Source organism: Ursus americanus, chromosome 33 (genome assembly GCF_024610735.1).
Source record: "Ursus americanus isolate L20-20 chromosome 33, mUrsAme1.1.p, whole genome shotgun sequence".
NCBI classification, from domain to species: domain Eukaryota; kingdom Metazoa; phylum Chordata; class Mammalia; order Carnivora; family Ursidae; genus Ursus; species Ursus americanus.
The window spans coordinates 8033455-8102159 of NC_142159.1; the positions used below are offsets into that span (position 1 = coordinate 8033455).

General features: G+C 56.7%; 2 protein-coding genes across 4 annotated transcripts; both read left to right on the forward strand.

The window, feature by feature from the left end:
• Window positions 1–14855: 14855 nt before the first annotated feature.
• LAPTM5 (lysosomal protein transmembrane 5) lies at window positions 14856–40346 on the forward strand. Its single transcript, XM_045782511.2, has 8 exons — window positions 14856–15027; window positions 30483–30576; window positions 31512–31588; window positions 33136–33267; window positions 33928–34050; window positions 35512–35607; window positions 37551–37643; window positions 38931–40346. Exons 1-8 carry the CDS (start codon window positions 14941–14943, stop codon window positions 39018–39020), a joined length of 792 nt encoding a protein of 263 aa, XP_045638467.1. The 5' UTR covers window positions 14856–14940; the 3' UTR covers window positions 39021–40346.
• Window positions 40347–50910: 10564 nt separating this feature from the next.
• Window positions 50911–59658, forward strand: MATN1 (matrilin 1). Of its 3 annotated transcripts, none has more exons than XM_087858327.1 (8): window positions 50911–51037; window positions 52654–53000; window positions 55264–55486; window positions 56065–56190; window positions 56662–57078; window positions 57659–57811; window positions 58651–58731; window positions 59387–59658. In XM_087858327.1, exons 1-8 carry the CDS (start codon window positions 50911–50913, stop codon window positions 59434–59436), a joined length of 1524 nt encoding a protein of 507 aa, XP_087714453.1. In that variant the 3' UTR covers window positions 59437–59658. The 3 variants fall into 3 exon arrangements, with proteins under 3 accessions (XP_087714453.1, XP_045638499.2, XP_087714454.1); XM_045782543.2 differs by having other exon boundaries at window positions 50911–51004; XM_087858328.1 differs by having other exon boundaries at window positions 50911–51004; window positions 58651–58729; window positions 59382–59658.
• Window positions 59659–68705: the final 9047 nt, after the last annotated feature.

Genomic DNA, 68705 nt, shown 5'->3' on the forward strand with positions numbered 1-68705 from the left:
GTGTGCAGGTGTCCGGGGGTGCCTCTCCCTCCTGGCTTGGCCTGCCCCGGTCAGGCCCTCGTTACCCTGCTGCTAGCTCTGAGTCCTGCCCAGAGACGGACATGTTCCCAGCTCGCCTGGGAGGGCCCGAGAAGGTCCGGCCGGCCTCCTTTGAGGCCTCGCCAGTCTTCTAGGGCGGCATCCTCAAGAAAAGGCTGTGTCAAGGGGTCCCTCACACAGGATGGCTTTGATGATCCCCCCAAACCCGACCCCAGCAGTGAGACAGGGAAGGGACAAGGCTCGGAGCTGGGGCCAGACCCGCTTGTCTCTGTGTTAGGAAAACAGCCTGGCAACAGCCACCCCTTCCCGAACACCTGCTCCGTGCCGGGCCCGTTGCGCAGCGCTCGGCAGAGCCCTAGTTGGTATCCTGAGCACCCTGCGGGGCAGATTCCTTCCCAGAATTTGCTGATAAACAGGATCTCTGACACACAAAGCCAACAGCAACAGTTGTCACTGGCTGCTGGGACTTGCCAGTCGCCGTGGCGTGAACACCTCCACTGTGGCCGAGAAGGGTGCCGAGCGCAGTGAGGGCCCCGGAGAGGGGTGCTGAGCGCGGTGAGGGCTGCTGGGGCCTGGCCGGCCTCTGCAGCCGGTGGGGGGCCTGCTCCAAGCACGCCACCGCCTGGCTGTTCGCTGGGCTGCCCGCTTTCCCACCGAATGTGTGCTGGGGAGCAGTTGTGATTTGCAGACGCAGATGGGTGAGGAAGTCAGCTTTCTTTCTATTTTCTGAACTGACCCTAATTCCCGTTTGATGTCTTCACCCCCTGAAGTCATGAGAACATCATCAGCTCGTCAGTCTTAGTCCCCTGGCCCCTGCCGCCTCTGCCTAAAGTCTGGGGGTTTAGGTAGCGCTGGGACACTGGGCCCATGACACCCCCATATTGTCATCTCCCAGCTTCCCCTGTGTGTTGTCCCTGTTCTTGTCTCCTCCTTGCAGGGTCCTGCTGGGTCCGCCTCCTTCCCGATCACAGTGCCCCTCTGAGAGCCGTGTCAGTGCTGTGCCTGTCCCGTCAAGGGCACAGGGGAGGCATGGCCCTGCACCTGCCCCTCTGAGGGGAGGGCTCTCTGGGCACCTGTCATGGGGGGGCCGGGCTCTGGCTGCTGCCTCTGCTCCCACGCTGGGCCGTGTCCCTGGCCCTGGTGCCAGGCGGCATCTCTGCTCTCACCCTATCCTGGGTCCCTTCCTCTGCCTTGGGTCTCCAGAGCCATGTGGAGAACTCTGACTGCAGCGGGGCTTCAGGGACCCCCACCTCCCAGCTCCCTCCACTGCTCCTGGCCTGCCTCTGCCGTGGCTTAGACGTCTACCTGGTCTCAAGCCTGGGGGACTTCTCTGGCTCGTCGCTCCGGCTTCTGCCTTTTCTGTACTATGGCAGGGTCTGGACTTTGGAAACTCAGAAGCCAGGGAACCGGACTCCTGTGTTGTCTGTGGTCTTCTGTGTTATTCCTTCGGTCAGCAGCACGCCCAGCTGCCCCATTGTGGGGACCGGGTCGGGGTGGCAGGGCACGGTGGGGGGTGGGGTGGGGACCCAAGAAATTCTGGGGAGAGAGACACTGGTGGGTATGTGAACACGTTATCCTACCACGTGCTGACAAGGAAGTAAACACAGAGAGGTTAAGTGACCGGGCCCAGGTCGTCCGGCAGGTCAGAGGACAGAGTGGCCCAACCCAAGTCCCCGACGCCCAGCTGCATGGAAAGCCTCTAGCAAGAGCATCAGAGAGACTGAGCTTTGCACCAGATGGGGGATGGAGGCCTAGAGAGGGGAACAAACTTACTAACAGGGTGTGCAAGTCAAGGCCAAGCGAGGGCGGGCTCCGTCTCCGTCGGCTGTCGGCCCCACGGGACCAGCTGCTGCCCGCAATCCCCGGGGACCCCTCGGAAGGCCTGAGTGGGGAGAGAGGAGCACACAAAGAAGGCGGCTGCTGGTGCCTGGCTGCCCCGCCGACTGTGTGGCCTCAGGCAGGGCTGTGCCCTCTCTGGACATTTGCTGGAGGTGCTTGGAACGCAGAAGGAGATGAGGCGGCAGGAGGAGGCGGCCTCTTTCGAGGCAGCTTGTTTCTCTTCCTGGCCTCTTCTGGGTGGCTTGGCTGGAAACAGAGTCATGACCCCTCTTCTTTTCTAACTATCTGAAACATACATAGGAAACTTGCAAGAACAGCACGAAAAGCTATTCCCCTTAACCATGGGAGGGTGAGTTGCTCCCATGTGACCTGTCCCCTTAAATAGTGCAATGTCTCTTTCCTGCCCCCAGGGACATTGTCCCCACCAACAATGCTGATGAAATCCCCCTGATCTGCTGACCGGGTCAGCCTGCACCCCTCTGCACGGTCGCGTTCCTCTGTCCCCTTTGTAAGGAGAAAGCTTTTCGCGGGGCGGGACTTTGAGATGATGCAAATTGCTCATTCCTCATCAAACCTTTCATTTATTTGTTCATTTATTCAAGTCAGTGCGGACTTACGGTTTCCTGTTGGGTTCAGGGCACGATAGCGTGTTACTAACATTTCGAATTTTGCTGCTCCAAAGGGGCTGGAGAGGCCCTTCCTGCTGCCCCCTGCGTCCCTGTCGTTCTTGAATACTTCCTAACTTCCTGGTACCAAAAGACGCCCTGTGATCTCGTTCTGTCCCCGGCCCAACCCTGCAATTAGCCATTTCTTCAAGGAAGGGTCTCAGGTTTACATTCGCGGTGTGATTCCCACATGGGGTGAACATACGGTGTGTGTATTCGCCATATTAGATGTGTGCTCGGAGAGTTTAGTTATGAAACACAACATTAAAAACCCCCAGATGTTTCATAACTGTGTTTGGGCAGTTCCTATAAAAACACACTAGAAGCTTTCAAAGCTGGGTGGGTGGGGGTCATGGGATTGTACCCTGGGCCTCTCGTGGTCTCCGCTTCGCCTCCCAGCCGACGGGGCCTGCGTCCTCCCCCTGGGCCCACCCGCCCTGGCCAGTGCAGCTGGAGCCCAGAGGGGCGCGGGCAAGGCGGGGGTCCCGCCAGAGCAAACACAGCCCCTGCACGCAGCCAAAGGAAACAGTGCTGGGTCAATATTAGCTCGTGCGGAACAGGCCCGGGGAACGTGCTGTTTGTCCCCTGTGGTCTCCGGGAGGGGGGAGGAGAGGTGGAGTCAGGTGCTCCCAGGAGCCCTGGATGTCATCGGGCCAACCTCCTTCTGTGTGGCTGGGGAAGCTGAGGCCGGGAGGTGGCCGGGGTTTGTGTTGGGTCACAGAGTGAGCCGCAGGACCGGCCATCAGAAGAACATTCACTTCTCCACGCTTTTCCTTTGGGGATTTCTGCTTCTCCTCCTGGGGCTTCCGGGAGGTGGCAGAACGTAGGAGTGGGAATTAGGCATCTTGAGTTCTAGTCTGTTCCACTGTAGGGCTCCCGGATGTCATGGCCCCACTCCGGGCCTCCTTCCCTGTTCCCGCACACATCGCCTCTCCCAGCACACTGCCCACTCGAGCTCCCGTGCCTCCCCCCCACTAAGTCAGGTCCTCGAACTCAGGTAGTCTGGGGCCAGGTGTGCAGAAGGTGAGAGTAAGATGCGAGCAGCGGTAAGGCGCGGGCCGGGGGGGGGGGCGGAGGCGAGGGCTGGGGGATGAGAAGGTGTGTGCCCCGCACCCAGGCACCCACAGCGCAGCAGCAGCAGCAAGAAGCGTGGGGTTTGCCGGCCCCCCAATTGTTTTCCTGAGTAGCTGGCTTGAGGCAGAAGGACGGACCCCTGTTTTCTCTCCCTGTCCCATGACCCCAGCAGAGATGGAGGCCTGGCCGGGGCTGCGGCATCCAGGCCCAGGGAAACCCTGCCGTGGACTCTGCAACCCTCGGCTGACACGTGGGCTGACACGGGCTGGGCCTGGGAGTGACGTGGTCCCTGTTCCAGCCTTTGTGTGGGGCCAGCTGTGGGGCCGTGCACCTGGCCCGCCCACCTCCTGCCTCATCTGTGGGCCCTTGGCCTCCAATCTCCCAGCTCTGGCCGCTTCCCCCACCCACTCTCCTGCCCTGAAGGAGAGTAACGGACCACCAACCACTGTCTACACCCTGGCCCAGTTTCCCTGATCTCCCCAGGCCTCAAAGAAGCCCAGAACAAGCTTCTGCTCACCCTAAGCCAGCATTTGAGCCCCAGCTCTACCACATGCTGGCTGTAGGATCCTGGACAAACTCTTCAGCCTCCCAAAGCCTCCGTTTTCTCGTCTGTAAAATGGGAGTCCAGTCTTGCTGGATCACTGGGTGGTTGTGAGGATTGGCCAAGTAAGGTAAGCCTGTGCTACAAAGTAGGGGCTCAGTACACATCCTCCCTCTCAAGCCTGGCTCCCAGGCTGCATCCAAGACTCAGGTCTCAGCACATCAGAGCCTGGCTGGAGGCCTGCCTCCTCCTGGAGGTCTTCCCTGATTGCCACAGCCCAGGCTGAATGCCAGCCTCCAGAACAAAGAATAAACAGCCCGGCAGTGGGACAGAGATGAGGAGCAGGAAGGGAGCTTGGTGAGCACCTAGGACCGGCTTCTCATTCTGACGCTCGGAGAAGAGGAGGTACTTGGGTCAGGTCGTACAATAACCTAGGAGCAGAGCCCGTTCTGGAGATCCCTGCTGTTCCTCCTTGTGCAATCTCTCTGCTTTTTCTGTTTAATGTCCTTCCACATGTAGCCACTGAATATCCATGAGGGAAAAACGTCTGATCTCATAGAAGGTATAAACTGAGGCACGGAAGAGTAAGTCAGGACACGAGGTGAGGAAAACCGAAGTGGCTTCTGGTACAGTGCTCTTCCCCGCACAACACGTGGCCTCCCGTGATCTGTACTCCTTCCCTTCCAGGAACCCAGGCAGCCTGTGGACCAACATTATGGAGACCCGCTCCGTGCCTAGCCTCTCCCTTTCCTGGCTTAGCCTCCACTCCAGACCGACACACAAGCAGGAAGAAGAGACAGCATAAACAGGGCCTGAAAAATGGTACAAACCAGGACACACAAATAATTCAGAAGAGGAAATGACACAGAAACAACAGCATAAAAGTACTAGGGAAAAAACCAGGTAGGAATAGTTTTATAATCTGACATTTTAACAGATACTATAACTTAAAATATCAGTACATTCAAGGATCCTTTAAAAATGGTGAAAAAACTCATCGGTAAGCCGAAAGATAAGGTGTGTAAAAAGACTTGGAACTTACAATACTGACAAGAGATTAACTTCCTTAATATGTAAAGAGTATCTTCAAATCAATAAGAAACAGATCACCAACCCAAAGAAAAAAGTGGGCAAAGGATCCAGACGGTTTATAGAAAAAGAGACACAAATATCTCCTAAACACATGACGATATTCTTAACTTATAAAATGAATTGACTGCAATGTAAGCCATTTTTTCATCTGTCATACTGGTAAAGATGAAGAGTTTGATAACTCACCATGCTGGTGAGGATGTGGGAAACGGGCACTCTTACATTGTTGGCGGGAGTGTATGTCAGTACAGTCTCTGTGAAGAGCAGTTTGTCCATAACGATAAAAACTGGCACGTTCGTACCCTTTCACTTGAGTAGTTCAACTTTTAGGGGTTTGTCCTACACGTGTCCTCGAACAGCGTGAAATCGATGCCTGTACAATGCTACCTGCTGTAGTAGGTGGGGTACTATTTCTGGTAATGGTGTGTATATAGATGTGCTTGTGTATGCATAGTAATCTCTGGAAGGAAACACCAGAAACCAGGTAATAGTGTTGCCCCAGGGGAAGGCGATGGGCGAGCTGTTGGATGGGGGAGGGATGAATACTCATTTTTCACTTTATATTCTTCTGTGTTCTTTAAATTTTATATCACGGGCATTTGTCATCTATTCAAAATCAATGAAAAAAGTGAACAGCGAGGCGCCTGGGTGGCTCAGTTGGTTGGGCATCTGACTCCTGATTTTGGCTCAGGTCAGGATCTCAGGGTGGTGACATTGAGCCCCACGTCAGGCTCCATGATCAGTGTGGGAAGTCTGCTTGGGGATTCTCTCCCTCTGTCCTTCCCCCCACTCGTACACACACACTCTCTCTAAAATAAATTAAATCTTTAAAATAAAAAAAGTGGGGGCGCCTGGGTGGCTCAGTCAGTGAAGCATCTGCCTTTGGCTCAGGTCATGATCCCAGGGTCCTGGGATCGAGTCCCGCATTGGGCTCCTTGCTCAGAGGGGAGCCTGCTTCTCCCTCTGCCTGCCTCTCCCCCTGTGTGCTCTCTCTCTCTGTCCAACAGATAAGTAGATTTAGATAAATCTAAAGTAAAAATAAAAATAAAGAAAAAGTGGGGTGTTTGGGTAGCTCAGTCAGTTAAGTGTCTGACTTCGGCTCGGGTTGTGATCTCAGGGTCATGGGATCGAGCCCCGCGTAAGGCTCTGCACTCAGCTGGGAGTCTGCGTGTCCCTATCCCTGTCCCTCTGCTCCTCCTCCTGCTCGTGCTCTCTCTCTCTCTCAAAATAAATAAAATCTTTAAAAAAAAAAAGCGAATGGCAAGGGTGTTCCTTTACCCATGGGGAGAAGGGCTAACAGGACAATCTTGGGCATTGTTCAGCGGGAAATGAAAGAAGAGGAGAAGATGGAGAAGATCTGTACCCCGCCTGTATCTCAACATTTCTTTTTGGTCCTGAGCTGCATCAGGAGGTCTCGTGGTGTGGTGGAAAGTATAAAGCATTTCAAGCCCGAATCTCAACTCTGAATGTACCCCCAGCAAACCAGTTCAGCACTGGAATCCTCAGTTTGTTAGTCTGTAAAATGGGGACAAGAACAGCATGTTCACAGGGTTAGATGGGATGAGGCACGCAGAGGGCCAGCCCTCCGGAGGTGCTCTGCCAAGCTGCCCCTTTCGCACTGCCTGCCGCCATCCCTGGGAACCCCCTTGGGGGAGCTCGCCCCCCCCCCTTTGCCCTCCGAAGCAGGAGCGCACAGCCGAGCTGCTTAGCAAAGCAGCTGAGGCGGGGGGGTGGAAAATGTCAACATCAGATTAGCCCCATGGGAAATAGCACACTTGTCCAACCACAAACACCCCCACGTTTCCCTCCAGTGTAGTGGGGTTTTAGGGGAATGGGGTGGAGCCAAGGTCGGTGAAACCAGTGACATCTTCAGGCTTGTATCCCCAAGCCCTCATGGCCGAGGTGTCTCTGGGAGGATGGGGACTGCGTGTGCGGGGGCTCTGGGCCTCAGAGCTGCCCCGCTCTGTAGGAGCCGGAAGACCTCAGAAGAGGTCTTGGCTTTCCTGCCGGGGCGCAGACAGAGTAACAGCCCCTCATTAGTGGCTGCCAAGAATGGATCCTGCAGGCCACGGGAGCCACTGAAAGTTCTCGAGCCAGACAGGGCTTATTCAGAAATAGCCTTTAGGAAGTGTGTCTGGCAGGGGGAAAGGTGATGGGTTGGGGGAGGGACAGATGCCTCATAGAGGGGGGTTGGGGGGTTGGGGGGGTGGAGGAGCAGAGGGGGAGGGAGAAGGACAAGCAGACTCCACGCTGAGTGCCGAGCCCGATGAAGGGCTTGATCCCACGACTTGAGATCATGACCCATTGAAACTCAGAGTCGGATGCTCATCTGATCGAACCACCCAGGCGCCCCCATTATCTTAATCTTTATAATAATTTTGCAAGAAAGGCCAAACTATCATTGTACCCATTTTACAGATGAGAAAACCGAGAGAGGTGGTGCACCTGGCCCTAGGCCACACAGCTTACCGGGGGCAAAGGTGAGGAGTGGACTGGGTTTGCCCCCTAACAGGGTCTGTGGACTTCCCCTACACTTGACACCCCTCTAACTGAGGGGACAGCTATTTTAAGACCACAGGTGCCATTTCGATTATGCCTTTTACTAAGAAGTGGTATTGTTACCCGTCCCTGTGCTGCTCTTACTAATCTTGTGACTATTCCTGGCCTTTGCCTCCCCCAGTTGGGTTTTGGCCGGAGTCATGGGGGCCGCCACCTGGGGGCCGCCACCTGTGGCCCCGCCTGGCCCAGGCTTGAGGCAGCCCCGAGGGGCAGGAGGCCCCCACTCCGACTTTTATGAGTGGGGGCCGAGATCGGGCCGGCACCCCGTTCCAGCGGCGGCCCCTTGCCGGCAGCGCCTCCGTCTCGTTCACGGCTCTGTCCCCAAGGCCTCGCTCGGTGCTCGCAGACGGTGGAGACTGAACGCACGCTTGTTAAAGCGAATGATGCGGTCACCTGTCGGATTCCCCTGGAGGGGACGCTGAGCAGGTCCCCTTGGCCTTCGGGCCCGGGTGGCTGCAGCGGCAGGGTCTGAACAGGGGTATCCTATTAGGGACAGCCTCACAAGCCCAGGGGGGCACTCCGGGCACCCACGCAGAGACTGTGGGAGCGGGCCTGGCCTTCGGGGCAAGCACGCGTCCTAACAGGTCTCCTCGTTTGTCCAGCGTCCTTAACTGCTGAAGAACACGTGTGTATTTGTCTGAGAGGTGGCATTGTTCTTGAGAATGGGCGGATGAAGGAACGGTACTGAGGTATTGCCACCTGCCCGTGAGGCTCTTACTGCACGTGTGTGCGCTGACCGCTGCGTCTGAGCCTACGACTGTATACGGATTCATTGTCCACCTGCTCCTCAGACAGTCACAGGTGGACAGAGGGCCCCGAGGCCCAGGCCCGACAGCAGGCCCAGCCCTTCAAGTCCCTGGGCCAAGGAAACGCTTTCCCTGCTCCCAGGGCCTGTTCAGCCCGGGGACTCTTTCTCTGGCCTCCGGCCTCTCTCCGCAGCCCGGGCCAGGAGAGGAAGGGTGGGTTGGGCCCTGGGCTGTGGGAACAGGGAAAGGCAGAAGGATCTGGGAGGTGGGACGGACACTGGATCCACAGGGCTTGGTGACTGGCAGGAAGGGGAGGCAGGGGCGAGGAGACAGGCATGGGGGGCAGTGGGGAGGCTGGAGGGGGCCCACACCCAGAGCGCTGGGTGCGAGGTATTGTGGCGTGTAAGGTGGGCGCAGGGGTGTGTTGGGGGTGGTAGTGGTGAGGTTCAGTGGCTGACCTGGGCCAGTGACTACCCGTGGCTGGGGTCACCAGAGCAGGCTTGGTGGCCCGGGGTGGTGGCGGTGGTAGTTGCAGGTCCAGCGGGGCTGCTGTATCATGGCCTGGCTTCCCAACCTGCCCAGGCCCAGCCCGGTGCCGACAGCCTGAGGCCTCGGCCACAATCGGCCTCTTGAGCCCGCAGCTGGCCGGGGACCAAGCTTTCAGCAGTTGGTGGCGATTTATTGGTGGCCCTTAAATGGTGGCAGTCAGGAGGCCTGGGCCGGCTGGCCGGGTCCCCCCCCAGGTCTCTACTCAGCACCAAGGAATCTGAGGCCAGCCACAGCCCTGTCAGGCTGGAGGGCGCCAGGTGCTGGGTGCAGCTGCTCAGAGGATGTGACCTGCCTGGCCCCGGGGCCTGGCCAAGGGGCGCCAGTGCTCAGAGAGTATGGCTGTGGACCCCTCCTTGATGTTACAGACAGGGAGACAGGTTTGAGTGAGTGGGGACCATCGCAGGTCCCACAGCAAGTCTGTTCTCCAGGTGAGACCGGAAGCCGGGCTGGTGCAGGACGCAAAGCAAAGTGAGGATTATCCCTCGCTGACGTGGCCTTGTTTCTGTGGGTCCTTGTTATTGTTCCCAAACCAGAGACTTCACCCCCTGGGAGAAGGGACCCTGTCTGTCTTGTTCACTGCTGTGTCCCAAGCACCTAACACAAGCCTCTCGATGAACAGATATTCGTGGATGTTGAATGAAGAAGACCTGGGTAGATAGGGTTTCCTTTCCTCATATGACAAGGCATCCAGACGAAGAGGGTTCGGGGCTGGTGCAGAGGCTTTGTGATGCTATCAGGGCTCAAGGCTCTGTCTTTCTCCCCCCGTATCCTTCGAGTATGGCTTTTGCCCTCATGCTTCCAGAATAGCTGCTGCCCCTCCAGGCATTGTACCTGCATCCCTGGCAGGAATCAAGGAGTTAGGACAGAGGGATAGCCATAGATTTCCCAGAAGTCCCTTTGTAGATCATTGGCCAAAGCCATAAATAGTAATTCTCTCTCTGCCTTTCTTTTTCTTTAAACCTCTTCCAGGGCCTCGCCCTTAGCGGGACCTGTCACTTTTGTTGTTTGGTTGTTGTTGTTTTTATTTGATTAAGTAAAAATCCCCTGTCTGGGGGAAATGCCCCAGTGAGGTCATTCGTTACTGTGGTATTAATGGCAGGTGTGTGACTTGAGCACCAACTTTTTAGGGACCTGGATCTATGAGGGGCTTTCCAAGGGCATGGTTAACAGCCTGGAGGAGGAAGGTGCTGGGATTTGGCGGGTGGGTGCTGGCAGGGCCCTTCGTCTTGCTCACAGCCAGTGGCGTCTCTGACTGGGGTGCCGCACCGTGGAGCCTCCTGCCCCGGGGCCTCCTGCCTGCACAGCCCGGGGCAGCTCCACAGAGCAGTATAGGCTGTGACCAGGCCCCTGGGTGCAGCCTGTGACCTCCCATTTGCTTGGCTGAGAGCAGCCTCCTTGATGGGGTGGTGGGCAGACCCCGTCAGCCCCCCCCCCCCGCCCATGGCATGACTATGACTATGTGGGCTGTCCTTGCCAGGATGACCCTCTGAGGTCAAGGCCTGGTTCCCTTCCGCAGGACAGGGGTGCAGGGGAGGTACCCTGAGGCTGCATGTGCAGGCCCCGTGGCCCTTGGGGAGCAGGCGGTGTTGCAGGGGATGAAGAGGGGAGAGAGTACTGGATGGTTTCTCATGTTTTCCAGGCCACTGACCTTGGCCCTACAGGTCCCAGCTCCAAATCTCAAAAGTGGGAGTGAGGTGGTGAGGGCAGCCAGGAGGGAATTGGAGGCCCGTGGTCGGGCAGGAAGCTCGAGCCTCGGCCAGGGTGAGCTGCTGCAGAGGGTATCCAGGAGCCCCTCCAAGGAAGAAAGTCCTGGAGCTACACCCCGTGACTGCATCAGCCATATGCCTCCCCAGCAGCCGGCCCAGGGAGGCAGGACCTGGTTCTGCTGCTGGCCAGCTGTGTGTCCCCGCACAGGCCCCCAACCTCTAGGGCCTGCCAGGGGCCGACCGACACCTCTTTGCTGCCTTCCTCTCCAGGCTGGGGTTGGGGGAGGCTCAGCTGAGTTACGAGCTGGGAAAGGGGTTTAGCTAATGACAGGAATAATCCGAGAATCAATCCCATCAACATAGCTCCCACCGTTGAGTCATCACTAGAAGCCGGGCCCTCCTAGCCCTTTAGGCTAATTGAAAGGACGAGACTCCCCAACTCTTTGTCTGAATATGAAACTTGGCAGAGTCCTGGAGGGTTTTATTTTTACCTCCTGGCATGTGGGGGAAGAGGGAAGTCCCAGTGATGTTCTTCTGGCCTCACAAAGAAAGCGCACAAGGAACTCTACCTTTGAGGGAAGTGAGAAGTCTGTGGAAACATTAATGGACCGTCACAGCAGATTACAAAGCCCGACAAGCAGCCAGAAGTTACAGATGTTTTCTGGATGGCAGGTGGCTTTGGAGGAGATGGGAATCCTGGCAGGTGCCCTTGTCAGAAGTGACACTCAGGAGGACAGCTCTGCTGGCAGGTGCGTGCCCACCCTGCGGCCATGGCAGGAACGCGGAGCACTCCCTCCACCTTATATGGACTCTGGAAGGTCTCAAGTTTGCAAACTTTCCACCAGTTAACAAAGAGGTTAGAAAGAAGTCTGGAGAAGCCCAAAACTTGTCTTTGTCATGGAAAAGGGCAGAAGAGGAGTAAGGGGCACGGGGAGGGTTGCCCACCCCCAGGGGCACGTCCTTAGGTCATCCTCACGGACAATGAGATGGGTGTTATCATGGGCTGATAAGTGGCAGGAGGGAAACTGAGGCTCAGAGAAGTCTACGACGCGCCCAGGGTCCGCAGTGAGGGGGTCAGGGGCTACTTAGGTGTGAGGTTGGGCTTCCTCGGGCTGTCCAGGAGACCCAGGGTCCAGGGTGGACCAGCATGCCTTTCCTGTCACTGCTGTAACAAAGGACCCTAAGCTTGGTGGCTTGAACAACACAACTTTATTACCTGACCGTTCTGGAGGACAGAAGTCCGAAATGGCTCTCATGGACTAAACCCAGTGAGGGGCAGGCATCCTGGGTCAGCGGGATGCATCCCTTTCGACAGGGGAAATCTGCTGCCTTTTCCAGCTTCTAGAAGCTGGCTGCATTCCTTGGCTGTCTCCATCTTCAGAACCAGCAAGTTGGCATCTTCCAATCTCTATCTGACTCTAACATTCCTGCCTCCCTCTTTCACATATGATTACATTTTGATGATGATGATTACATTTTGATGATTCCCTTTAGATTGTATTGGGCCCTGGCTATTCCTGGATATTCCAAGATAATCTTCCCGTCTCAAGATTCTTAACTTAATCACACCTGCAAAGTCCCTTTACCATGTCAGGTCACACAGATTCTCAAGTTCCAGGGATGGCGATGTGGGTCTCTCTATACTGTTGACCTCCGCGGACTTGGCCAAGAGGTCTGACATTTGGAATAACCAGCATCCCTTCCTCAGGAGGGTTGGAGAGGATACAAATAAAGAAGAATGGGCTTCCATCCTACAGGTAGTGACTGAGCCTCCCCCTCCCACCCAGGGACCCCCCGCACGCGCTGGAGGTGGGCTACTCTGCGTGGAACTAAGGATCAATCAGAACTCCGGTGCTTCTGGGAGGGAGATGGTGGCCAGGACCCAGGATCAGATGGGTCAGGATTCAAGTCCAGATTGTGCCTCTTCCCAACGGCCTGAGGGTGGGGGTGGGGGTGGGGGTGGGGAGCAGGCTGGTCCCGGAAGGGAGGAAACAAACAGACCTCATTTCATCCTCACCAAGGGGAGCCTAGGCCTCTGTTTTGCAGATGTGGAAACAACAGCTCAGAGAGATCTAGCACCTTGTCTGAGATCACACAGCTCCTGTGAGCTTTCCCAAGGATGCGAATTCCCAACCCAGTGACGCCCACCCTGCTTCCTGGCTGTTTGCCCCATCCGCCTGCCTCCTGGCCTGCAGCTGGCTTGGTATTTTTCTTTAAACCAACTTGCTTTTTTATTTAAACGCATCTGTTTTAAAAAGAGACTTTCTATTACTCTCATAAATGGAAAATCACAAAATTCATGGGCTAGTTATATATATTTTTATAATGCACATTAAAATGAATTTATCACCATAAAAATGAAAAGTGTTCATCCATATACCATGTCAAATGGCCTCACATACCAGCAGTGGGTTCTGGCACTCTCTCTGGGAATTGGCTCTACACTTGCTCCAGTTTCACCAGACCATAATGTGATTCATGGCTCTCAGTTATTATGGTATTTAATTTTCAAGTGGTTTCCCAGCACCATTACATCCAGACTCCCCAGCATGGCCTCAGGGCCCTTCTGGCTCCTGCGTTCCTCATTTCCTGCCACTCTTGGGCAAAGCAGAACTTTTCTTGCTGTGTTGGGCTCCCCCGCCAGCAGGAGGCAGGATCTGAACCCAGGCAGGGAGCCTTAAAGCCCACACGAGACACCGGGACGCTGTACCACCTTTCTGTGATGTCTGGTCTCAGCAAGGCCTGTGATGCAAAAAAAAAAACAGGCTTAAAAGTGAGCCGGGGAAGGGATCGGTGGCAGGTCACCCAGGAGCCCAAGCTTGCAGAGTACCCCCTTGGTCTCATAGGCAAAGAGAGAAAGGTTTGATCAAGTCTACCAGCTCAGAGTTGTGGGTCCAATAGCACAATTTCTGCCCAGCGGGAGGAGCATAGAGACCTTTTATAACCTCTCCTGGGGCAGAAATGACGAGCAGCGTCATAGCCAATCCTAAGTCCCTGACTGCACGCGGGGGTGGGACTTGAGGTCCCGCGGTGTTGTTCTCGTACAGAAGCTGTCGGTTGCCAGTGAGCTCCACGTCTGGACAAAGCTGACTTCTTGTAGAGATTTCCCCAGTGCCTTCTATTCCCTTCCTTACTGCAATATGGATGATACCTGCAAAGAGAGTAGAGGTCCCAGTGTAGCTTGGTAATAGTCGTGCTTTATTAATTCCACCTTTTCCCAAGAGTGAGGGGGGAAAATCCCTGATTGCATGTGAGCCTCTGGGGGCCCGGAGGCCCATAAAGAGACGCTTGACTGAGGGTTTCCCAGATTGCTGTGAGGGATTAAGGAGACAGCTGCGGGGAGAGCCTCGCCCCGGGCCTGACACACAAATGATGGATTTGCTCAGTGATTATTCTTCTCTCCTGCTTCGGACAGAGCTCAGGGCAAACATGCTTCTCTCTGAGGCTGGGGGTGGAGTGAAGAGAACACGTGCTCCGAGGGGCCACCTCTCAAATCAGTCAGCCTCCATTCAAGTCCCAGTTCCTTCACGCGCTAGCTGGGTGACCTTGGACAAATCACTTCCCCTCTCTGGGCCCTGGTCTCTTCATTTGGAGAATAGGGCTAATCCTAGTACCTCCCTCAAAGGACTGAGGTGAGGATTACAACAATTAATCCAGGATCATGCTAAAAACGTGTAGGAAATCCTACCCGAGAGCTATGTGTAGTTTGAATCCTGCCACCAGCACTAACTACAGTGTGACTTGGGGTGATGGCCTTGACCTCTCTGGACCTCCATTTCTCTATCTGGAAATGGGCTTGGTAACGCTGCTTTCAGGAGCGATGGGGAGCATCCCATAAGCAGGGCGTGTGTCTGTTCATCTACCAAATTGCTGGGTCCTGAGGTGCAAGGACCTGCCCTCCCCAGGGAAGCTCCCCCCCCGCCCGGGGGTGGCAGAGGGCCCGCTGTGGCGTGTTCGAGGCGGGCTGTGGTCCTTCCCCACTGCCCCGCCCCAGTGGTGACGAGCTGGCCCCTGCCTGTCTGAGGGGCAGGAAGGAAGTGAGGAGGGCAGCCGGCAGCTTCCCCTTTTCTGCCCTGCTCCGGGCGCTGCGCTCTCCCTGTCAGTGCCTAGGAGCAGGGGACGGCGGCACCATGTCCCCCCGCACCGCTGCTGTCCGCCAGACCTGCTGCTGCTTCAACGTCCGCATCGCCACCACCGCCCTCGCCATCTACCATGTGGTGAGTGTGCGAGCAGACGCGGGAGGCTGTGCGTGTGTGCATGTGTGTGTGCGTGCGCGCGTGTGTAAGAGGGCCCCGAGCTACAGACCACCCGCCACAGTGGGAGGACCGCCACCCACCACCTCCCCGTGCGACCCTGGACAGATCTCTTCCCTGCTCTGGGCCTCAGTCTCCCCCTCTGCCAAACTGGGAAGGGGCCCTGCAGCCGCCGCCGGGGTAGAGCAGGGCTGGGAGAAGGAGCCTTGTTCCAAGCGAATGGAGCTCAACGACTCCCGAGACTCAGTTTCCGCCTCTGTAAAATGGCACAAAAATAGCAGCCACAAGGTTCAAATGGAACAGCAGCCTGGAGAGGGCTGTGGAAGGCAGGAATGCCTGCAGCACTGTGGGCTGGGACTGTTGCCAGGCTATGGAGTCGGACCTGCTTCTTCCTGCGGGGGGCCTGGGCCGCTGGCGGGGAGGAAGGTGAGGCTCTCCCCTGCGCTCCTAGTGGGAAGGGAGGGGGCTGGATCCTCTTGGTTGACAGCTTGGCACGCCACTGCCCTCTCTCCACCAAAAAAGACTTGAGATCTTGTGCTAATGGGTAGGATGGCTTGCCGGGCCCACGCTCCGGAGGGGGGCGGCCCAGCGGTTCCCCTCTGGAAGCTGGCATGCACAGCCCCGGGGTGGAGCCTCTGTCTTCTTTGAATGCACAGTGACTCTGGGTGAACCACAGCCCCTTGGGGCCAGAGGCGCCCCGCTCTGTCTCGGTGGGTGAAAGTCGGGGTCTCTGCTCAGTCCTGCCCAGACCCATTCCCACCCCCCCACCCCCCACCCTGCGGCCCACCACACAACTCCGAGCCACACCCAGCTCCCCCAGACCCAGGTGCTTTCCTCCTGGGGTGACTCAGGGCCTGTGGTTAACAGTTCTCTCATGAGCCTAGAAGGCCTTCCTCAAAATTAGCCTGAATCTGGCATTCTGGGGGAGCTGCTGTAAACTGCTTAAGCCTGGTTGCATCTGCTTCCTGTCTGGGGCTGGGCAGGCAGGGCTGCGGCCGAGGCCCCGGCCTTCCGAGGGGCGGTGCACCTCAGCGTTCAGAGCACAGGCTCTGGGTCCACGCCTGTGTGCAAATCCTGGCCTCACCGCTTCCTAGCTGTGCAGCCTTGGGCTGCTTCCCTAACCTCTCTGAAGCCCGGTTTCCTCACCGAGAATAGTACTACCTCTCTGATAGGTCTGCTGTGCGGAGCAAGGGAGTTCCTATCCACACGGCGCGTGAGCAGCGCCTGACCAGAGGAAGCGGTTGTTATCAGAGTGCGTCACATGCAACGGCCGGGGTCCGGCTGTCAGACCCCAGAATGCTGGCTGGTTTTGGGAGCTGCTCAGAGGTCGCCTTGCCTGGACCCTGCCAGCGTGAGAGTGATCCTGAGAGATGGGAATGGCACCTTGGCTGTCCCCGCACCAGATCCTTAGGGCCTCTTCAAGCTCTGAGATTGTGGAATGTTCTCCGAAGGACAGTGATGGACGCGGAGGTGTCCCTGTGGGAGGCGGGACCCTGGGCCCTGACCCCAGCTCTGCCACTAATTGGCTGTGTGACCTGGGACGACTTTCTCTTTTGGGCCTCAGTGTTCCCTTTGTAAAGATGACGGGTGGGGAGGGGGACTGGCTCAGAGGGTTCCAGCTCCACCCTGTTTGCGGGCCAGACAGGTCGCAGAAGTGAGTGTGGTGGGGCAGACGGACGGCGCTGACCTGGGGGCCCCAGCCTGCGTCTCTCTGGCAGCTGATCTCTGCTTCCACTGGCTGTCGCCACCAAGGAATGCAGGCCCGGGAGCTGCTCTCCTGACATTTAGAGAAGCAGGAAACACAGGCTTTTATTCACATTTTCTGATATATTTCTGTATCGGTGACTGATTCAAGGTGAAAAAGATATCCCTGCGCTGGCCAGACCGAGTCCATACGCAGGCTGCCTGGGCCCGGCTGTCCTGCACAGCATAGACTTTGTGACTCTTGAAGTTTCTTCTTGATCCCACTGTCTGAGGTCCTCATCTGTCCCTGGTGAAGTGACATCAGTGCCTGCCCACAGAGCTGGAGAAAGTGTGGGCAAGTGATCAGGGAAGCCTTCTTGGAGGTGGTGCCATTGGTGGACGTGTGGAGTTTGCTTGTGGGGAGTATGGACGGGGAGGAACAGGTGCGCTAAGTGTAGAGGCTGATGGACGGTGGCTTGCGTAGGGGACACTACCCAGACCAACCTGGAGGCTTCAGCTTGGGGTGCAGGCGGTGATAGGGGCTCAGAGAGACAAGCTGAAGAGTCTGGACCTTCGCTGCAGGGCACTATGGATGTTTGGGGCTGGAGGATTCCTTGTCGCAGGGACCCAAGTGCACATTGTAGGGGGTTGAGCAACATCATTGGCCTCTATCCACAAGGTGCTGGTAGCACAACCCCTGAGTTGTGATAGCCAAAAATATCTCCAGACATTGCCGAATGTCCGCCGGGGACAGAATCACTCCCAGTTGAGAACCACTGTCTGTAATGTGAACCATGGGGAGCCATGGGATGTTCTAGAGCGGAAGGCAGGAGAACAGAGGAGAAGCCCGGAGGCTGTATGCCCGGCCAAGGCGGTCCTCTCTGGGGTCCTTGGTTGGTTGCAATGAGGGATCATCGTCTGGAGAAGCCTCTGTTCCTTCCCAGAAAGGGCAGGGGCTGGGTGGCAGGTGTGCTGGCAGGGTTTCTAACATCTGGATGGAAAAAGAGAAGCTGCTGTCCAGATGTGTCGATGGCCCAGATGATTGTCGTCATCTGGAGCCAGTCATGGATGACGACTGCACAGTGAGAGCTATTCCTGGACTTGGCCTCTCTGGGGAGGGTTAAATTGGGTCTTTGGTGTCCTAAGACAGCGCTACACTTTTTCGGTCATCGGGGACGTTCTGATGGGGGGACCCTCCTGTGTCCAAGGGCTGGAGGGCCTCCCTCAAGGTCCTGCTGGGTTTGTGTAGAGGGTTTCCTCGGTCCCAGGTGATTTCTGACTCAAACTTGCATGTGTAGGGGCGTCAGAGAACTATCTTTCTTTCTTTCTTTCAAATGATTTTATTCATTTATTTGAGGGAGACAGAGAGAGAGACAGAGCATAAGCCAGGGAAGAGGCAGAGGGAGGGAGAAGCAGACTCCCTGCTGAGCAGGGCGCCTGACGTGGGGCTCAATCTCAGGACTCTGGGATCATGACCTGAGCCAAAGGCAGACGCTTAATCGACTGAGCCACCCAGGCGCCCGCAGAGAACTTTCTTAGATTGACCTCTTTGGCCCTGGCTTGTCTGACAACCCAAAGTACGTCCTAAGTCAATGGCAGGGGGGGGGGGGTTCCCCAGAAGACCCTTTAGCCCAGAAATATCTCCTTCCCTCACTTCTCCCCTCCAAGATGCCTAGAATTCCATTAGAAATGTGTTGCCCAGATGAAAAGCTTACACCTGCCAAGGAGGGAAGGAGGCTGATGCTGGCTGTCTCTGGGTTATAGGGTCGTGAAAGCTCTAATTTTTTCTATACTCTTGTATTCTCTGTATTTGGTATAATGAGCATGTATTACTTTTTTTTAAAGATGATTTTATTTATGTATTTATGTATGTATGTATTTATTTATAGTATGAGCAGGGGGGAGGGGCAGAAGGAGAGGGAGAGAGAATCTTAAGCCGGCTCTGCACTGAGCAGGGAGCCCAGTGTGGCGCTTGGTACCAACGACCCTGAGATCATGACCTGAGCCGAAATCAAGAGCTGGACACTCAACAGACAACCACTTAGCGCCCTGAGTGTATACTAAAGTAAACTTAATTTTAGAAAGGTTTTGGGTTTACAGAACTATTGCGAGCACAGTACGGAGTTCCTGCACGTTCCTCACCTGGTTTGCCCGGGGGCGAGCATCTTACGTCACATTTCTCACAATCGGAATCCCCCTCAACAGCCTAACTCAAGCCCACGCTTTACTCCGATTTTCGCAGCTTTTCCCTAACAGCTTTTCTCCGTCTCAGGATCCCATCGAGGATACCATGTCACATTTAATCCTCATGCTTCCTCAGGTTCCTCTTGGCTGGGACAGTTCCTCAGATTTTCCCTGTTTTGGGTGACCTTGACAGTTTGGAGGAGTACTGGTCGTACATTTGCTCAAACATTCATCAAAGGGGACTCGTCTGATGGTCTTCTCTTGGTTGGCCTTGGGTGAAGTGTTACCGGGAGGGAGATGGCGGAGGTGATGGGCCGTTCTCAGCACATCCTGTCAAAAGCGTGGACTCCCGACGTGGCTTATCACCGTTGATGGTGACCTTGATCACCTGGCGAAGGTCGTGTTTGTCAGGTTCCTCCCCACTGCCCCTCTCCCCACCCTCCATACTGTCGTTTCTGGAAGAGGTCACTGAAGGAGTGGAGAATTATTTCTTGAGGGCAGACAAGCTGCGTAATATTTGAGATATTTGGAATTTCTCATGGAAGGTTGACCTGTTCTCCTTATTTGTTGTATTATTTACATCAGTAGAAACTCATGGATATTTACTTTATACTTTGGGTTATAATCCAATGTTTATTTATTTGGTTACTCCAGGACTACTTTTTAAATTGGCAAAACAAAAAAAGGAGAGCAACCTCTCTTATGTAAAGGAGTCTGTCTGTCCTTAATGCAGAGAAATTCTGCAACACGCTTTCATTTTCTGGGCCGAGCCCTGGGCCCGGGTCCGGGCCTGGCACCTCCATGGCCTGTGCCTCCAGGGTCTCCAGGCCTGAGGAGAGCCGTGAGAGTGGCTTCGCTGGACCCCACGGGCGCACAGATGAGGGGAGGCCCCGGAGTGGAGGCGGGGGATTCAGGACCGGCTTCTTGGAGGAGGCCGGTGTGGGCGTGCTGAGGATGAGTGGGCCTGTGCTTGGGGCTGCTGGGGAGGGAGCAGCTGGAGCAAAGCCTCGGGGGAGGGAAAGACCCCGTGCTGTCTGGAACACTGAGACCTTCGTTCCGTAGAGCTGGGGGTTAGGGAAGGATGGCGGTGAGATGTGGTGGGGGAGGCTGGACCGAGTTCCTCATTTCTTTCAGGCTTCGGAGCCCAAAGGATGGATGTCTGCTTGGTCCAATCCTCTCCTTTCAGAGATGAGAAAGCAGGGGCCCAGGAAGGTTCCTGGCTTGGTCCAGGTCACAGGGAGGTGGGGCGGCGGCTTGTCCTAGGTCACCGCCCCAGTACACAGGTGTGGGGAATGAGCCAGTGAGCGAACAAATGAATTCCTTACCTGGCCCATGGGCTGGGGTGGCCCGCCTGTTTGGGAGGCCCTTCCCTCAGCCAGTCTTTGTTTCTTCTTTATGGTCCAGCTCACAGGAAGCTTCCTCCTCCAGGAAGCCCTCCTGATGTGTCCTTCCCAGACTCCCAGGGGTTCTTCTTTCTGCTCCATTTTGGGATTGGAAATCAGAGCACCGTCTCCATCGCTAACTTGTGATGCCGTCTGGGCCTCAGTTTCCTCATCTGCTACCTGGGGTCAGGAGTCCCTGCCTCAAGGGTGACTGCTTTGAGGTATTGAGCTGACGTGGCGTCATCGGAGTGAGGGGCTGCAGGCCAGGGCCCAGAGTGGGCTGGGGGAGCAGACCACACCTGTGAAAGCTCATCTGTTTAGGGCCTAAAAATAGGCCCCAACTGCCAGGTGGGGAAAGTCCCGGATGAAAGTCTGTTAGAGCCTCTGTCTTCACGCCCGATGCCCCCATGTAGGGCAGAAAGGCCTCAGTCTGTGCCCTTCTCGAAGGTGTGAAGAGGCCGGGGGGGGGGGTAGGCAGGAGTGGGGGCCCCTCCCCAGTGCCACGGCCCGGGGGCCCTGGTTGGAACTGAGTTACGCTCCTCATCTCTGGGTTGTGCACCCCACCTTCTAACTTATAAACTGCTGGAGACCCACACAGCTACTTGTGGACACCGTTGGACCCACTGGACCAAGTGGGGCCTGCACGCAAGGTCCCCTGGGGGCAAAGGGAAACATTTCCTGGGGCACCAGGCCTGGAGGGCTGAGGGATGGATGTGTTCGCCCTGTGAGGTGGGTGAGGCTAGGCCAGAACCCGGGCTGGGCCTCGTCCTCTCCCCACTTCCTGGTTCTCAGGCCCGAGGGAAGGGAAGGAAGGGGCTTCTGGGAATGGGACGTGGGTGCTGGTCCCAGCCTTCAGGAATCACCTGGGTTGCAAGGACCCACTGCTGTTAGAGGGCCACAGCTAGGGGAGACACCATTCCTCCCATTCAGACTGGCCCCCACAACTGGCGAGTGGAGTCTGGGGGGCCACTGACGCTTCTCGGTCACCCCCCTGACCCCGAGCACCCCAGGAAATGAGGCTTTTCTTTCGAGCCCAGGGCAGCGGGCCTGGAACCCAGACTTCACTCTGTGCTCACTGCAAGGCCTGCGCTGGTCTCTCATGGGGAAGGGGGCCGCAGAAGCCAGAAGCCCTAACGAGGCAGGAAGCCGAGCATGAGGCTATGCTGGGGAGGGTGCTGGCTCCCTGCCCTTCCAGCCACAGCCCTGCTGTGAGCCCAGGGCCTCCCTCCCCCACCCCCAGCCTCAACATCCTCCCCTGGCACACGGGGGCCAGTGACGCTGAATTGCAGGGTCATTCCGAGGCTCACACCCAGCACCCCATGAGCACCCCACAAATGGCAGCAAACCCGGGAGCCCCCATTCGGCAGAGGAGAAAAGATGTTTGGAGAGGCCCGTCGACCAGACCGTGGTGGGGAGGGCACACTTCTTGGCAGTGACAGGGGTCGGGGTCACCTGTGAGATCCAGGGGCCTGGCTCATAGAAACATGGAGCCCTCACGTAGGGACGCAGTCTCAGCTTCACCTGCAAAGTGGGGAGAACATGGGACTAGCAGAACTTGCCTCACAAGGCTGAGGTGAGGGTGAAGAGTTGCGGGTGTCTGAGGAGGCCCTGGCCTCTGCTGCGTGCCCCGTGGTCATAGCAGTAGCCATCATGGCGGGCCTTCGCTCCGAAGGTGAAGACGGAATTGACGGTTTTGGGGAATAGTTTGGATGCAAGGTGTTTCCCCAGATACTCAGGAAGTGGAGGATGATGGGGGTTTGGGCCAAGCCTGGAGAATGACTCTGAGTCTCCCCCATGAGGGGCTCCCCATAAGGGGAGATTTGATGACCCCCCACCAATCACTGAATGGCAGAGGCCCGGGGAGATTTGATGACCCCCCACCAATCACTGAATGGCAGAGGCCCCTGGGATTCACTGGGCCAGGAATTTCACAGAAACGCTTGCCATCCTGTCTTCTTTCAGAGGGGCTCGGTCTGGAAGGCCAGAGGGCAGAGGGCGGGCCTTGCTGGGCTGTCACATGTGCGGGGTCGGGGGTCTCTGCCCAGACAGCCAGAGCTGTCTACGGACCAGAGCGAGCTACTCCCCAAGCAGTTCTCCTGTCATGGCACTTCTCCTTCTTCTTTTTAAAAAATTTTATTTATTTATTTGAGAATGAGAAAGTGAGAAAGAGAGTGCACAAGCGGGGGTGGGGGGGCAGAAGGAGAGGGGGGGCAGAAGGAGAGGGAGAAGCAGGCTCCCAGGACTCCGGATCATGACCTGAGCCGAAGGCAGAGGTTTAACTGACTGCATCACCCAGGCGCCACCCCCCCACCCCTTTTAAAGATTTTATTTATGTCATGGCACTTCGTACGCTACAAGGCAATAAACCGAGGCACACGCCATCTGAATCGTGTTCTCTGGGAGCTCCCCGCCTTTGGACAAGCTGTCCTTTCTGCCTGGAGTGCTCTTTCTCCTGGCTCTGCTGGTCCCAAAGCCACCGCCCCTGTGAAACCACCAGTTCCCCCACGTCTCCTGTATCCCTCCACCAGCCCAGCCAGACGGCAGCTAACATTTCCTGGGGGCCAACTGGGTGCCTGGCACGTGGACGACCCCCAAGTCGCAGTCCCCAAGAGAAACTTCTGGCAGTTTCCTGAATGGGGCTTGCCCACTTTTGCTTTTGCTCCTGCCCTTCCCTCTGCCTGACACACCCTTCCCACTGCCCCTTTGGGAGAAAACTTCAAGACTGACTGCTTGGAGCCCCTAGTCCTGGATCCCCAACTCCCAATATTCACCCCCATCCCAGGGCGGCTCCCCACTCCCAGCTCCTGGGGCCCCATGGACCATGTCTTCTGGCCTGGAGGCCTGGAAACCTGATTTATCTTTGTGATCTCCAGGGCCCAACACGGAGTAGGGGCTGGCTAATCTCTCTTATTTTACTTTCGCAAACTTTTTCTTGATGCGTCATTTACATACCACAAGCACACATCTTGAGGAACTTTTTACAAAGTGAACACACCCGTGTAACCTCCATCCAGACTGCGATATAGGACAGGACCAGACCCAGAGGTCCCTAGTGCCCCCTCCGCATCACCACCCTTGCCCCACTGGCCTCTTCCATCGTAGGTTCTAGAACTAGGCAGGAGTGAGATTACAGAGCAGGGGCTCCTTTGTGTCTGGTTTCCTTCTCTCAACACTGTGTGCGGCCAGCTCACCCCCCCACCGTCCACCGTGGTATTTCATTGCACAAACATATTACCGTGTATTTGCCTATCTGTGGGAGGGTTGCCTCTAGTTTGGGGCTGTTACAACTAGAGTGGCCATGGCCGTGGGGGGCGTATGATTTGGGGTCCACACACAAGCACTTCTCCTGGTCAGCGGGTCTTTCTGAGTGGGTCTGTCTTCGGTAGCAGACACATGTCACCTCATTGGCTCCTCAACGGGCAGCCTCGCCAGGGGGTGGATCCTTCTCTCTGTTCTACAGATGAGGGAACTGAGGCACAGAGAGGTAAAGTGGCCAGGTGGAGCCAAACAGTGGGGGGAACGGGGGTGGGAGGGAGGACAGCAGGGCAGCATCCTTGGTGGGGGGAGCTTGGCCGGGGCCTCAGCTGAGCCCGAGCTCCTCTGGGAGGGCCCGGCCGATGATATCTGGGGTTGGCTGGCGAGGTGGCTGGGGAGAGAATGCTGTGGGGGAATGGCCCCCACCCACTTGCCTTGATAAGCCTCCACAGGAAGTATGGGGTGGCAGAGGAGAGGGTGGGGGAGGAGAGCTTCCTCTTGACCTTGACGCCTCTGGTTGTCTTCTCCCATCCTCCACCCAGACAAGCCAGGGGCCCCTAGGGAAAGCGGAGTGGGCGGGTGAGCTTCAGGGAGGGTGTGATGATGATGACGAAGACGAGGACGACGACGACGATGATAATGGTTTAAGTGTGCAGCAGCCCTTGGGTCGCAAGGCCACTAGAGCCGGAGGACACAGGGTCAGGTGGAGTGGTCCTGAAAAGGGAGAGGGGCGGGAAGGGGTGCGCACTTGGGACCCACTTCCCATTTTGCAAACTGCGTTATCTGTCGGGGAGGGGTGGAGGACGTGCCCGGGCCTGGCTCCTTGCACAACCCCTGCCAAGTCACACCCACGCCCCTGCTCTCCTCCGATGTCAGTGGGGGGACAATCTGACCTCAGAGATTCACCAGGAGCAAATAAAGTAGAAGGCTAGGAAAGGGCCCCCCACCGGCAGGCACCTAGTAGGTGCTCACCGAGGGCTGGGTCTCTGTAATTGGTGCCCCCTGGCATCTCAGAGGGTGGGGCTCTGTCCACCTGCTTTGAAGGGGGGAGTCCCGAGCCCCAGGAGGTCCAAGAGGGCGGGCCCACCTTCTTGGACTAGAGAATGGTGTTTGAGCCCCAGATTCGGGGATTTCCTGTCACCACCACCATGATTGTCATCACCGCCATCATATCAAGATGTCACCACGGTCGTCAACATCAGCAGCAATGTCATGGCCCAATTCTCACGGCAGTCAATTACCACTTCCCAGCATGCCCGCCGGGGTTCCGTCTATCACCATCGATCACCCTGCCACAGCCTTGGTCACCTCTATTCCCGCTGCCCATGTCATCATCACCGTCACCGCCATGCCAAACCCAGCCACATGGCAGCCAGTCCCCACCTCCCAGCACCATCGCCCCCGTCAGCCCCACCCGGCCAGCATTTTGTCTGCGACATTCAGCTGGGGCATCGCCAGCATGATGGCCCGGCCACGTTCAGCAGTGCCCCCATTCCTGCCACTGTCCCTGATTTGGCCGCTTCTAGTTCGGCTCAGGCTGTTGGTTGCCCCTCAGAACCGCCAGACAAACATATAGAAATTCTTCCGACTTCCCCCACTGCGGGGCTGCGGGAGGTTGTGTTCGTTATTGAGAAAGAAGGGACGGGCTGGGCATGGGAATGGGAACTGAAACCGGGAAGAAGCAGAGGGAAGAGGTACAAAAGGGGAATGGAGAGTAGGGGTGACGGCGGGGTAGGCAGAGCATGGTCAGCACCGATGTGGTCTTGTTGTCTGACCACTGTCGTCAGGACCGAGGCCGATTCTAGCTCTGCAGCCAACTTCCCACATGAACTTGAGCTGGTGCCTGCGTCGCCCTGGGTCTCGCTTGCGCGCTGGTAACATCCGCTCTCTCGGGGAGGTACATTCCTGCCCACGGACTTCCCTGGATCTGCTCTGGCAGCCTCTGGGCCTCTGCATATGGTGTTCCTTCTCCCGGAAATGCCTTTTCTCATCTCTGTTGGTAAACTCCTACTTATCCTTCAAAACCCTGCTCAAACTTTTCCTATTGTGCAACATTCCCTGAGTTTTCCGGATGGGGGAAATCACTCCCTCATCAGGGCCTCATAGCCTTCTGCACGCCCCTTGTTGTGACTCTGAACACACTGGTCACCCGTGGTTTCCCCCGGGGACCATGACATCTGCAGGCCAGAGCAGGGTCAGTTCTCTGGACAGGGCCTGGAGCCCACATGTGCTCCGGAGTATTTCCTGGATGAACGAACAGAAGGAGTGAAAGGATACCTACACAGATTAATGAATGCTGCCCGAAAGTGTTCATTTACGGAGCACTTGCTGTATGCCTGGCTCTATGCTAACGTGTCTTTTGAACTGACAGCAATCCTGCGAGGCGGGTCTGGTTATTGTGCCCATTTCCCAGATGAGGAGACAGGCTCAGAGAGGTTAGTGGCTTGCTCAGGGACACAGAGCTTGGGTTGGGCCCAGGACCACTCAACCCACACACCCCAGCTCTACTCTGCACGACCTTGCTGCTGAAGAGGGAAGGCAGTGAGTGACACTGTACTGGGGGGGAGGGCAGTGAGTGGCTGCTGTCTCCTGGGCTTGTGGGAGGAGAGGAGCCCTGGCCTGTCCCGGGAGATCGTGGGTCACTGGAAAATGTAGCTGTTTGTCCTGGTGGGTACTGGAGGGGAGGAGGGTGGGGTGACGGGCAGGTGAGGTCCTGGGGCCTGGGACATCTGGACGCCGGGGGGCTCAGGGCCTCTCCCAGCATACACCGCAGGTAAGCCAGGTACTTTCCTGGAAGTACAAAGGCTCTTGGTTAGGGACGTGGGTGGAGAAGTGAGAGCCTCCTGATGGGCAGGGCGCAGCTCCGGGTGGGCCACCCTGGGTGGCCTCAGTGTGAGATGCTATAGTTTGCAAGAGTTCAATCATCCCAGTGGCCCTGGGTGCAGATGGGGGTGCCTCTCCTCATTGACCAGAGTAGGTAAACTGAGGGCAAGGCGGAGCCAGGAACTGGCCAGGGTTACACAGCCATGAGGCAGGGGGGTGGCCTCGTGCCCCAGCTGCCAGTGCCTGAGTGGGGGCGGGGCGGGGTGTCTAGAGCTGCCTGGGGAGGGTGGGCAGGTGATTGGCAAGACCAGGGGCTAGGCCCATTCAGCCCTGGGTGGAGCCACGGAACCTCGGGCCATAGGCACCAGGGTTCAGATCCCTGCTGGGCCACGTGAGTTCTCCTCTCTGAGCCTCTGTTTTCTCATCTGTAAAGTGGGGAAATGTTGCTTCTCTTGCACAGTTTTGGGAGACTGTGATGTAAGCCTGTGTGTGCGGGTCTGAGCGCACAGTAGGTACTCAATAAATGTCAGTTCCTCTCCATCCCATCTCCTAGGGAGCTGAGACTCCTTTCTCCCAGATTGAGGCTGGTATCTTCTGCCAAAGGTTAGGGGCCAGCAGAGGGTCTGAGACTGATTCTGAGGTTGCCTGGCTCTGAGACTCGGGGCTCGTGCCTGCCTTCTATGGGCCTCAGTGTTCTTTTTTTTTTTTTTTTTTAAAGATTTTATTTATTTATTTGACAGAGACAGAGACAGCCAGCGAGAGAGGGAACACAAGCAGGGGGAGTGGGAGAGGAAGAAGCAGGCTCATAGCGGAGGAGCCTGACGTGGGGCTCGATCCCATAACGCCGGGATCACGCCCTGAGCCGAAGGCAGACGCTTAACTGCTGTGCCACCCAGGCGCCCCTGGGCCTCAGTGTTCTTATCTGGCAAACGGGGACAGAATTCTCTCCCTCCCCTTCCAGGACTGTTGAGAAGGTAGAAATGCAGGAAAGGCTGAGCCTCGTTGTGAACCCAGGTGGTTTTTACAAGAAGAGGGCTACTTCTGGCACCTGGTGCCCTGGGAAGAAGCTGTGGGGAGAGAAGGGGTGGTGCCCCTCTGACTCTGCCGGGGCACTGGCATGGGAGCGGGAAGGGGGGCAGGCTTCAGGCAGAGGCAGAAGCTTGGGAGGTGCTGGAAGGACAGTGGGGGCATCAAATCTAGGGCCCACTGGCCTGGGCTTGAATCCCGGCCCTACCCGTTACCAGCTGGAGGCCACAGGCAAGTTAATGGACCTCTCTGAGCCTCGCTCCCCTCGTCTGTGCAGTGGGGGTGGGAGTTCAGAACAGTCCCTTCGCTGGGTTTGGGAGGATCATTGGGATGGTGAGCCTAGCTCACCTTAGTCAGGGTGTACAAAGGTCCCTCCTCTTCTCTCCCCTTCTCTCCCCTTCTCTGGGTCATAGGATATGGGGGCGGGGAGGTAGGAGGCGGGTACTGGGAGTCTAATGGCAGGATCACAGGCGCAGTGGTGGGGCTGTGAGAGATGTTTAGGGCCAGAATTGAGGGGTTGGGGACAGCTGTGGGTTGGCACTGGTCTCCGAAGTGGGGTGATGCCTGAGATGACAGTATTAGAATTCCCCAATTTTTCAACTCTATTCTTTATTAACTTCTGGATCTGTGTGTGTGTGTGTGTGTGTGTGTGTGTGTGCGCGCGCGCGTGTGTGTGTGTGTGTGTTATGATGTTCGTAATAACCAGAACAGTAGCACGTGCATATAATTTCGAAAGAAATGTAGAGGAGTGTGTTCACAAGGTTTCACTGACAAAGGTGTATGATCAAAACATCCGCACCGTCTGGGGTACAGGCTAGTGGGGGCTCCGAAGTGTTTTGGGGAGTGGGGTGTGTGCGAAGGCTCCAGGAGACCGCTGGGGGACTTGGACTCCAGTCTCCACTCTGTCCCCAACTTGCCGTATGTTCTTGGGCAAACCACCTAACCTCTCTGAGCTTATCAAACAAGCAGAGGGCGCTTAGAAAATAAGTGGACAGAGGCTCTTTCAAGCAACTGGAGCTTGGGATTGTCTGATTCTGAGCTTCGTTCCAGATCTCAGACAATTCTGGATTCTTGGGACTTTCCAAAATCTTCTCTTGCCACACCTGGTAGATACTCATGTGCCCTTCTAAGTGCAGCTGCGTCTTATCTGTGCTCTGCTTGCATCCCCCCAGGGGTGGGGAGCTCACCCCCTCGCAGGATGCCCTGTCCTGTCCGGGATGGACGTGCCATCTGCCTCCCTTCATCTTTCCCTTATTAAAGGTGAAATTGGGGAGGAGAAAGGCTGGAGCCCCAGGCTTCAGGGGCTGAGGAAGCAGCTTTTCTCTCTTGGGGCTGTTTCCTGTGGGTGTCAGCCACAGCCCCCACAGCATCTGCCTTCCGCTCGGAGCTGCTCTCAAGCTTTTTGATGAAACAAAGCCTGTTTTGGTTCACCCTGCACCAGGTAGAGGGGGCAGCTAGAGCGAGCTTGCTTTCTACCCCCCTCCCCCCAGCACCCTGCTCCTGGTACCATTCTGCCACCCCTTGTAAGCTCACAACAGCCAAAAGCGGATTGTGTTTGCTGAGCACCCACTGCAGGCCCCGGGCTCAGCGCCCTGCAAATACAGTGCAATTTAATCCTTGCTAACTCCAGCAATCGCCAGTTTCCAGATGAGAAAACTCAGAGAGGTGAAATGACTTGCCCAAGGTCGCATACTGACCTGGATTCAGGTCCATCTCTGTGTGACTCTGGAGCTCAGCTCTTCATCACTCTTCTGTGCTATCCCTTCGTGCCCCTTGAACAGAACGTAACATGGCAGGAAGACAAACTGAGACCTGTGTCTGAGCTAAAAAAACCCCACGCAGCCAGCAAGAGGAAAACAGATGGTGGGTGTTTGGTTGCCTGTCAGCTAAGCATGAATTACTAGTGCAGGGCCTCCCAGAAAGCCAATGTGAACTTCGGCCATATTAAAAGAGGTAGGGCATGCACTACAAGGAAGGAGATAGTCTTGTGATTCTCAGTGCAGGCAGACGGTGCCTGGAGAATTGTGTGCGGTGGTGGGGAAGGGCATGGACACACAGAAGACTGTGAGTTCCCCTGGCTGGAAGTATTTAAATAGAAGCTGCATGGCGCAGGAGTCCTGCGTTGGACGGCGGAGGGCATGGATGTAGTGACCTCTGAGGTCCTTTCAAACTGCAGTTTTGTGGCTGGACTCCCGATGTCACGAGGGCCACAACGCTCAGGTGCATCGGATTTGGATGGGGTATATTCGTTTGTCCATCCATCCATCCGTCCGCCCATCCATCCAATACAGTAGCTAGAGCAGTGAACAAGAGAGACGTAAGCCTTCCCTGCCTGGAACCTACAGTCCAGTGGGGATAATAGCGATCACAATAGTGAGCATAGGTCTTTTAAGTGAATTAATCTATCTGGCCCCACTACAACCCGAGAAGGCAGGTATTATTATCTGCATTTTGCAGATGGAGAATTTGAGGGGCCATGGGGGATGGGCTTGACAGGGCTCCCCGGGGAGTCACGGATCAGGCAGGTGCTGCCAGGCCTGTGTTGGTAATTCCAAGAACCTGAGGCTCTAGGATGCTCGGATGCTGTGACTAAGATCCTATAATGTCCAAAGCCTGTTGTCGTAAAAGGGGGTGCAGAAGAGCGGCCCAGTTACCGGTGGGAGCTCTCAGCCCCCCCAACTTTGACCTTCAGTGGGCACAGTTATTGTTTTACTGAGCACCGGTGTGGTTCCAAGTGCTCTCCTGGGACGTCCTCACTTACTCCTCATAATAACCCTCTTGGGTAGCTACAGACACTCTCCTCATTTTACAGATGGGAAAACTGAGGTACAGAGAGGCTGAGTAACTTGCCCAAGCTCACACAGCTGGGAAAAGGAAGAAGGAGCTTGAGCTGTCTATCTGTACAGGCCACACTTTATCCAGGATGCTGCGTGGACCCAGCCTTCCGGCTGTCTCCTCCAGGATCAACCTCACAGGCCCACCCCCCGGACTGCCCGTCAGCAGGGTGGGAGGGGGCAGGGGAGAAACTGTGCGGGCCCAACTGACGGATGCTCCGTCTGCCCCCAGATCATGAGTGTATTGCTGTTCATCGAGCACGCGGTGGAGGTGGTCCATGGCAAGGGGTCCTGTAAGGTGTGGCAGACGGGCTACCTTAGGCTCGGTAAGTCTGGGGGACTCGGGAGCGGGAGGGGCAGGTATGGGGAGAGCCCGTGCGGGGAGGGGCCCTGGCTCTGGGCAGACTGGCTGGGGTTTGACGCCCTGCCTCTTCCCTTCTGAGCCACAGGTCTTTCCTCTGCAAATGGAGACCTGGCCCCACCCAAGCCTGTAGGTATGAGAGCAGAGAGGAAGGTGCTTTGCAAACCTAACTGGCTTAGGAAGGTGACAGCAGGACTGACCTACTTACATCTGTCAGTGGGTGCCCACCACCCTGGAGTAAGACAGAAACTCCCCACGGGGGGATCCCGCCCCTGCCGGCCTCGCTGGCTCTGGCCCCTCGCTGGCTCTGGCCCCTTGCTCTGGCCCCTCGCTCCCGGCTCCAGCCGGGCCCACCACACGGAGCTCAGTTCCGTCTCAGCTGCCCGGACTCCTGGTCACTCAGCTCACAGGTTACCTCCTCAGAAGCCTTGCCTGGCCTTGCCCTGGCTAAAGCAGACCCAGGCCGCCCTCCCAGCCTGCACCCCGTGTTCCCCGAGATGTTCTATGGGCTCTCTTTGTTTTTTGTTTTTTTTTTTTTAAAGATTTTATTTATTTATTTGACAGAGATAGAGACAGACAGTGAGAGAGGGAACACAAGCAGGGGGAGTGGGAGAGGAAGAAGCAGGCTTCCAGTGGAGGAGCCTGACGTGGGGCTCGATCCCAGAACACCGGGATCACGCCCTGAGCCGAAGGCAGACGCTTAACGACTGAGCCACCTAGGCGCCCCTATGGGCTCTCTTTGTAGTCCCCCGAGACTGAGGACAGCAGGAGGGCGGAGCCTGGGCTTGCGCCTCACTGTCACAACCCCCACACCAGTGGTTCCCAAACTGTGGTCCTTGGAACCTGTGTGGGGGTGCCGGGGCACCCCTGGGCCCCTCACCGTTCTCCCTTGCCTTTCAGCCAACCTGGTCTCCAGCTTCCTGCTCATCGCCATGCTCTTTGTCATCAGCTTGGGCCTGCTGATCGGAGTGGTCAAGGTGAGGGCTCGGTCGGGGCAGGCGAGTGGGTGTCAGGACCTGGGGGCTGGCCACGACCCCAGCTACCCTCCTGCCCCCTCTTCTATTCACACCCACTGCGGGGGGGGGCAGCGCTGGCTGGCAAGAGGGCGGGAGGTGGGTATTTTGGGAGACCCCTCGTTGCACCCTAGAGCTCTTCATGCTTGCTTACAGTTTGGAAAGCATCGTTTCCATACCAGACTTCTCGGGCTGGAGGCCTTGCTTCCGTGCTAACGCGTACCCTCCAGGGTGCGGGTGTGCCCGCGCGTACTTTGGTTGTAGTAGCTGGTGACCCACACGCTTGGAAGCTGTAAATGCAAGCAGGGAATGTGGACAGAGAAAAGAGGAAGGGTCATTTCGAGGCGTGGGGAGAGGGGGAAAAACAGGTTTCGTAAACAAGGAGAGGAACCAGAGCTAGGGGAGCGTAGACGCACCCGGCTCAGTTCCACCCAGCGCGCTGGTGAGAGAGAGACAGGCTGTGGCTCAGCCGGCTGTGAAGAGGAACCGGTGCGTCCCTTGGCCCCCAGGCGGCAGGAAGCCGGGGCCTCACCGCGCAGCCACCGGAGCAGGACCCAGCAAGGGCATCGTCCTCGGGGAGCCGGTGCCCTGGCACTCGCAGGCAGAGTGGGGCAAGGAAGGATGGGGGGCTGCTTTGGAATGCGTCCACCTTGCCCGCACTGCTCCCATCCCTCCCTCAGCGAACAGCACCCTTGCGGAAGCTCTGGGCCCCAGGGAGTGATTGTACCTTGTGCAGGGTGGGTCCCGGGTCCTCGTGTAGCAAGGTGCGTGGTCCAGCTAGAAAAGTGGACCAGGGTGTCCCAGAAGGCCCTGAGTTTGAGTCTCGGCTATTCCGGGGGCCTCCTGAGTGATTTTAGACAGCCACGTGAGAAACCACAAAACCACCCCTTCTGTGATTTTGTCCCCAACGGTGGGTTCATGTGCACTCATACTGGTCACAGTAGTTACTCGCTTGAAGTTGAAGGAGAGGACCTTCAGCCTCGGCCTCCCAGGGCCTCCTACCCTGACCGAACACCCCAAGAGTGGTCCACACCAAGGAGGGTCCCACCGTGGAAGCCGTGTGGGCTTCCCTGCCCCGCACCGGACCTTTGCTTATGTTGACCCTTCTATCTCCAATACCCTCCCCATGTCCCTCATGGTTCTTTCCAGATCTAGCCTCAGTGTCCCCACCTCTAGGAAGTCCTCTCTGATGCCTCCCATCCATAAAATGGACACAAAGCCCTTCCCAGTTGGGTTCTTGAAACCCTGCTTCTGGAGGCCCGAGAGCACTTATCTCTATATATGGGGACACTTCCCTGTGTCTCCTGGGACACCAAGACGCCTGGCACTCGCGGCCTGGGTCTTACCTTCTCCCCATCCCAGAGCCTCCCTCAGAGGAAGGCATGTGGGTCCACATAGAACGACCTCGGGCCAGCCGGGAGGGGATGATTCAGGAGAGGGCCATATTCCGCAGGGAGGGAGGGAGCTGCCGGTGAGGGGGGCTCCCTGACGGTGCTGGGCCTCTCTTCTAGAACCGGGAGAAGTACGTGCTTCCCTTCTTGTCCCTACAAATCATGGACTTCCTGCTGTGTCTGCTCACCCTGCTGGGCTCCTACATCGAGCTGCCCGCCTACCTCAAGTTCGCGTCCCGGAGCAGCCGGGTTGTAAGTACCCAGCCCTGTCCCATGCCCCCCAGCTGGCCCACCTGGGGAGGTGGCGGGGGCTCTGTCCCCTGGGGCCCCTCCCTTGTTGACGAGCCTGAGCCCCATCAAATCACACCAGCTTTCTTCCTCTGTGAGATGTGCCCGCGAGGGCTCGCCATCCCCGCGTGTTGGGGGCATTCCGTGAGGAAGGTGTGCACAGGGCGGTCAGCGCGTTGTGGGCACTCGGCTCATATCAGCCACGCGTGAGTTTACACTGCAGGGAAGGGCGCGTGCCCATTTCCGTGCCCAGCCCCTGCTCTGTCCCTCTGGAACCAAGTGGAAGGAAGGAAGATAAAGTTGATTAAAGCCGACAATGAGCGTCCACAGGGCGGATGCCCGTGACCGAGGTGCCAATACGTGACTCGGCTCCCTGAAAGTTACTTTTCGGACTTTCCCTAACTGTTGTCCTGGAGGAGACTGAGTTGCTGGCCCCGGGCTGGGCATCAGGAGACCCTGGTTGGAGGCCAGGTCCTGCCGCCGGCCCTTGGTGGGAATGTCTGAAAAACGGGCATCCATTTCTTTCTGGGTCCCGTGGTCTGGAAAGGCCCCACAGCACGGGGACCTCTGGCTTAGGGCTTCATGGCTGATGTGTCTCCTTCCTCCTGCCTTTGCCCTCCCGAGGGTCCCTCCAAGGTCCCGCTGATGACCCTGCAGCTGCTGGACTTCTGCTTGAGCGTCCTGACCCTCTGCAGCTCCTACATGGAGGTACCTACCTATCTCAACTTCAAGGCCATGAACCACATGGTGAGTGTGGGTCGGGGGCCCGTCCCCATCATGGGCTGCGTGGCCTTGAGCGAGCTGCTTCCCCTCTCTGAGCCTCCGTGCCTAGGCTGCGTTCCCTAGATGGGGAGCTCAGGATGTGAGACAAAGGGAAGAAGCCCGGCAGACATGTGATTTTAGGGTGGCCTTGCCCGATCCCAGAGGGAGCCCTGGTGTGTGAATTGCATTGCTGAAATACGAATTTTTCATGCATGGAGAAAGGGGCGCTCAGCACTTCTCGGTATGGCCCCGAGGCTTCTCTGCACAATTTTCGGGCACTACCCCATATAACTAAAGAGGATTAGATGACTTTTCCAGGTCCTCTGTCTACACCCCTTGATCATGATAACCAGCCTGGCCTTTATAAAGAGGCGTCCTCAGACTTTTGCAAATCTCCCAATGAACAGCACTGAAGTGTATAATTATCCTACCTTCCGCAATGTGGTGTCATTGTATGAGTCAACACACGTACAATACATAAAAAAACGGGTCATTTCCAGGCTCACTTGTTACCTACATGACTTCTCCCCACACATCAACCTTGAAAAATAACGTCACTGTTCGGATAGAGCCTTTGGCATCGTCTTTGATATAATCGCGTGCTTTGGGTTTAATGTTGGATTTAGTATTTCGCTCTGAAGAGTCTATAAGCGTAACAGAAACTAAACACAGCCCACAGTCTCATTGCCAACATTAGAAATTATTGGGGCAATCAGTAAATGATTTTGTGAAGTTCATGTTTCAATTCTATATGTACTCCTCAGGCGTGATGAGACTCTTGAATCAATGAAATATCAAAGTTGAAGAAAGCGAGGACGTCCATCATAAAAACACACACACTGAGAGAAGCAGAAATAAAAACTTTCTCTAAAGAAAAAAAAAAAAAGAAAGAAATAGTGCTCGTTTTTGAGAGCGGTCTAACAAATTCTCCCCAAACGTCGTGAACTTGAAACAATGCACAGTTGCTATCTCACGGTTTCCGAGGACCGGCAATTTGGGAGTGGCTCAGCTTGGCCATTCACACTCAGCGTCTCTCGTGAGGTCTCCCCAGAGATGGGGATGGGGCTGTGGATGCCAAGGGCTTGACTAGGTCAGGAGGGCCCCCTCCCAAGATGGCTTGCTGGCTCGGCTGGGGCGTGCCTCCCATGTACGTCAGGACCGGGCGGGTCTGTCAGTGAGCCCAGCCTCTCGAGAAGGGCCCAGGCAGCTGGGGGCCGGGGGCTCCGGCCAGGTAAGAGCCAGCGGGGCGGACATCCGCTGCACCTGCTTGCCTTGGTTTGCTCGCCTGTCACAGGGGGCTGATGGTAGGTTGCGCCTGCCACCTAGGGCCCTGGCAGCGGTCAGCCAGGACCGTGTCTGTGCCACGCCGTGTCATTCCTCCACGTGTGGGCACTGGAAGACTTCCTTGCGGGCAGAGGCGCTGATGGGGCCCCCAATCTGTTGCAGAATTACCTCCCCAGCCAGGAGGGCGTGGCTCACAGCCAGTTCATCAAGATGATGGTCATCTTCTCCATCGCCTTCATCACTGTCCTCATCCTGAAGGTGAGGGGCTCCCCATGCGGCTCTGGGAAGGGGGGGAGCCCGCGCTGCCCAGGCCCTCCCAGCCAGACCCTTAGGAGGCAGGGAAGGCTTCCACTGTCTTCTGCTGCTGCCCTCCCTGCTCTTGGCTCCTTCCTCCAGCCCTCCCACACCAGCTCCTTGGACCCCACTTTGGATTCTTGGGGACACCCCATTGAGAGGGAGGGGATCTGTGAAGACCGCCTGCGTTCAGGTGTCAGGGACTTGATGTGTAACTCAGGGAGACCCTGATCCAGGGAAGGAGGAGCGGCTCTGTCTGAAATGAGATCCAGAAAATCTTGGATATGAGTCCCAGCTCTCCCCTTGCTAGCTGTGTGGTTGCCTTTCGAGTCACTTCTCTCTGGGCCTTGGGTCTCATCTGTGAAGGGGACAGAATTAATATTGTTTTGCCCCTGTCACAGTTTTATGTGGGTCAGGCACCAAAGCGTAGAAGAGTCCTGAGGTTATATGACTAGAGGTTTGGTGGTGTGAAGGAGGGAGGGGAATAGTTTTATTCTTCTCTGAGGTGCTCGGGCCCAGAAGATAGAGTCCCATGTCAGGTCCCCATTCTTAGAGAGATATGACAGACTGCAGAGTGTCAATAGCGGCACAACCAGGGGGGTGGAGAGTAAGAACACTCTGCCACCTGAACGAGTCAAGGAAACCAGGGCAATTCAGCTTGGAAAGAGGTGACTCAAGGAGTCTCCAAATACCCAAAGGACCCTCATGGGGGTGTAGAGGCCAACACTGGGGCCTGTGTCCCAAAGCCCCAGGGAGGCTGATGTCGACTTAACATCAGGGTGGATGGGCATCAGAAGGAAGGGCTTTCAAGAGTGTTCTAGTCTAACTGTGAAAGTAACGTAGGATCACTGTAGAAATTTGGAAACTACAGATGAGCAGAAAGAAGGCAGTCAGCTCACCACCCACCACCACTCAGAGAGCAGCGCCCCGGATCCTTGGGCGCATTTTCCTCTCAGTCTTTCTGTGTGTGGGGGTGTAACCGGACATCACTGCCTCCTTTTACTGTGGCCCGAGCAGCCTCTGCCGTCACCCAATGCCAGCCTGGAAACGGAACTTCCCTCCTCTGAGCCTTCCCTCAAAGGACGCGCTTAGTGCAAGGGCTTTAGTGAAGGGCAGCGAGAACTTTCCTAAAGGCTTGGGGGAGCCAGCATGGGGCAGGGGGGGCGCCGTTTGACGTCATACACTCTCCTGGAGAGCGACTCCCCTTGGCCCACAGCACAGCTCTGTCTCCCCTGTCCCTCCCGTTCTTTATCCCCCTGGCGGAGGGGGGGGAGTTCTCTCTCTGTTCCTCACTCTGCCTCACTGGCCATCCTCCTCCACCTGCCTCCTACTTCACTCTTCTATAATTCATTTTATTTATTCCTGCCACCTCTGAGTCCCCATCATGGGGTTCCATAAAACAAGAGAACTTCCAGAAGACAGGACCCACCCTCCCTCCTTAGGGGGCAGTTTGAGGGCAGAGAGAGACCTGTTGGCTATTGCTCCTTGAACAGGCCCCTGGGGGCTTCACTGCCCACCCTGGTAATACCCCCAGTGCTTGCATCCGGTGCTAAGAGAAAGCAGTTGCTTACATCACTTGCCGTCTCAGGAGGCAGTGAGCTTCCAGACCCAGGGGTGGAGAAGAACGATTGGCAGGACCATTGCCAGGGAGGCTGGAGGGGGGCCAGACGGCCCCCAAAGCCCCCTTCTGTGCAGGGTCTGGGGGGCGGTGGAAAGAGCACTACTTGGAACACCTGGGACCGGCAGGTGAGGCGCCCCTCCCCCAGGACAGGGGGCTGAGCAGCAGCAGCCGGGCGCTGCCTTCCGGGCTGAGCAGGGCTGCCCAGGAAGTGCCCAGCATCTGTCCCAGGCCTGCTGGGACAGGGGACCGGTCTGCAAAGCACAGTCTGCCCCGGCTCTTCCTCCAGGTCTACATGTTCAAGTGCGTGTGGAGATGCTACAAATTCATGAAGTACATGAACTCAGCCGAGGAGAGGAACAGCTCCCAGATGCCGCAGAAGGTGAGCCGGGGGGGGGGGGGGGTCCAGTCCCAGCCCTGCCACTCCCTGTGTCATCGGGGGCATGTCTCTCTCCTTCCCTGGGTTGCAGTTTCTCCCCTTGTGAGACGATGGGAGCAGAAGAAAGTGAAGATCTCTTTCGACTCGGATAGTCTAGGATTCTATTCCCTCATTCATGCATTCACCATCTTCTGCCTCTTACTCTTTGTTGGCATTGTATCCAACCCTGGGGGTACAAAGAAAACGGAGATGCCACCCCGTCCTAGGGGAGTGTAGAGCCCACTTTGAGTCCAAACACAGAGATCTGATTGCAATGCAGTGTGCAGCAAGGGGGAAGTGGGAGCATTGAGGAGGTACCTGGCCTCATCTGGGGTATCAGGGAAGGCTTCCTGGAACGGGTGGCACCTGACCAAGTCTTAGACTTCCAGCTGACACGAGTTAGCTGGGAAAGGGGAAGGGCCTCCTAGGCAGAGGGATGAGGTGGACTTAGAAGCAGCTCGTTGGACACATGGTGGGAAAAGTGCAGCTGGTTTAAATTTCTGGCGTCACTTTCCTCATCTGTATAATGGGGATTGTACTAGTCAAGACTCTTTAGGTTGCAAGTGGCAGAAACCCAACTCAATCTGACTTACGTGAAAAAAGGGTTTATTAGCTCCCAAAACTTGAAGGTCCAATGTAGGTCTGGCTCATGGAGGCTGGCTGAGTTGTAACACCTGGATGTGATCTCATCCTCTCCTTTGCTTGACTCTGTTTTCCTCAGTGTGGGCTCCATTTTCAGGCAGCCATTTCCTCGTGGTGGCAAAGTGGCTGCCAAAACCCCTAGGTTGACATCCCACCCTCTCAGCAACCCCAGCAGAAAGGCCCAGGAGCATGTCTGAGCGACCAGCTTGGGTCACAAGTCTATCCCCAGGCCAATGATGTTAGCCAGGGAGGGTGAAGTTCTACTTTGAGTGGCCACACTCAGGTCTCATGTCCTACCCCGGATCTGAGGGGTGGGAACAATTCTTCTGAAAGCATGTGGACAGAGAAGTTTTTCCCAGGGAAAATGGTGCATCATTTACACCACAAGGGGGCTTGAAACTGGACAGGCAGAGGCAATTCTGTCCCCTGTAGGAATAGACACTGCACATGTCTCGGCCATGCAGTGTCTAGCGGAGGAAGTCCCCAAGGTGTGCTGGTCATCACCATTATCCATTTTGCCAGAGCTGGGGGTTGGAGCCCGTTGACTCCAGGTTGGAATCCTGGTTCCTTCTGGCCGGTCCTCAGCCCCTATCTCTCTGTTACTCCCAGGTGGTCCTGCCGTCCTACGAGGAAGCCCTGTCTCTGCCGTACAAGACTCCGGAGGGGGACCCAGCACCACCCCCCTACTCAGAGGTGTGACGCCCGCCAGGCCCCAGCCCCGTGCTGGGAGGGGCGGAGCTGTCTCGCAATCCGCTTCTCCGCTTTGGTGGCCCTTGTGGCCCCGGGTGAACCACCCGGCTGACTTCAGGACAACCCGCTTGTGTCCCCCTCGCTGGCCTGCTTTTCCCATGGGGCCTGGGAGATGCTCACAACTGGGTCCACTTCAGGCTGAAAGACTCCCTGAGGCTCTCGGAAATTCGGTCTAACAACTCTCGGCTTATTGGGATCGGCCCCAACATTTGTTTAAACCATCCGTCATTCCCAATTCAGTGGGTTTGGTTAAACAACTTGCCACTTGACCCGTGTAACCACGTGGCTGAGAAATGAAAAGCACGCTCCTCGGTGCAGGGAACTGGTTCGGTCAGACCGCCACTGTCACTTGCCCTGGTTTTGGACAGCTGTCCGCTCACGGGGCAATGCGGCCAAGTCACCATCCCTGGGTCCTCCCTGCCAAACGCATCCGTCCGATTCCTGCACATTGCTGGTTTCAACAATTATGGACAGCCAACCACCAGTCGATTCAAACCAGGGATAAAATTCAATAAGAACAATAAAAATCAAATTAGCCCCAAACCATTCCCTTCAAGCGAATCCAATAACTGGCTGCCCCCTCTGGTCAATTTGGTACTTCCGAGAGGCTGAGTAATTTCAAGTGCAAATGAAAATGGAGCAGTTGCCCAACATCATCCGGCAGCTACTTCCAGGAAATAACAGGTGTTCCCATCACCGAACGGTCCCGACAAACACACAATTGTTTTGCTGAAGACAGACGATCGTCAGCAGCTGTCAGCCACACACGGTCAGTGTCTTTGCACAATGTGGGGTCCACGACGAGGGCGGCCTCAGGCGCGGTCGTCTCCAGCAGCGAGCTGCCGCCATCCCACAGCGGTGGCCCATTTGTCACCAACTTGGGCAGCGGTGCCTCCGTTCCGCCAAATGCTCGTGCTTAAGCAGTGACTGAGCCCCGGCATCAGGCGGGTCCGTGGGCTGTGGTCTGTGGACCAAATTTACGTGTGTGTTCGGTCAAAGCAGGCCGACTCTTTGTGGGCGCGCGTGGCGGTGGTGGCCGAAGGGAAGGTTTGGGTCCCCACACCCCCTCTTTCGCCTGTTTCCCTGTGGGCTGGGCTTGCTGAGGGAGCTGATCTCAAGGCGGAGATGAGACGGCTATGGAGACAGGTTCTCTGGGGCCTGAGAGGGGGGTTCAGAGGGAGAGGGCCGTGGAAGAGGCTCCCCGCCGGCACCCCCTTGTTTAATTGCTTTGTGTGTGACGGGGAAGAAGTTTCAATAAAGCAGCACCACGCTTCACTTTGGCTGATGTGGTTCTTAAAATGTGGTGTAGGCAGGGCTGGGGGCTTGCCTCCGTTTCCCGCAAAATGCAAGCATGCACACAGACACACACGCATGCACGCACGCGTGCAGCATTCATTCATTCCAGAAACTCACAGGGGCCACGTCCAGCTACAGTATCATGACCCAGCACTGTTTCTGATCACCGGTCACGGACCACGTAAGTACCCTGATGTCTCCCCAGAGATGGTGTGAAGCCCACTCACCTGGAGCTGGGTCCTGTGCTGGGTGCTGGGGGGGGGACCGTGATGGGTCAGACTTGCCTCCACTTACCCACAGTCTAGGGTGGGGGAAGACAGACCTGTAAAGGACAATGATAGCCCATGGCCAACACCACGATAAGCAAAGTCCCAGAGACCCCTACAGTCAGCGAAGGCTTCTTGGAGGACCTTTCACCAAGCAGAGCTGAAAGAATGAGCGGGCAGCAGTAAGCAAGGGGGGAAGGATGTGGAGGGCCCCTGTGGAGCTGCAGAGAGGACCTATGTAGGTCGGTGTGGCGGCACGTGGGGATGGGGAGCCTGGCGAGGTCTTGGGCCTGGGTCGTGCAGAGCCTTTGCATTCATGACGGTCCTTTGGCTGTAAGCCCACCTGGCTCGCTTCAGCCAAGAAGGGCATTTGCAGGAAGGAGATGGTTGCAAGTCACAGAAACCTTAGTGAGCCAACTTAATTTAAAAAAAAAAAAAGGTGGTTGTGATATTTCTTGGCTCACATAAATGAAAAGTCCAGAGATTTCTGGCTTTGGGCATGCTTGGACCTCGGAATCAAATTCTTCAATAATCTCTTTCTCTCTCTCTCCACCTCTGGCCTTCGTCCTCTGAGGCTGAGCTGCTGAGGGCCTGCCTGAGTGAAGTCAGCAGAGAGCCCGAGGCAGCGTGAGTTGGGCTTGGTCACTGGTACTAATGGAGCCTTGAATGCTGCACCCAGGAGCAGGGACTTATCCTGGGATGGGGGAGCCTGAAGGGTTTGGGCAGGGGAGTACAGGGTCAGGCTCTAGAAAGGATGAGAGCAGATGCAGGAAGCCACAAGAGGGCTGAGGAAGGAGTTACCAACCTTCTGGGGTTGTCAGCTTTTCTCGGGAGAGCAGATTTCTTTATGGCTTTTATTGCGCTTTGTCAGATCCCCAAGCAGCCGATACAGTGAAGCTCTAACAGAGACGGGCAACAAGCTCCCATTCACACATGAGGGAATTGAGGCCCAGAGACGTCAAGTGACTTTCCCGAGGCCACAAAGCATTCAGAAATTAGGCCGAGTGCCTTTTTTTCTATTCCAGCGGTGTCTGCTAAGAAGGTCTGAGGCCCCAGCCTGTGTGAGCCCTTGCTTCTTGGGGTGAGCCATGCAAGGAAGCTCCCCAGAAGCTCCCATCAAATGGGCAGTGGGGACAGAGGTGAGGGGAAGGGAGGATTGATCTTGTCTCCAAACTTGCATCCTCATCGAGAGGACGCCAGGGGGCATTGGCTGTGTGTCCTGAGGACCAGATGAAGTGACACCCTCCCCCCACCCCATCCCTCCTGGCCGGAAGCCACGGCACAGGCAGAGCTGTATAGCGGGATTGTGCCCTGTGGCCAGGCGGCCCGGAGGGGGCTGGCCCGAGAAACAGGAAATAGCTGGGTTTGGGGAAGTTGCGTGGCCTGGCCAAGCCAAGCCAGCCCGCCATCGGCTGGGCAGCCCTCACTAGGGCCCTATCAATGCCCCGTTTGAGGCTCACACAGGGGTCCTTTGACAGGGCTGAGTTGGGACCCACTGAGAGGGCCTGTTTGAGCTGGAGGCCCGGAAAGGAGCCAGCCCCAGGAAGGAGCGGGCTGCGCACAGGCTGGGCAGGTGAGGGCCGCCCGTGCATGGATGGCTCTGGCAGGGCAGGAAAGTCAGAAAAATCAAACCCGGTCCCCGAGCAGGAGCGTCGGTTTCTCAGGACTGTGGTGGTAGCGGGAACGTTCCTTGATTACTGGTAGACTGCAGCGTCATCTCTGTGGCTCTTTCCCCGGACCCCACGCGGCAGGTGCCGTGTGATGATTAGTCCTGAGGCTCGGGAAAGGCAAGTCACTTGCCCAGAGTCATGATCAGTTGGAGAGCAAAACTGGGGTTTGACTCCAACAGGCCTGACCGGAGTCTGAGCTTGTCCCCCTGGTCCTTTCCAGCCTACCGCATCCCCCTGAGGAGGGCACGATTCTAGAAGCTTGGAAAGCCCCTTGAAGATAGGGACTGAGGTAGAACCACCGTCGTGCACTTGACGCTGAGGACGGGTCTGGCTCAAGAGCCCGGTGCTGCTTGCCGTGAAGGACAGGGGTCCACATGCGTGCAAGGCCCAGACAGAAGGCGGGTGGGGGGCGTGGTCCAGGGGAGGGAGGAGGGGGCATGAACTCCAGCAGTGGCCATGGGGCTGGGTAGATTCAAGAGGCATTTGGGAAGCAGGACCCAAAGGGCCTGGAAGTAGAAGTGAGGAAGAGGGAAGGTCAAGGCTGGTGCCCTGGTGGAGAGCATTTGAGAAGGTGGTGCCCAGCTTTGAGCTGAGGACACAGGACAGGGAGCAAAAGAGGATGCGTTGAGTTTTGTTTGCATTTGTGCTATCTTGGGGGACACATGAGGCTGGAGCTCAGGGAGCATCTCTGTCTCTAGGTTTGGAGGTCAGGAGAGCAAAGAAGGAGGGAGGTTAGGATGTGAGTGTCATCTGTGGATGTGTTGGGGGGGATGTCATGTAGGGGGATGTCCCCAAGGTTCCTGGAGGTATTAACCCACCGTGACACTTAATGCTGACCTGTGGCCACCCTAGATGCGCCCTTAGATGAAAGCCTCCTTGTCCCGTCCGGTCTCAGGCTTCCCACCTGGTCTGACTGCTTGTAGGGCCTGTGACCAAGGCAGCATGAGGGGCCTCTGAGGCAGCGGTGTGTCCTGAAGGGCCATGGACAGGATGGCACTCAGCTACACCTTAGCACCCAGGGGCGTGGGGATGAGTAGCCCCACTTTGCAGATGAAGAACCCTTGCCTTGTGCTAACAGGCAAGCTCTCCACTTGGTGGGGTCCCTTCAGACTTTGGGGATACCAGATTCATGTTCACTTAGGTACCCCAAGAATGTCCCTGGTTTGCAATGAAAAGTCTTGAGAAAAACAGTTCCCAGGTTAAAGGAAGGGGATCACCCATCCTTGGGTCCCCCTTGGGTTTTTCTGGGTGTTGCTGGAGCCTCTGCTGTGGGTATAAGCAGCGGCTGTGGTGGGTCTGTGTCCACTACCTGCCTGGATGGGCTCTCTGGGAGCCCGCACTTACATTCCAGCTTCCTGGCGCTCCAGGAGGAAGCCTGCTTAATTAGCCACTAAGAGCCTTCTGATAGACGGTGACCTTGGCAGACAGCAGCCAGCACAAAGGAGCCTCGGCCCTAAATAAACAGAGTCCATCTGGTCAACCTCATGGCCCAGCTGGCAGGATGCTGGCCTTGCAGCTTCCTCTGTTCCACGTGCTGGGGGGACAACCCAGGCAGAGAGACAGCCTGGGCGAAGACCTGGAGATGGGACTGCATGTCAGTGGGTGACTCCAGCCCGGGAGTCTCACCTGCAATGACCATTCTGAGCTTACAACACCACGAATACCGTCAGCCTTGACCTTGACCAAGTTGCTGAAATTTTATAGTCGGTGGAGCTGAATTCCTAACAGAGGGCTTTGGGAAAAGCCAAGGTATTCTCAAGCACTTTGGGTGGGACATTGGAAGAAAAAAGAATATGCCAGGAATCTTACTTCTCACCTTCCCGGCCCCTCTTCCTGGGGAGGTGACGTTGGGTATCTCGGGGAGGGTGCGGGGGGGGGGGGGGAAGGAAAGGTTTAAATGTCTCTGGCATTGGACGTCCTTAGGAAGGCTGTAGGGAGAACAGTTTTGACACTAAAGTACTCCTTGGGGCCTGTAGTCACTGCATGAGCAAGAACAGGGGCAAACCTTGCTCCCCGGTCATCAAATGCCATGGGACACTTTCCCCACCCTCCTTCATCACTGAAGGCACCACGGAGGGAAGGGCCTGGAGACTGAAATAAGAGACTAACCACGGAGCTGTCATTTTGGTATGTTAATTACGACCTAGTCCTTCCCATACTGACCCCGAAGCAACTTTCCCCAAACTGAAGAATGCTGTATTTCCTTGTCAATCTCCTGCCCTCCTCCTTCCTTCCCGCCCTGCCTCATTCTACACCTGTCTAGATTAACTGAACTAGGCAGAATTCTAGGATGGCCTCCAATGACATTGAGTCACTCTCTCTCCTTGAGTGTGGGTGGGTGGAGCCCGTGAAACTGATGGGATAGTCACTCCTGTGATTAGATTATGTTTCATGGCAGAGTAGACTTTAAGAAAGGGAGATTACCCTGGGTGAGCCTGACCTAATCAGGTGATCCCTAAAGGTGACTGGAACCCTCCTGAAGACCGGGACTTGGCATGGGGGAGATTTGAAGCCTGAGTGGGCCTGGAAGGAGACCACATGGCAAGTGGCTTAGCGTGGCCCCTGGTGAACAGCCAGCAGAGGATGGGGGTCGAGGAGGTGGTCCAGTTGGACCACGGCAAGGAACTGATATCTGCCAACCGCTGTGTGAGGTGGAAAGAGGATCCTGAGCTCCCGACGAATGAGGCCCCGCCAACATTTTGACTTCAGCCGTGCGAGGTACCAAGCGGATAACCCACGTTAGGGGTGTCCAGACTTCTGACCTACAGGAACTATGAGGTCATCCATTGGTGTTGTTTGTTACATTTGTGGTAACTCATTACAGAGTGATAGAAAAATGAAGGTACCACTCTTGTCCAACTTGGAGGAAATTGATTTTTCCTTCCTTAAACTGCTAAGTGGCCAGGTCTGAGGTCATGGTCAGCGTAGAGCCAAGTTTTGACGCTGAAGGATGAAACAGGTGAGTCGACCCCTGGTCACACATCTTTGGTCTCCAGTGGCTTCATTTCGAAGTAGAGGGGAAAACAGCAGGGACTCCGGGCAGCATGAATAGAGGTGAGGTGCTCTGGGAAATGGAGGGGAAAATAGATTCTGTTCTGTGAGCTGGAGGAGTATATTAAATTCAGAGCTCCAACCTTTAGGAGGGAGACAGACGAACTGAAATGCCTTGGGGGCTGGCAGCAGGCGGGTAAGGAACCAAAATCCATGTGCTGCGAAAGTGGTGGTAGGAAATGATTTTTCCATCGGGGAAGAATCAACTCAGTGGGGCCCCGACCATGATCCTTCAGGTCACCGAACTTGGTACACAGGAGACCTGCTTGCTCTCCGAGCTGGACGGGATGCACTGGGGGATAGCAAGCTCCCGTCCAACAGGTGTCCTTCCAGAGGCTGGACAGCAGCTTTCCGAGACAGAGAGTTTATGTTCATGTTATGAGATTGTGGTTTAGTTACACCAGGACCACCTGAGGAGCTCAGAAATGCAGATTCGCTGGGCCTGGGATAGACCCTGGGCATCTATTTTTCTTTTGAAAAATCTTAACCAATCTCTACCGATAGTTTGCGGGTAACTAAAGGAAGTATAAAACAGAGAAAAACCCATAAATGCAGATAGGTGAGGATTCTGCTCAGAGCCTGCAAATCCCGGCTGGCCTCAAGGTCCAAACAAGCATCTTTCTTCCCTCCTCTGCCCCACCTGTCAGAGGCCTGTTCTCCCGCACCCCCAGGAGGGCCCCAAACACGTCCTCGTCATGGTCTCCCGCACCTGGGAAAGCTTTGCCGCAGCTTCGTTTAAAGTTCTTGCCAAAGCAGCTCCACTCCAGAATTGTCCAGCGGGGAGTGGGGAAGCTCTGTGTCCCAGCTCCTCTCGCTCGCTGGCTGAGGACGTGCCCTGGGGACATGCACCCCCCAGGCTGCCCGCCACCGTCAGTGTGCATGGGAACTGCCCGCTGCAGCTGGACCTGCACACGCAGGTGGGCTGAAGGGCCGTGGGACGGGCACCAACTGTCTCTATCATGGTCCCCAGCGCCAAACCCAAGCTTCCCCTCCAAACGCTCATTCCTTCTGCCAGCGTGCTTGACAGCGGGAGCCATCCCCCGCGGAAAGCTCCACAGCTGCCCCTGGGGGGATGGGCGGACCCTCTGGCTCCGAGAAGGCCCCCAACACGGGCGCACCTATTTCTGACAGGTGTCTCCAGGTGAGTCTGATGGCGGCCAGGCTGGATCTACTACTCTAGATGACCTCTGAGTTTCCTTCAGAGCCTGAGGTCAAGGTTTTATGTTTCCCCCACAGCGAAACGAGTCGCCCTTTATTGAGCAGGGACGGGGATAATGCGCTGGGTGCAAAGGACTGAGGCTCTACCTTGGAGGCCCCCACGGGCCCATGGGGCAGGAGCCGCTAACACCAGTCAGTAAAACGAAGTGGAGTCTTGCTGCAGTGAAGGAAAAAATAGGCTTTGCTCAGTGCCAGAGAAGAGCGGCGACAGAGCCGGGGAGGGGGAGAGGGGATGGGAGGGAGACTGGAATGGCCTGGAAGAGGTGGCAAGAAACAGATGGAGAAAAGGCTCAAATGCCCCGTTGAATGTGAATTTTCATCTAGAAGTGACATTGGGCCAACAAAAGTTTTTTTTTTTTTTTCTTTCCCCACTTGGGAAAGGTGACACTAAATACCCATGTCCTGCCCCTGGGCTTCTAGGCAGAGGCCGGCGAGGTGTGTTCCTTATCAGAGGGCGTGAAGAGAGATGCTTGCTGTCCTCATCTCGTTCATGTGGCCGGACACAGAGGACTTGGAAATGCTGGCATAGTCAGATGGAGGAGGCTTTGGGAAGAGCCTGTGCGGGGGGGGGGGGGGGGGCACGTGTCTGGCACTGGCCTGTGTCATGAGAGAGAAACACATCCTTGTGCTAAAGCCACTGCCCCCTGAGGGCCTATTTCTTACCGCAGCTTCGCCTGTTCTATTCTAACCGATACAAAGAGGGAGGACGGAAACAAGAAACTTGGATGTGGCGTTCACCCGTGTCATTCTCAACCATCCTGTGGCATGGGCGCTGAGGTCCCAACTTTACAGACACGAAGCAGAAGAGCAGAACGGTGAAGGGATTCAGCGGAAGTTGGCACAGGGGGCGGGTGAAGGAACAGGGACTCACACCCGCTGAGCCTGCGGCCGATGCTTTGCCCTTCACGGGATTCCTCAAAGTCCGGCATCCATGCCCCTGGCAGAACGTATTTGGTACACAGGAGACCTGCTTGGAATTTTGGGCGATGTGCGGAGGCAGAAGTAAAATTTAATTAGTTTCGAATTTATTTGAAAGCCTACTGGAGAACCTTCATACATTGTACAGCAACCCCGAGATTTCACGGCTGTTATTTTTAGGAGGGGGGAGGAGAAAGTTTTTCACCAAGTGAGTTGGTTGGTTTAGAGTTAATTAAAGAGGCAGGGTAAATAAATAAGAGTAAAGGTATGTGTGGATCCAGCCAACGGCGAGGTTGGTGGGTGAAGGAGGGAGGAGGAGCGCGAGATAACCAGGTTTGCTCTTCAGGAAAAGAGCGGAGTCCTGGGGCCCGGGAGGGGAGGCCTGCGCCCTTGCCACGGAACCGTGCCCGCCCGGGGCCCCTCGCTTGAGCGCCAAGGCTCTCTCTGATACAACACTGAAAGCTTTAAGTTTCTGGAAACCTGAGGTGTGTGCAAACAAGGAGAGGGAACAGCGGGAGCCCTTCACGGGGCTGCCCGTCTGACTTGGGAGCATTTTTTTTTTTTTCCTCTGGTTCATACCGGACACACTGTTCCCGATTTTCATTCCTCAGGGGAAAAAGGCTTCACGTTTTGAAAACACAAATATTTATTTTCTTTCCTCAATGTATGGGCTGAACTTCCTCCCCCTAAGCCCTTGCTCCCACTGTGGAATGTGAAAGCTGACCCTTCTGGGGGGAACCTAGCTCTGCCCCTGAAAACTTACCTGTGGCCCATTTCTGTGGCCCCGCTAATGAGTGGACGGGTGCCACAGCAAAGGCGCCTGTGTTCCTCCGAGGAGGCCACAGAACTGCCATTCAGACGCAGCGCTGAAAGAGCTGTTTCATGGGCCCAGCTGCTGGCTGGGCCAACAGAGCTGTGTCCCCCGAGCTCTGGCCGTGGCCCTGTGCAGCGGGGAGGGGACACGGGGCCAAAAGGCTGCCGATCACGTTCTCCTCGTGCAGCTCCTGCAGGCTGAGCTCGTGTGGATGCAGACCCCAGCCTGACCCTAGTCAGCTCCCAAGGAAATGGAAGCCATTTGTCACCTGTTGCTTCTTTTAATTCATTTCTTCGTTTGTTGACCAGATACCCTGTTCCAGTGTCGCGCCGGGATCCTGAGGGTCAGTGGCAGCTGAATTGGGCCAGATCCACCGCTCGGAGGGAGCTGACGGCCAGTGGGCGGGGGCAGCTAACACATTTGCGACCCAATTTTGGGATGCTAGAGTCATGTCCCACGGTGTCTTTGGAGAAAAGAATTACTTAAAAGTTGTAGAGGGAAAAGGGACTGGCAGCCTCGACTAGCGTTGGGAACTGGGGACGGCTACAAAGGATACAAATAAGTGAAATCTAAGTGGGAAACGTCGGAGGGAAATGCTGTTTGCTTTCTCGTTCTCTGAACCTGGGGCCAAGTGGGATGAGGCCTGAGTTCCAGGCTGGGCTCCGCTCCTAAACTGGCTGGGTGGCTTCAAGCAAGTCATGGACTTCTCTGGGCCTCAGTTGTCTCATCTAACAAATGGGCTGATGCCCTTGGAGCTGCTGACCTCCCAGGTTTGTTTGGAGAAAAAGGAGACACAGTAATAGAGCGTGGCTGCCATTATCGCTAAAGATTGAGAGACTATTGGTTGGGTCACTTTAAAAAAAAATGTCTGTACATTTCTTTTCGAGGCATGACTTATACAGGGTGAGGCACACAGGTCTTAAATGTTAGCTACCCTGTCCCCTGGAAAGATGATAATCCTTTGACCTGCATCTCCCCTTCTATCTTCTCATTGCTTCCTCACATGGTCTCAGTGAGGCAGGCAAGGCAAGAACTACCATTCCAGCTGCATGCTAACAAGCTGAGGCTCAGAGAGGTTAAGTTAGCAGCTCTAGGTCACACAGCTGTTCAGCCACAGATGGTTGGCCAAGCCCATGCTCTTTTCATGTTATCCCATCAATTACTGGACCTACATGCAGCAGCAGGGCCATTCTTGGTGACGTTCCTTTATTTACAAGCCTTTATTTTTGTCTTCCAACGCAGACTCTGGGCTGAGCCCAGATGCAGGGATGAATCAATCAGACTCTTACCAGCTCCTGGGTGAGACTTGCAGTGATGGAAGCATGGGAAGGGGGTCCTAATCCTGGAAGAGTAGGGGGGAGGTGGGCATGGAGAAGGCAGCTCCGCCAGACTCCACCCAAGCAAGCAGGGAGGTTGAGAGCACTGGCCTGGGGCCCTATTCTGGCAATGATTCTTCTTCTTCTTCCTCCTCCTCTTCTTCTAAAAAATATTTATTTATTTATTTTAGAGAGAGAGACAGCGTGTGCACATGTGTGCGGGGGCATGGGGGTGGTGGGGGTGGTAGGGGCAGAGGGAGAGAGAGCATCTCAAGCAGATCCCTCACTGAGCATGGAGCCATCTCGGGGCTCGATCCCACGACCCTGAGATCATGACCCGAGTTGAAACTCGGTGTCGGACACTTAACGGACTGAGCCACCAGGGCGCCTCTGGCTATACTTCTTAGCAGTGTGACTTCAGACAAGTTACTTCATCTCTCTGTCTTCTGTCCTTCTTCTGGAAAGTGGGGGTGATAATAGCAGCTGCGTCACGGGGTTGTCAAGGGAATTAAGTGAGACCGCTCATGTAATCCTGCTCCTCTCATCCACCCCAGGAGGTGGGCTCAGAGAGGTGAAGCAACTGGCCCACGGTCACACAGGTAGCATACGGCACACCCGGTAATCTGGCTTCGAGTCTGTGCTCCTAACCGTCCCTTCCGCTGCCCCACGCACGCACACACACAAGTTAGTTCCTGCGATGATCTTGAATGATCCCGTTAGGCAGAGAGTGAACCGGAGGGAAGGGCGCTCGGGGCGGGGGACCCTCCCTGCACAGAGGCCTGGAGGGCAGCTTGGAGATCCAGCAGGGAGAAAGTGGAGAGGCAGGGGACAGCCAAGGTGGAGCAGGGCCAGCCGGCTGGGTGAGGAAATTGATGCAGGTGAGAGAAGGGGGGGGGGGTGGTGAGGGTGCAGGGCAGGGCCGGGGCTTGAGGCCATGGGGCTGGGCTTTCCCTGGGCTGGGAGTGGCAGCTTTGGGTCAGGGCAGGCTCTAGCCCCTGGAGGAGCCACCCTCCACCCACCTGAGACTGCCTGAGTTCCAGCTGCCATTCTGGCTGCTTCTGCAGGCAAAGGAGCCCTTGTGGTCGGAGGGGCCTCTTGAGCCCCGGCCAGGCTGCTCCCTCCCTCTCTGGGCACACACACCTCCATTCAGCCCGGGCCACGCCCCCCAAGGGGGCTAGGGGCCCGCGTCAGTGGGGGCCGCCTGGCTGGGAGCTGGGCAGCGAGGTTGATAAGACTGGGACCCCACTGGCCCCCAGCACTGTGCCGGCTGCTGCCCGCGCTGCCAGAACCATGAGGCTCCTCTCTGGCGTCAGCCTCGTGCTGTGCGGCCTGCTGCTCCTGCTCCAGGCCCCGTGCACACTGGGCCTCACCCCCCAGGCCGGAGGTGAGGGGGTCCACGTGAGGTGGGGGACACTGGGTGAGTGGCACTGAGCACTGGGCACTGAGATGAGCAGAGGTTAAGTGGGATCCTGCATGGGCCGGGGACAGGGGGTGGGCAGGGAGGCAGGGGTGGCAGCAGGCTGGCACGGGAGCCGACAGCAATGGTGACATTCATAAGGGTCAGGGCAGGGGTGATCCTCAGTCTGTTCTATTGAGGGACAGGAGTGGGCCTTTCTCTGCAGCCTCAGAGCCTTCCCTGGAGCTCCTCAGCTCCCAGGCCACTCTCGGGGACCACGCATGCTGCAAGGACCAGTCTTGGGGGTCGCTGAGGCCAGAAGCTGGAGTGGCACCAAGCCCAGGGCCGAGCCCACACTCCTCTGAGTGCAGCTCTGGGGTGGCTAGGACTCCATCCCCCTTTCCCCAGCCCTTCCAGCATATCTGGGTGGGGGCTCCTCCCTCCCGTACCACTCCCAGAGCTTCAGCCTTGGGCTGAATCCTAGAATGCCCAGCTTATCCTGTACAGATGGGAAAACTGAGGCTGGAGAAGGGAGTTCTCCCGTTCCCCTGGCTCCCGATTCACTGCTCCATGGTGTGGCTAATTCTCTCACCCTTTCTGCCCCTCACTTTACCCATTGGTAGCCTTAACTAGCAGGGACCAGGGTGCGGCTGCAAGGTCATTTCTGAGGTCTCCTGAGGAACTCTGATACCTAGGGCACTGTGGCTGGGGGGCTGGGACAGCCCAGGACCCCTTCCCTTTCCTGAGCCTTCCTGTATCCTCACTTGGGAGCGGCTCTGCTCAGTCCTGGGATGCAGAGGGAAGGGCCTTTGTACTGAGCCCCACCAGGCTGCAGGGCCAGGCCAGCGACAGTACCAAGCAGGGAGCCTTACTGTCCCCACTGGACAGATGAGAAACTGAGGTTCCCAAAGGTGCAGTGAGCTGCCCAGGGCCACAGGGGGGCTGAGCTGGGATTTGAACCCCACTCTGCTTCATTCCAGCTCCATGCACTTCCCAGCATATGGTGCTGCCTGCAGGGTGTCTGGAAAGACACGCCTCCGTGGGGATGAGGGTCCAGCTGCCATGGTGGCCACGAGGAATCCCTGCCCCTCTCCCCTGCCCATGGACACCAGCCAGCAGGCTCCTCGAGGCTCAGGGAAACTAGGTTTACTTCGGTGACTGGCTTTGATGCTGAGATGAAAGAGGCCAAGCCGATGGGCCCTGCGCTGGCCCCTGGGGCTGGGCCCTCCGCCCCCTTAGGAGAAATGCAGCCCTTCCTATGGCAGCCATTCTGGGCCAAAGCCTGAGAAGAAGCCGGCTGTGTGCCCAGCCGTGTCCTGGCACCCTGCGTGCACTCCTGCTCGGCCCCAAAGGATCCTGTAAAGAGGGGATTGTCAGCTCCTTGTACGGATGAGGAAACTGAGCTCAGAGATGTGCAGTGAGTTGCTGGAGGCTGAGATTTGAGCCTCTGTCTTTCCCACGGGGCTGAGCTACGGAGTCTTTGGCAAGTGGCTTGCCCGTGTGGCACATGCTGACAGAAGGATCTAGCTGGCCTGGCTCAGCTTGAGTCTACACTGCCAGAGGCCTCCAGTCTCGGTCTAAGTAGCTCCTGACCTTTGCCCCCTGCTCTTGGCCCTCTCCCCCCCGTCCCCTCGCAGGGCACCTGTGCCGGACCCGGCCCACGGACCTGGTGTTTGTGGTGGACAGCTCGCGCAGCGTGCGGCCTGTGGAGTTCGAGAAGGTGAAGGTGTTCTTGTCCCAGGTCATCGAGTCGCTGGATGTGGGGCCCAATGCCACCCGGGTGGGTGTGGTCAACTACGCCAGCGCTGTGAAGCAGGAGTTCCCGCTGCGGGCCCACGGCTCCAAGGCCTCGCTGCTCCGGGCCGTGCGTCGCATCCAGCCGCTGTCCACGGGGACCATGACCGGCCTGGCCATCCAGTTCGCTATCACCAAAGCCTTCAGCGACACCGAGGGGGGTCGCGCCAGGTCCCCCGACATCAGCAAGGTACGTGTCCCGCCCCTCCCCGCCGGCGTCCTGCTGTGGACAGCCGGCAGGATTCTCCAAACCGGCTCACGCTTGTGTCTTAGACCCAACCGGGCCAAGTGGCAGAGCTGGGATTTGAACCCAGCTTTATCCACCCTCTGACCGCAGGACCTCCATCTGGCGAGTGCTGGATTATTTCAGTTTAGTTGACCTTGGCTCCCTGAGGCCGAGGGAGGCAGTCCAGACGCTCACACGTTGGCGCCCGTCGGACGGGAGCCCCCATTCCCCGGACTAGTAGCTGTGTCACCTGAGCAGCGCGTGCGGCTCCTCGTCTCGGTCCCTTTACCTATGAAACCACAGTAACGCAGCTCCTTCTCGAGGGGCTGTCGGGAGGACTCTGTGAGTCCATAGCGTAGCGTGCCTGGAACAGCGCCTGGAACCACCAAGCCCCATGGAAGGGTTAGTTCAGTTTTTATTTCATAAGCCTCCGAGGGCGAGGGCTCAGAAAAATGAGGTGATGCGTCACAAGCCGACGTCCGTACGGGCTCCAGGCCGGGTGCCGAGGACGTCATAGGCCTGGTCTCCACAGTGGAATTTCCTGGGACTCAGCCCAGGGCCTGTGGGGCTGGTCAGGTGCTCTCTCCCGCAGCGGCCGCCCATAGACGCCCACACCTCCCTTCACAGCCCTCGACGGCCCCAAAGAATCATCCTTTACCTACTCAGGCCCTCGGCCCCGGGGACGTACTTTCTTACCCCCATGCAGAACACGCCTGACACATGAGGGCCGAATGAGTGCAATCCTACTGGGAGGTGGTGTCCTCATTTTACAGATGAGGAAACTGAGGCACGGGAGGCTTAAGTGTCTTGCCCAGTTAGTAAGTGGTAGGAACGTCTACAGATAAGAACACATAATCCCGGCTATTACAGCCCTCAAAGAAATGGCCTGTTAGGCAGCCTGTTGGTCGTCCTTCGTGGGGTCCATTTACAAGTTCTGACGTGAGGCTGACGGTCATGGTCATTGAGAGGCTGTGGTGACCTGGAGTGACCCTAATGGAGAGAGGTGGTGAAGGGGACGGTGGTGATGTCTGTAGCTGTCACACCCCCAGTCAATTGTGTCAGTCCACATCAAGCCAGCGGCCTGGGGTGGGCATGTGAGGACAGAGAGTGCCTATTCCCCCAGACCTGGGGCGTCCAGCCTGGAATCCACCTGTGGGAGGCCCTGACAAGGTGGGTTCGAAGTCCCCAGGCTGGACTGAAGGGGGACACTTGGGGCTCCAGGAGACAGTGGGTCTTGGGGGACTGCGGTGGCTTGTGGCCGTGGACAGTCACAGGCGAGCCTCGGCCTCTGGTGGGGAAGGGATGGTGCAAGATCACTCCCCAGTGGGTCCCCGACAGTGATATGAAAAATAATTTTCCCCCTTCCTGGCCTCAGACCATGAATCATCTCCCCAGATGACTCAGGAGGGTGAGCCACATTTCCAGCGCAGGCCTGTCTCAACCACTCTACTACAGGTCACCAAGACAGGGGTTTGGGGCCCCTGGGGCTGAGGGTGGGGACCCAGGAATCAGAAGCAGAGAGCCTGCCTTCAGGGCAGACTCAGGTCGGGGTGGTGAGGGCTAGGCCCAGCACCAGGGTCCCCTCTGTCTCCCTTCGCAGGGCACAAACAGGGGAGCCTTGTGGGAGGGGAGCAGACAGTGTTCTTTCGTACAGAAAGGGCATGTAGCATCCTGGGGAACGGAGGGAGAAGGGGGAGCCATCTAACGGGAGCCGTCTACGTGGGAAGGGCCCCCCTCCCAGGGCCTGGAGGGGAAGGATGGCCGGACTGGAGGCAGAGCCGCCGTTCATTAGCCTCGCCTGCCCTCTGCTGGCCAAAGCGCAGAACTGCATGGTGTCGGGCACACTTGTTCGGTCCTGTCCTCAGAGGCCCCTGTCTGAGGAGGGAGACATGGTCCTGCCCTCGGATCATCACAGAGCTGCCTGCCCGAGGGCGGAGACACCCACAGGCCCTAGTCAGATGGGAGAACACCTCAGCCATGTCTTTCAGTCAGAGGAAACCTGTCTCCTCTTGTGCTAGTCAGGTTCTCCTCCCTGGGGCAAAACCCCGGTGGGGAATCAGACCCACCTGCTGTGGATTAGCTGTGTGGTCTGGGCAAGGCACTCTGCTCTGGGCCTCAGGGTCCTCTTCTGCCAGTGGCCCCGGAGGCTTATTGGAGGGCTGAGCGGCCCAGCCCAGCGCGGGAGGGAGGCCTGGGCTGGTCCTCACACGCGCCCCGCGTGTCTTAGGTGGTCATCGTGGTGACGGACGGGAGGCCCCAGGACAGCGTGCGGGACGTGTCTGCACGGGCCCGGGCCAATGGCATCGAGCTGTTCGCCATCGGCGTGGGCCGCGTGGACAAGGCCACGCTGCGGCAGATCGCCAGCGAGCCGCAGGACGAGCACGTCGACTACGTGGAGAGCTACAGCGTCATCGAGAAGCTGTCCAAGAAGTTCCAGGAGGCCTTCTGCGGTGCGCCGGGAAGGGCGGGGATGGACAAGGCTGGGACACTTCGGGGGAGTGTGGGGGGTGCTGGTGTCGGGGATGGGGCCCGCAGCGCGGGGTGGGAGGCAGGGCGCATGGCTGAAGGGGGCGTGGCTGAGAGCATGGGGCGGGACTGAGTCCGCGTCGGGGGTGGGGCAGGGGCGGGGCCGGACGGGGATGGACAGGGCCGGGGCTGAGCTCGGGGTGGGGCCAGGGCAGGTGGCAGGGAGGGGATGGGGGCGTGGCTAGAGAGCCGATTAGAGCTGGGGCTGGACAGGGCGGGACTGAGTCTGCATCGGGGGCGGACCAGGGCGGGGCCGGGCGGGGAGGGACAAGGCCGGGGCAGGGCCGAGTCAGCGACAGGGCGGGGCTGAATAGGACGGGAGGCGGAGCTGAGAGCGTCAGCGTGGGGCGGGCAAGTGATTCCGGCCCTGGGCTGAGGGTCTGGGACTTGGACCTCACCCAGTTGGCGGCCTCAGTTTCCCTGAGTGTGTGAAGGGCCACCCTGGCTGAGATGTCCGAGGCCCTGTGACCGTGCGATTCTGAGTCTCCTCTTGTCCCCACAGTGGTGTCAGACTTGTGTGCCACAGGAGACCACGACTGTGAGCAGGTGTGCCTCAGCTCCCCGGGCTCTTACACCTGCGCCTGTCGGGAGGGCTTCACCTTGAACAGTGATGGCAAGACCTGCAATGGTCAGTGGGCTGGACCCAGGCAAGCCCTGGGGAGGGTGGGGAGGGGAGGGATTGGGGCTTGGCCACTCTCTAGGAAGCCCATTCGAGCCTCTCTGCACGTTGCTTCTGGACCAATCTGCAAAGGTGACAGGTGCCTCCTAGCACTTGGTGTCTGCAGAGTTATCTTCCGACTTCTGTTTCTCTTTTCGTCACAGAGGATGATGGTTTCAGTATGATGGAAGGAGTTACATAATCTTGAGTTCAACTCTTGGTCCCCCTCCTTCTGAGCTGTGATTTAATGGCTTTGGGAGCTTCAGTTTCCAACGCTATAAAATGAGGCCAGGAATCTTGGCTTTCTAGAGGGAGTTTTGAGGGCAAAATGGGCTGAGATAATCCTCAGTATAGAGCCTGGGGTGTGATGGGTTCCTGACTAGTGGTCAGGATGACGACTGATCCCTCAGCTTCATGTCCTCGCCTTCCTACCCTTCCCAGTCTGCAGTGGCGGTGGTGGCAGTTCAGCCACTGACTTGGTCTTCCTCATTGATGGATCCAAAAGTGTGCGGCCGGAGAACTTTGAGCTGGTGAAGAAGTTCATCAATCAGATTGTGGACACGCTGGACGTGTCAGACAAACTGGCCCAAGTGGGGCTAGTGCAGTACTCGAGCTCCGTGCGCCAGGAGTTCCCGCTGGGCCGCTTCCACACGAAGAAGGACATTAAGGCAGCTGTGCGCAACATGTCTTATATGGAGAAGGGCACCATGACCGGGGCTGCGCTCAAGTACCTCGTTGACAATTCCTTCACTGTGTCCAGCGGGGCGAGACCTGGGGCCCAAAAGGTGGGCATTGTCTTCACTGATGGCAGGAGCCAAGACTACATTAACGATGCCGCCAAGAAAGCCAAGGACCTTGGTAGGTGATGCCTGGACCCTGAACACCACTGATGGCCGGGAGTACCTAGGGAACAGCTCGACTATAGTTTATCTGTTACTAGTGCCCTAAACCCAGGTTCGGTGTGAATGAGGAGGGATGGGTTTGTCCAACTCTTTCTTATCAGTGATGAGAAAACAGAGTCCCCAGAAAAGTGAGCAGCTTGTTTTAATGGTCCTTTTGTAGGTGGGGCTTGGACATTTTACAGTTGAATGTTTCCAAGAACACACCAACTGTTGGAAGGCAGCCCCACTTTGGGATAAGCCGGAGTCTCCATTTTATCACCTATTTAATGAGGATGATAATCGCCACCAGATGGATGGTTGTGGGAGTATATGAGATTACAAAGCTCCTGGTCCAGGGAACAGAAGAGGTCTGACATATGGTGGAACCTCAGTGAAGTTTGGTTTCCTCAATGTCATTGTCCTAGGCACTGTGCCTGTAATTCCAGAAGCTACCACCAGGAGGTGTCTGGAGGCGATCGCCTGGGCATTCCCCAGGAGGCTCAGCGGTGGCTGCCTGTCTCCATGGCCACTGGCACTCATCTTGTTCCTCTTGGCAGGCTTTAAGATGTTTGCTGTGGGTGTGGGCAATGCCGTGGAGGACGAGCTGAGGGAAATCGCCTCAGAGCCCGTGGCAGAGCATTACTTCTACACGGCTGATTTCAAGACCATCAACCAGATTGGCAAGAGGTTGCAGAAGAAGATCTGCGTGGGTTAGTGAGGCCAGAGATGGCATTGATGGGAGGGGCAGGTGGGGCTCTGGGGGGAGACTGCGGAGCCATCCTGGAACTGGAGGTGGGTGGGGAGAAGCAGGAGCTGGGGTGGCAGCAAGAGTTGGCAGAAGCGGGAGAAGGGCTGGTCAGTCTCACTTTTGCAACCAGCAAACATGTGCTGAAATGCTTATTCCAATGCACTGTTGTTAGTAATCTCCAAATACCAAATCATTCCATCCTAATTGGTAGAAATACTATTATTCCCATTTTACAGGGAGGAAAACCAAGCCCAGAGGGGTGGAACAATCGTTAATAACCGGAGGAGGCAGGATTTGAACCCTGCTCCCTCCCCTGATCCTCCCAGGGGTAGAGAGTATGGATTCCAGAGCCAGACATGCCTAGGTTTGCCGGTTTGCTCTCACACTCACTAGCTGTGGGCCATGATCCAGTTGTTTCACTTCTCGGGTTCTCTATTTGTAAAATGGGATGATTAATGACCTCCAACCCAAAGTGTTGGATGTAGGCGCCAAGATGACCTCAAGGCCCCTGGCAGCCGTGCCCTGCACGTAGGAGGTGACCGGCACGGCGATGCTGGTATTGGAGGTTTATCAGGGCTCTGCGGGGTTGGGAAGACATTCGGGGTCTCCGCCTCCGTCACTCCTGAGAGTTCTGCCTCAGAACCCTACAGGTGTCTCTGTCTTCTCAGATCTCCCAGGCCCCCCACACTCCCCCAAGACTCCCTCCCTAGTCCTGGCCCTGGGCTGGGACCGTTCCTCACCCCCCTGTCATGCCACCACTCACCTTCCCCTTTCACTTTCCCTACTTCCTGCCCACTCCAGAGGAAGACCCGTGTGCCTGCGAGTCCATTGTGCAATTCCAGACCAAAGTGGAGGGGATGCTGCAGGCCCTGACCAGGAAACATATCCTTTCCCAGAGGCCACCTAGGGCCAGGGGGCGGGGCAGGGTTCTGCGGGGGCGGGGAGAGGGAGCCACGCCCCCTGCGTGTGAGGACCCCAGGTGGGGACTCTTCCTCCTGCTGGAGACAGGCTGGACTCTCGCCAGATGGGCTGGTACCGGCTTTGGTACTGGTCCTGTCAAAAGCAGAGGCTCCTAGAGGGTAAACAGAGAAACTGAGGCAGAAGCCAAGCCCTAGAGCCTGGACACACATCCAGAGTCCTAGCCGTGCTCAGGAACACATGGTGCCTGTGGCCTCCGCATTTCTCTCAGGCTCTCGGTGAGACTAATACCAGTCTTCGCTCTGATGAGGCTGGGCCCGGAGCAGCTCCCCTGGCTCAGTCAGGACGAGGTGGGGGCCCAGGTGGGGGACCCAGCAGGCCTGAAGAGGCCACTGGGCAGGGCTGGGCCTCTGGGGCGCACTGTAATAGCGGGTTTTGGGGAAGGCACCATTCTGAGGGCAATGACATCGGAGAGAACTCATGGTATAGATGGGGTGAGAGAACTCCCTGGAAGAGGGAGTCTCGGGGGGACTCAGGAAGTGGGGTCCCGAGTGCAGATACCACAGCCATCGCTGCCCTGCTCTGGTCCTCCTGAGCCTGTCCTTAACCCTGAGTCCACTGGAAGCTGTGAGTAAGCGGCTGGCGGTCCTGGAGAACAGAGTCGTCTGAGGCTGCCTGTCCCCGCCACGGCCTCTCTGTCTCTCCACCCCAAGCGCAGCCCGCCGAGCCCTGCGTGTGTCCCCTAGAGCCCCGAGTGTAGTCTAGCTTTGCCATTTCAGTGAGGGGGTTTGGGACGGGTGCGCCCTGAGGGCACCAGGCCTCCCCCTCTTCCTCCATCCTGCCAGCCCTGCTGGGTGCGGGTGTGAGTGTGCTAGGCGCGTGGCAGCGTTTGGGAGCATGTGTGTGCGTGTGTGCGTGCACACGTGTATGTGTGTGTCAGGAGCGTGGCAGCGTCTGGGAGCGTGTGTGTGTGTGCGCGTGCGTGTGCATGGGTATGTGTATGTGTGTCAGGAGCGTGGCAGCGTCTGGGAGCGTGTGTGTGTGTGTGCGTGCAAGTGCATGGGTATGTGTATGTGTGTTTGGAGTGTGGCAGCATCTGGGAGCAGTGTGTGTGTGTGTGTGCGTGTGTGCGTGTGCATGGGTATGTGTATGTGTGTCAGGAGCGTGACAGCATCTGGGAGCAGTGTGTGTGTGCGTGCGCATGTGTGTGTGCCTGAGGGCGGGCCTGTATCTGGAGCAGGGATGCGTGTGTGTGAGTGAGAACACAGGGGTGAGTGTGAGAGGGACTGTGTTTGCATTTTTTCAATCGAAAGCTTAATATATTCCTATTTTTTTTTTAGTTAACCCTTCCTTGACTGCGAGTGCTGTGAATCTCTTTCCTGATTTTTCATTTCCCTTTTGAAAAACAATTAAATATGATTTAACTTAAGCCCTAAATAGGGCCAGAAGCAGCATGGTCATTCGGGGAGCCGGACGAAGGACTGGTGAGGGCAGCGGGTGAAGGGGGCCCCAGGAGGATGGCAACAGTGGTGGGAGCAGTGGTCAAGGCTGCAACTCCAAAGCCAGCGTGGGGTCGTCCTGCCCTTACAGGCTCTCACTTCCTTTTCCCACAGCCCTGCTCACAGCGAACTTGAGTCGCCCCCATTATACACGCGGGGAAGCTGTGTCCGGGTGTTCAGCTGACCTGCTCAGCAGAGTGTCAGGAGATAGGACTTGAATCTAGGACTGCAAGACATCAAAGAAAAAGAAGAGCCATGACACCAGTAGGCTGATTCATTCATGCATTCATTCATTCATGCATTCATGCATGCATGCAGACAGCAAACACAGAGCACAGGCCCATGGCAGGCAGGGGGAGATGGTGGCCTACGAGACAGACACAGTCTGTGCCCTTAAGAAACTTACAGTTGAGTAGAGCGCCCTGTTACCCTCACGCCAGAGGGGGAAAAAGAGAGTGGGTTTAGGTTGTAGCAGGAGCCCGTGGGCTGAGTGTGTGTGTGCTTGGGTTAGAGATGCTAGGAGGGTCCCAGCTGTGCCAGGGCTGGCCCCGGGTGCCCCTCAGCCCCACACCCATGTTGGAGTCCTCATGTTGGAGTCCTCGCTGTTCCCTCATCGGGTGTCAACAGCTTCGCCTCCATCCCCATCACCGACGGCAGCAACCCCCGCTTCAGGGACGGCACATGACAAAGTGTCCCGATCCCCATGACCCCCAAGCCCTACCTGGGGTCTGCTGGCCTCAAAACTTAGTGCCTCAAAACCACCGCCTGTTACCAGCATGATTCTGTGCACAGGCTGGGCTCCGTTGGCTGGTTCTTCTGCTTCATGTGGCGTCGGCTGGGGTCACATTCGTGTGGGTCTCGACCAGGCCGGAGCCTCCAGCACGGCCCGCTCCCCTATGCCAGGACCCGCGGGCGTGGCCACTGCCTGGGAGACGGGGCTGCAAGGCTGGGCCTCTCTCCACATATGTCCCCAGGGGCTCTCCGGCGAGGGGAACGGGACTTCTTGCATGGCAGCCCAGGGCTTCCAAAAGCCTTTTAGGTCTGGGGCCCACATCGGCACAGCGTGACTTTTGCCGCATTTTCTTGATCAAAGCAGTTTCAGGCAGCCCAAACGCGAGGGGTGGGGAGGTACACTCCGCTTCTCCATGGGGGAGAGGGCAATGAAGAATGGTGGCCATTTTTAATCTGCAGCAGGGGGGCATTCTCTGGTGTTGCTCTCTGGCTACACTCCCTGTCTTGGCCATTCATGACACCCAGGAAACCCTTGCATGGAAGTGGGACCATCCTGGGTTCCAGAACCGCACCTCAGCTGCCTGGTAACCCTTCACCCCTCTGAGTCCCCCAGCTACACCCAAGGCAAAGGATGCGGGTGCCACCTCGCAGGCACTGCGGGGTGTCAATGAGACGGGTGGGGAGCACCCAACACAGGGCCCGCCCACACTTTGCACCTGGAGTGGAGTTGGCCTCGTTGCTGCCATCAAGGGGGTGATTTCCCAGCCTCAGGGACACATCCAAACCCATCAGAGCCTGAGCACCTGCCTTGTTCCCATCTGGGGTCAGTGTCCCTCGAGACACTGCAGCCACCTGGTCTCCAATGGCGGTGTCACCTGGGGCACCTGTTACCCGCTGGGAGACCAGCATGTGCACCGTGGCTCTGGCCCGCCTGCGTCACGTTAAAGGGTACCGATCCCCCAGCTCTGCCCGGGGGGCAAAGGCCTCTGCTTGGAGCAGTGCCAGCCTAATGGTGGCTCAGGGAGGCGAGGTGCGGAGGGTGGTGTGAGCCTGCGAGCTTCCAGGGACAGCCAGCCGCCTCCACCACTTAGCCCTGCGGCGAGGGATTGTCCAGTACCCATGCCAGGCCCTCGTCCAGGCAGCAGGAGCAGCATGAGCCTAGAAATGGGCACAAGCCCCTGTGCTCCGGGGCTGACGTCCCAGCTTCACTGTATTTCTTGCTGCATGAGCCTGGACAAGCCATCCCATCTCCCTGTGGGCCTGAGTTCCTCATCTGTTAAATGGAGAGATGATCCAGAAACAAGCAGTCAACAAGGAGACTCTCCCAAGGGGCGCATGGTGTCCCTCAGAGCCGAGAGCTGTCACTACTTCCTTGATGAAGTCAGACAAGAGAGAGGCATGCCCGGCGGGCGCCCGTCTGGCCTGGCAGAGACCACGCATCAGGCTCCGTGCTCCCAGGAACTACGCCATGGGGAGGTGACGGGTTGGCAGTTTTGGGGCCAACAGTCCTGGTGTGAGATCCCCCTGACCTCCTTTGCTTTGGACAGACTCCCTTGCGCTCTGACCTCAGCTTCCTCGACAGTGAACGGGGCAACGGTACCCTCTTCACAAGTGGTCGTGCTGAGGGCACCCAGATAGGGGGCTTGGCCTGGTTATGGCCGGCCCCGCGGGGCTCCCTGGAGGAGAGGGCAGTGGTGGCTTAGCAGGGAGCCCAAGGGCTGCCCTTGCAGGGAGAGTCTGGAAGGTGAGGGGTGTGTGGAGGGAGGGGGCGCTGAAAAGGGGCACATGACTGGGAGGGAGGGGCAGGGGACAGTGAAGTCCAGCTGTGGGGTTCTAGGGGCTGTTCCAGTCTTAGCTCCACCCTCCCCGCATTCTTTCCTTCCTTCCCCATTTACTGAGCATTGCCAGAGGCCAAAGCACGCACGAGGCATTTGGGATAAAACAGAAAATGCCCGGTGGTTTTGGCCCCGTGGTGCTCGCAGCCTAGAGGGGTGGACAGACATTGACAGAAAGCCGCACAGGGAGCCCGAGGACTTGGGCTGTGCCACAGGGGCATATAACACAGGGTCTTCCCCAGCTGTGGGGAGGTGGAGAAGGCTTCCTGGAGGAGGTGGACCTAAGCCTGAATCTAAAGGCATGTTGGGAGTTAGGAAGGTGAAGGGGGTGGTGGGGAAGAGCGTGTCAAGGAGAGGGAGCTGCGTGTGCAAGGGCCCCGAGGAGGAAGGTGTGAGGCCCTCCAAGAGCCTGGATGCAGCTGCCTGTGGTGGGGACCAGGTGCGGGACCAGGTGCAGGCCCAGGACCAGAGACGGCGGGGACTCCAGCTGCAGGGTGGTGGGAAGCCATGGGAGGGTTTTAGGTAGGGAGGTAATGTGATTAGAAATTAGAATGAAACTCCTATTAGAAATGGGACTCGTGTTTTTCCCCACAAAGACTGGATGGGTTGTGAGGTGGGCTGTGAAGCGATCTCAGCCGGGACGTGCAGGGACCGAAAACGTCCGTATCACACACCCATGGAGGTGGGGTGACCTGGAGGCTGGCCCATGCAGGGCGGTTGACCTACTCGTCGCCGTGAGGCAGCGACATCCTTACTTGCAGGGAGAGCGGAGAAACTGCTCCGGACGGTGGCACTGAGGGCGCCGCAAATCCTTCCACTGACTTTGTGCGACAGCGTTACTGTGACCCATTTTACGGCTGATGGGATTGTCAGAGTCAGTGCGGGCGCCGATTCCTAGGTTGACCCAACGCTCAGGACTTTCTTAAGAGCAACAGAAACTTAGCTTTGTTGCCTGTGACAGCGAATGTTGAGCCCTGGGCACATGGTAGGCCCTCAGCGGATCCCAGGGGCCAGTCTCTTCCCCCATCCCCCTCCCAGGTGGTCAGCAGGCTCCTAGCTTGGCAGAGGGCGGACCTGCTCCTAGAGGAGCCTGGAGCTGGACGCAGGAGCCCCAGGCATAGGGGGCAGGGCTGGACCCCCACAGAGGGGCTGGTGGGAGCCAGGCAGGGAGCGAGGGCCTTGCCAAGCAGGCTGGGAGTTGAAGAAGGTGCAGGATGGGGAGACCTATCAGCACCCAGGAGCTTAGAACTGGCGGGCCTGAGGCTGTGGCTGGCCTGGCTCAGGCCCCAGGCTAGCCTGAGCTGAGGTGCGTTGGGGATCTGGGGCCTCTGGGGCTGAGCCTCAGGATTTTCCATGAAAGGAACACATGGAGAAGGGTATGTGCCCAGAACTCACCCATTTTTGAGTGGTTTGAGTAGATCACTTCCTGTTACTAACCGTGCCACCCAAGCCATCCCGCGGCAGGAGGGGGAGTCCCAGGGCGGCTGCAGGAGAAGCAGGGCAGGTCAACTACCTAGAGACCGGACCGCAGGCACCCTGGCTCAGAACGGGCCAAGTTAGGGCCCTGGGTTGCAGATGACAGAAACACCACACCAACCAGCTTCAGCATGAGAAGGGAGTTGATGGGACCCTGTGATGGAGGGTGTTGGTGGAGGCGCTGGGCTTGGGGACATCTTTGGGCCTCCAGCTCCCTCCCCTCTCTCTTTTTTTTAAATTTAAAAGATTTTTATTTATTTAGTTGAGAGAGAGAGCAGGAGCAGGGGGAGCGGCAGAGGGAGAAGAAGCAGCAGACTCCCTGCTGAGCAGGGAGCCCAATGCAGGGCTCGATCCCAGGACCCTGGGATCAGGACCTGAGCTGAAGGCAGACGTGCAACCGACTGAGCCACCCAGGCGCCCCTGGCTCTTTCCACTCCTGACTCTGGTTTCCACCCTGGTGGCCTCATGTCCAGCCAGACCCTCATCTCAAGACGGCCCCATGCCCCGCCAGCTCTGAGTTCACAGCCTTCAGCCTCCTTGGCTCAGGCTGGGTCCGGTGCCCACCCCCAACAATCACTGTGGCCAGGGTGATGCGAGGCTCTGCCTGGCGAAGCCGGGGCTCTGCCTGTCCCTGGATGGTGGGTGGATCCCCCCCCCCCCCCAGGATGCCCTGGGACTGAGAAGACTGAGTGGTTCCTCCAGGAGAAGGAGGGGTGAGTAATCGGATCCAGGGTCTGGGTACAGGCCTAGCGGACCCCCCCGCCCCCCCACATCCCCAACAAGTAGGGCGAGAGCCGGGGTTTTATTAGATCCTGGCTGGAATAGATTCTGTGGATCCCGCTCTTTCCTGCATGGGGACAGGGGAGCTAGCGCTTACAGGACCATGTCGCGGGGCTCCGAGGAAGGCGAGGGCCGGCATCTTGGGGTCTTCCAAACCCCAACTCCTGCCAAACTCATCTCGATTCTCCCCGTGTCGATTGCAGGTCCCCATGCAACCCACCCTCTCCGTGTAATTCCCGCATCTTTCCCCGCTCTCCGTTTGATCAACAGAAGGTTATAAACAAGTCCCACAGAAAAGGGAAACCAGCGTCTCCCCAGGGCACTCACAGCCTATTGGCAGATGGCAAGTTACTTTGTAACTGATATTTTTGTTGTTTTGATTTGTGTATAGATAAACAGGACTAAACTAATTAGGATTTATCCCCCCTGTCTTTCCCCAGATCTTGGATTACAATGGGAGTCCCTTGGCCCCACAGTGAATTGGTTACCAGGTTTCAATAAGGGGTTTGTCTTTGCAATTACAGTTCATTAATGGATTTACAAGGGAGGGAAGACGGCACAGTCCGCTAAGGGGATTGTTATGCATTTCTCCTCTTTTAATTACATGATTTTCTCCTGGATCAATGCTCTGTGAAGAATGGTGGTGGTGGTGGAAAGGGGGATGCAGTCCCAACACCCCATCTGTTCCAGATGCAAATGCAATTAATATGAGAGGAGACAGTAGCTGCTTGGAGGCTTCCCGCAGCCTGGGTGTGGGCCCGCCTCCACTGCAGCCACTGCTGGCTGGGTAGCTCGGTCATGGTCACGGTCACGGGAGCACGGGAGTTCATGTACCAGAGGCTTGGTTGACCCCATCTCTGCCCCTGGGGTCAGAATCAGATTAGGTCTCCCACCGAGTTACCTTTTTTTGATCATCCACGAGGTGCGAGCTGTTGCACACGCAATTTTGAATTCAAACTTCCCAGCAATGTTGTGAAGAAATTTGTTTTGCAAACGAAGAAACCAAGGCTACCGGATATAAAGTGCCACATGGCCAGTGAGTGGCAGGGCTGCGGTTTGAACCCTGGACTCTCTGGCTCCAAAGTCAGGACTCTTTCCAGAACATTTTCTCTCTGAGGTTCAGACTCACTATGATGAGTGGGGGGTGGGTGGTTCTAGTCCTTTCTCTATAGGTTGGGACCATAGAGGTTAACTGGCCTTCCTGCCTTGTTCTTTAGTGTATTCTGCATACTGATATCAGAGTGATGGTCTTCCAGTGCACATCTGATGAAGTCACACCCTTGCTCAAGACCCTTCTCTGGCTCCCTATTGTCTCCAAGATAAAATTCAGACTTAGTCGGACACCCTAGGACCTATATGGTTTGGCTGTTGCCCAGGGCTGTTGAACTCCAAATTTCCTACTATTTCCACTCACTCTTTGCTGCTGCCTGGGTGACCCAGTTTCCCCATCTATGAAATGGAGCCCTGACACTGGGTAAGATGATCTCAAGGACTGCGTTGGATCTTGGGAGTTAAAGTATCAGGTAGTGGCCTGAGGCTGCTATGGAGGAATCTGGCCACAGGATGGCGGTATCAGCCCAGGAATGAGGTGGCAGCCAGGCTGGGGGGATGGGGACCCCAGCAGTCATGGAGCTGAGCTAGTTCCTGTCACTTGTGGCACTCAGTAGCCCACGATTGAATCCCTTCAAACTGCCCCCTCGATCCCCCACACAAAGGCTCCCAAGGAGGCAGCAACCCGTGTCCAGGGGCAGAGTGTGGGTAGGGGTCTCCCCCGAGACGGTTCTCTCCCTCCAGCTGGCTATGTTTTCCTATCCCTCACTGACATGCCCTGTGAGGGGCCTGCGCTGGATGCAGCACTGGTCCCCCAGGGCCTGTCCAGGGCTCTGCTGGTCTAGGAGTGGCAGCTCAGCCCTGGATGTTGCGGACGGGGTGGGGGGCTAGGTAGGAGTGCTCTGGGGGGCGTCTTCCTGCTCCCCTCCCCTCTCTTGTTCTTCTGGGCAATGGCCAAGTCTTATGTTCCTGCATCAGGATAGAAGGGTCTTCAAGCCGGGGTGGGGGAGGGGGATATTAGAGACCCCGAAATAGACATGACAGAGGGGTCCCCAAAAGGCTCCTCTGGCACCCTGGACAGAACACAGAGTCCACAATCCAAAGATCTGGGGGTGAGTCCCGGGTTGTCATGGACGTGCTGTGTGACTTGGGGCACATGACTGCCCCTCTGGTCTCAGTTTGTTCACCAAGGAAATGGGAACAATTCCCACTCGGGGCACGCAGACTAGAATGAGACACCAGGTGCAGGGCAACGTGTCGTGGGGGCTTCAGACGGAAACCCCATCTGTGCTGGGGTTTGGGTCCGGGTGCCCGCTCAGTTACAGGTCTCCCACCAGGGCTTCAAGGAGGAGATGGCACCCCCTCCCTCATGGCAAACCTCCCAACAGGTCAGAACATGCTCCCATTACCCCCCTCAGGCTCCTCACGTTCTCGGGGAAACCTCGTGGCTCCTTTCATCTGCCCCCTCCTCGTAAAGTGCAAATGGCTGTCCTACTCAGTGCCAGTGATGTGGAACGTGGGATCTGCAGGGGGACCACCTGTGTCCAGACCTGGGTGTGAGGTGTGGCTCCACACTCAGGCTTGTGTGACCTTGGCTTGTCCTTCACTCCCCACGCCTCTGCACCGCCGGCTGCTCGGGCTGGGCGGGCGCGCAGTAGCACTTGGTCCACGTGCACGAACTTGCGACTCCAGCAGCCCGCCAGCTTCCCTAGTGCCGTCCTTTCTAAAGCGCCTGCCTAAGAAGGTACCCGTGCTCAAGGAAGCCCGGCTAGGAGCTCACCTGGGCTTGCCAGGGCCTTGGTAAACAGATTGAGTGAATGAAGGTGTGTGATATGCGGGCCAGGCAGAACATATCTGCTCCCTCTGTGTCCCACAGCCTTTACTTTATAAACAGTGATTAATAGTATATTACAGTATAGATAATTTATTATATATACTTACATATAACACATTATAATACATAATAAATATAATATAATAAAATATAATAAATATAATTATACACAACACATAGTTATATATAATAAATTATATATAAATATATAAAATATAATACATTATATAATTATATATAATAAATATAAATATAATATATAAAACATAGTAAAATACATAAATAATATAACCATGTAAATAATAAATATAAATATAATATATAAAAACATAATAAATATACAAATTATAATATAATAAAATTATTATATAATAATATAGTATATTATATAACTATAAATAATAACTTGGAAATATAAATCCATGGATAGCTAACATGTATCAGTGCTGACTATGAGCTAAGAGTCCTAACAGCACTAACCTCATTGATTCCTTGTAGCTACTTGTAGGATGACAGGACTATCCCCATTTTACAGGTTGGGTAAAGTGAGGCTCAGAGAGCCAAAGGGACTTGCGGAGGCAAGTAGAGGCTCTGGGTCTTGAACCCAGGACCGTCTGTGCCACATGGTCCCTGAGTCTTCCTTCCTCCAGGGGGAAATCTCTTTGTTGCCCTAAGTGCTGTCTGAGGTTCATAGGTTGGGGTCCGGCCACACGGGTGCTGCCTCTGGCCCCC

What these genes read in the sequence shown, in the direction of transcription:
- LAPTM5 (XM_045782511.2), top strand. Translation starts at nt 14,941, where the DNA reads ATGTCCCCCCGCACCGCTGCTGTCCGCCAGACCTGCTGCTGCTTCAAC. An exon ending in GACGGGCTACCTTAGGCTCG is followed by an intron (nt 30,577 to 31,511) that starts GTAAGTCTGGGG and finishes CTTGCCTTTCAG; the next exon opens with CCAACCTGGTCTCCAGCTTC. An exon ending in TCACTGTCCTCATCCTGAAG is followed by an intron (nt 35,608 to 37,550) that starts GTGAGGGGCTCC and finishes CTCTTCCTCCAG; the next exon opens with GTCTACATGTTCAAGTGCGT.
- MATN1 (XM_087858327.1), top strand. Translation starts at nt 50,911, where the DNA reads ATGAGGCTCCTCTCTGGCGTCAGCCTCGTGCTGTGCGGCCTGCTGCTC. An exon ending in CGTGAGGTGGGGGACACTGG is followed by an intron (nt 51,038 to 52,653) that starts GTGAGTGGCACT and finishes GTCCCCTCGCAG; the next exon opens with GGCACCTGTGCCGGACCCGG. An exon ending in GCAGGCCCTGACCAGGAAAC is followed by an intron (nt 58,732 to 59,386) that starts ATATCCTTTCCC and finishes CCCTGAGTCCAC; the next exon opens with TGGAAGCTGTGAGTAAGCGG.